This window comes from Oncorhynchus masou, chromosome 18 (genome assembly GCF_036934945.1).
Source record: "Oncorhynchus masou masou isolate Uvic2021 chromosome 18, UVic_Omas_1.1, whole genome shotgun sequence".
Taxonomy (NCBI): domain Eukaryota; kingdom Metazoa; phylum Chordata; class Actinopteri; order Salmoniformes; family Salmonidae; genus Oncorhynchus; species Oncorhynchus masou.
In genome coordinates this window covers 38542342-38604131 of record NC_088229.1, presented here as the reverse complement: position 1 = coordinate 38604131, position 61790 = coordinate 38542342, and the positions used below count along the sequence as shown (strand labels likewise).

The 61790-nt window shown below is 44.2% G+C and overlaps 2 protein-coding genes and 1 pseudogene across 2 annotated transcripts; 1 reads left to right on the top strand and 2 right to left on the bottom strand.

The window, feature by feature from the left end:
* Positions 1-1174: 1174 nt before the first annotated feature.
* LOC135504546 (protein RCC2 homolog) lies at positions 1175-27563 on the bottom strand. The gene is made up of 11 exons (XM_064923234.1): positions 27515-27563; positions 17367-17812; positions 17054-17147; positions 16667-16810; positions 14946-15166; positions 13590-13704; positions 5212-5378; positions 4031-4211; positions 3059-3237; positions 2063-2140; positions 1175-1931 (listed from the first exon to the last, which is right to left on the bottom strand). Exons 2-11 carry the CDS (start codon positions 17790-17792, stop codon positions 1827-1829), a joined length of 1710 nt encoding a protein of 569 aa, XP_064779306.1. The 5' UTR covers positions 17793-17812; positions 27515-27563; the 3' UTR covers positions 1175-1826.
* A 4719-nt stretch (positions 27564-32282) lies between these two features.
* Positions 32283-37488, bottom strand: LOC135504545 (protein RCC2 homolog). Its single transcript, XM_064923233.1, has 11 exons — positions 37283-37488; positions 36582-36802; positions 36271-36364; positions 35884-36027; positions 35542-35762; positions 35310-35424; positions 35007-35173; positions 34534-34714; positions 33529-33707; positions 33305-33382; positions 32283-33180 (listed from the first exon to the last, which is right to left on the bottom strand). The coding sequence occupies exons 2-11, from the start codon at positions 36786-36788 to the stop codon at positions 33076-33078; spliced, it is 1491 nt and encodes a 496-aa protein (XP_064779305.1). The 5' UTR covers positions 36789-36802; positions 37283-37488; the 3' UTR covers positions 32283-33075.
* A 16086-nt stretch (positions 37489-53574) lies between these two features.
* The window catches only part of LOC135559356 (rho guanine nucleotide exchange factor 10-like protein), a 38628-nt pseudogene continuing 30412 nt past the window's right edge, over positions 53575-61790 (top strand).

Sequence of the window (61790 nt, the reverse complement as noted above, 5' to 3'; positions counted from 1 at the left end):
CCACTGTGCTTGAAAATACTCTAATGTGGTACTCTAAAGTGCAGTTTTGGATTTGCCACAAACATAAGTTTGTATTCAGGACAGTATTTAGTGCCTTGATGGAATATTCTGCACAGGCTTCCTTTTCACCCTGTCAACTAGGTTAGTATTGTGAAGTAACAATGTTGTTGATCCATCCTCCATTATCTCCCATCACAGCCATTAAACAGCTCTAAAATCACCATTGGCCTCATGGGGAAATCTATGGTTTCCTTCCCCTCCGACAACTGAGTTAGGAAGGACGCCTGTATCCTTATAGCGACTGGTGTATTGATACAGAATTCAAAGTGTCATTAACTTATCCATGCTCAAAGGGATATTCAATGTCAGATTTAGTCATTTTTATCAATCTACAAATAGGTGCCCTTTACGAGGCATTGGAAAACCTCCGTGGTCTTTGGTTGAACTGAGTGACCTTAGATAATTGTATGTGTGGGGTAGAGATGAGGCAGTCATTAAAGAATCATGTTATACATAACTTGTGACTTAAGCACATTTTTACTCCTGAACTTATTTAGGATTGCCATAAAAAAAGGGTGGAATACTTATGAATCAAGACATTTCAGCTATTTAATTTGTACAAATTTAAACAATTCTGACATTATGGGGTGTTTGTATACAAGTGTAAAAAAACAATGTAGTACATTTAACATTCAGGCTGAAACAACTGTGTGAACAGGTATGAATACTTTCTGAAGGCACTAGATTCAGCTAGCCATAACTCCCAAAATGCAGACAAAACAGTCAACCTTCCACAATGTTAATCCAGCATAACCATCTGGAAATTAATCTCAAGTATTTGGCAGCTCAGAACCTGTGTAAGGTGTGATATGCTCATTGGTAAATGGGGAAATTTGCTTGTCAGAATTGTTTAAATCAGATTGGTGCTAGAAGTGTGGCCCGAAATCAACCCATCATCGGTATGTACAAGAAACTTGCCCATCTGTACGATCCCAGTCATCAACTCCTAGCTCACCCAAAGTACGGTGGATGATTGGTCAGCAGATGGATGCATACTAACTGCTACATACAGTGGTGAAAACCAGGCTGTTGACAGCAGTGATGACAAGATGTACTGGCCAACAAAAGCTTTTAACCCCTCTTGGGGCAGGAGACAGGCAATGTCAGAACAGACTGAACAAAATCAACCAATTTAATTAACCTTTACCATTTCCACGTTTGAAATGTAAAAAACATGCGGGCCTTCTGACCCAGACACCAAAACAAATTAAGAAAAACAACCAGTCTCGATTTAAAACTAGGATAACCACACCCTGTTAAACAATTTGCACTAAAAGAGAGTCGCAAAACCACATTCATGCTGGTTCTGATTTCCAAGATTGCAGTGCCCACACCTGGATTCCCAGGCTAAAAGGAGTCACTGAGGTGAAAAAAGTCTGGAATGACAAGCAGATACTGGCCTGAGGGTGAGTTGCGCATCCTTGGCACCAACATTTAATCATACAGGTGAAGAGATTAACGAAATAATGTAACGGAAGTCAATGGCCGGAGAGCATCAACTTGATGGCACAATGTCTCAGATCCCGATTGTGTTCTGACAATAATACAGGTCGACCTGACAAAAAGTAATACTGCCATGGACTTCATGAACAAAGAAAATGTAATTGGTCTCTGGGAACACACAAAAAGAACTGTCTTGTTTGTGTTCGCATACATACAGGAGCCCACCCTCCCCAGCCATCAAGCCTTACAAAGGTGACCGAAAGGGGAGATGCATTCTGGAGAGAATCTGTTGACAAATGGTAAGGTGGCTGGATGGTGCCCCATCAGAGGGGGCCTGGGTTGTACTCTGGCAGCTTCTTGAGCATCTCTTGTTCCTGTGGAGTATCCTGTCTAGCGATGACCAGGCAGTGTGCGTATCCCATCACCACCTGCAACCACAAACAACAAAAAGTTTCAGCCCAAAGAGTGAACATGCACCTAAATGCAGTTTCCATCTTCAGAATACATAAGTGGGAATTCAAATTCATCACTGTTTTCATTCTCTGTTGCTGCTCCACACCTGTTCAGTGTAAACTCCATCCAGGGTCTTCACCTCCTGAGCAGTAGTGGAGGACTTGGCCTTGTTGTCTCCGTATCCCTGTAACAAAACCCATGTCATAAGAGGTGAAGCCGGAACAGGTGTGCCAATTCAGCAGTCTCTTGAGCACACAAGTACATTTCTATACTGAACACAAATATAAAACGCAACATTTTCAAAGATTTGAGAGTTACAGTTCATATAAGGAAATCAGTCATTTGAAATAAATTCATTAGACCCTAATCTATGGATTTCACATGACTGGGCAGGGGTGAAGCCATAGGTAGGCCTTGGAGGGCATAGGCCTAACCACTTGGCAGCCAGGCCAAGCCAACCAGATTGAGTTTTTCCTTACAAAAGTCTATATTACAGACAGAAATACTCCTCAGCCCTGCCCACCTCAGATCATCCCACGGGTGAAGAAGCCGGATGTGGAGGTCCTGGGCTGGCGTGGTTACACGTGGTCTGTGGTTGCGTGGCCGATTGGACATACTGCCAAATTCTCGAAAACGACAGAGGCAGCTTACGGTAGAGAAATTAACATTCAATTATCTGGCAACAGCTCTGGTAGACATTCCTGCAGTCAGCATGCCAATTGCACGCTCCCTCAAAACTTGAGGTATCTGTGGCATGGCGTTGTGTGACTATGAACTGCACATTTTGAAGTGGCCTTTTACTGTCCCCAGCACAAGGTGCAGTTGTATAATTAATCAGCTTCTTGATATGCCAAGAAGGATTATCTTGTCAAACAACAAATGCTCACTAACAGGGATTTAAACAAATTTATGCACAAAATTTGAGAGAAATAAGATTTTTGTGCATATGAAAAATGTCTGGGATTTTTTTTATTTCAGCTCATGAAACATGGGACCAACACTTGTTCCGTTTATATTTTTGTTCAGCGTATAAATGTATAGCACTTTGGGTGTTAGAAATGTACTTTATACATACACCAATTAATTATTATTAAAAACTTACCAGTTCTCCAAAGGTGGGGGAGGGTCCCCAGCTGATGGTGCTGTCGTCTGCAGCTATAACTATACTGCTTTTCCCGCACGCCAGACTGCGGACCTTCCAGCCACACAGATCCTGCACGGCCTTGGGGTACATGGTAGACTCCCGCGAGGTATTGGTGACCCCCCAGAAAAACAGCCCTCCTGCACACAAAATGTTAATATTGTAGCTTCCTTATCAAAAAACACTAGTAAAATTTGTCCAACTCTTGGCGTAATGGCTACACTGTTTAGACTGACAGATGCTAGGTTCAAATCACAGTTGGGATACGCCCTGAAATCACTACAACATACACAACGAAATCTTAAGAGCACCTTCCTAATATTGACTTGCACCACCGTTTGCCCTCAGAACAGCCTCAGTTCGTCTGGGCATGGACTCTACAAGGTGTCGAAAGCGTTCCACAGGGCTGCTGGCCAATATTGACTGCAAAGTTTCCCACAGTTGTGTCAAGTTGGCTGGATGTCCTTTGGGTGGTGGACCATTCTTGATACACATGGGAAACTGCTGAGCGTGAAAAACCCATCAGCATTGCAGTTCTTGACACACTCAAACCGTTGCGCATGGCACCTATTACCATAACCTGTTCAAAGGCACTTAAATATTTTGTCTTGTACATACACACAGTCCTTGTCTCAATTGTCTTAAAGCTTAAAAATCCTTCTTTAACCAGATCTCCCCATCATCTACACTGGTTAAAGTAGATTTAACAGGTGACATCAATAAGAGATAGCAGCTTTCACCTGATCAGTCTGTCATGGAAAGAGACATGTTTTGTACAGTGTATATCAGATAGAGCAACAGACGTGGGGAAGTAACGGTAGTATTCTTGGTTTAAAGTGGTATAAATTGATAAAAGGGGTAATAAATAAAATAATTCTAAAAAGATTTACTCATCAGTGCAACATTCAAGGGGTTAAGCATTGTGTCCCATACCCATCTCATTTACAGCAAAGGAGCACTGATAGCCAGTGTAGATTTGGGATGCCCCGCGCCCGGGGAAGTCGAAGAGCTTCACCAGTCTGGGCACCATCTCGTCCTTCTGCTCCGTGTGACCCAGCCGTCCATAACCACCAAAGCCCCAGGAAAACACCCGCTTCTGGGAGTCCAATATCAGCTGGGGACACACACAAACACAGTTTACATACCTCACGCTAACAAAACCAAAAAGTGAGAAGAAAAAAAACCTGACTTGGCGAATCAACTACGACCAATATAAGTGAAAACTTATACTTAGAGTGGACTATCCCTTTAAACACAGGCTGGGGCCAAATGTTATCAGACCCGCTCAGCTCCCTATTAGTGTGCAGATTTAAGGACCAGAGTGAAGAGGTCTCCATCTGCAGGTTCATTCATTAAACATGAAGGGTAGCTTGATCTGGATAAGAGCGTCTGTTGAATGACTCAAATGCACGTTCTTCATTCAGTGATTATGCAAAGGTTGGGGGATGGAGACATCACTAATATATACTAATAGATGCAAAAGTTCTTTGATTTCCTTTTTTTGTGTTTTTTTGTTGTTGAATTTTACCCCTTTTTTCTTCCCAATTTCGTGGTATCCAATTGTTTAGTAGCAGCTCGGGAGAGACGAAGGTTGAAAGTCATGCGTCCTCTGATACACAACCCAACCAAGCCGCACTGCTTCTTAACACAGCGCACAGCGCGCATCCAACCCGGAAGCCAATGTGTCGGAGGAAACACCGTGCATCTGGCAACCTTGGTTAGCGCGCACTGCGCCTGTTCCGCCACAGGAGTCGCTGGTGCGCGATGAGACAAGGACATCCCTACCGGCCAAACCCTCTCTAACCCGGACAACGCTAGGCCAATTGTGCGTCAGAGCCTGGGCGCAAACCCAGAGTCTCTGGTGGCACAGCTGGCGCTGCGGTACAGCGCCCTTAACTGCACCACCCGGGAGGCTCTAAAATGCACATTTCTGGCTCAAGGTGTATTTGTGGCAGTAGGTATCAGAGCCCGTATTCATAAAAGCGCCTCAGGAGTAGGAGTGTTGATCTAGGATCAAGTTCCCCATGTACATGTCATGTTATTCATTATGATCTAAAAAGGCCAAACTGATCGTTCTCCAAGACTGAATACGCGTCCTGGTCTTCCCTCCTCACCACGTGATTGCCTCCGCAGGCGACGTCTCGGACCACCACGTTAGGTACAGGCGTCACCTGGCCGTCCTTACTCTTCTCGATGAAGATGGCCACGCGGCGTGGAATGGTCTCGCAGTCAAACTCGATGCGCTGGGCGCGGGCAATGAACTTGCCGTCAGAGTTGTGTCCTGTGACCCAAAACACAAGACAAAAATAAGTGTGTAACAGTACACTTGCGTTGGTAAAGCTATGTATATCGAGGATGCAGACCCTGCTTTAAAACAGTCACTAAATATTCCAGTCAGACTATACTCCATGAGAATTAGAGTGAAAAGTGTTTGATCAATCCCCATAGCCCTCATAGGTAAACATGCCTGTTACATGTTAAGTACACTCAGTGACTTTAAAACATCCAAGTAATAAAATGTAAACAACCATAAGAGACTTTATCATATCCGTCACATTACCATCCTGCAACCTCTAAATCATGGTCACAATGATGTAAAATCAAAACAAATAAAACATGTCAATACCATTGACCCTCTATTCACTTATTTAACCTTCAAGAGCTAACTTTCTGCTGATTCATAAACGCAATCAGTCTTGACACTGGTTTAAATAGCCTTCCTGTCCTTGACCTAATACAACCCAGACTACCTTCAATAAGAGGTAACAGTGTTGTGTACTGTTGCAATAGTGGGTCTGTCAACACAGTCAGTGCATACCTGATCAGGTAAGGAATGGTCTGCGTTTGGTAGGTCAGTACGGATATCGTAAGCAGACTGGTCAATTAGCTCACTCACTACACTGTTACGGTCTCGGTCAGATTCTTGAAGACTCTCTGATCGAGGCAGACTTTCCAGCTGCAGTATATCATCCACAGAATCCAAAGGTGGAATATCCTGAGCATCCAAGGATCGCACATCACCCTCCAGGCTTGTATCACCTGTTCCTTCAGAAGGCACCTCCGACACCCACACTCTTGTTCTGTACTCAGCATCATCATCCACTGCAGTCTCCCTGGCAGCTGAGACCACAAGGCTGTCATTCATGTCCTCAGACTCTGTTAATCCAGACATGTCTGTTCCCTCATCAACGGCAGCATGGGGAAGATGAAGTTGACTGGCATTATCAGGTTGCGATGTACCGTCTTCTCCTGTCCAGTGGAGCTGTTCTGAATCTTAAAAGTGTGACTGTCAGCATTCAATTCAGTGACAAGGTAAACAGTATCCTCCCAACGGTCAGCAAGCTTCCGCTTTCCTCGCTCCCCCTTGTTAGCCAGCAATACTCGATCCCCAATCTCCACTGGTGCGCCTCGGACTCTGCTGTCATAAAGGTCAGCATGCCTCTTCAACTGCTTCGCTGCAGATGCCTGTGCTGTATTCATGGCTTCTTTCAGATCTCTCCTCAAAGACTGAACAAACTGGTCATAGAAGACAACTTCTGGGTTCTCTATGACAGAGCCAAAGACTATGTCAACCGGCAGTCTTGGGGTCCTCCAAAACATCGGCAGGAAAGGGGCAAAGCCTGTGGTCTCGTGTATTGTACGATTGTATGCAAACGTAAGGGACTTCAGCGCCTGAGGCCATCTGTGCTTTGCTCTCGTCGGCAGGGCCCGGATCACGTTTCTCAACGTCCTATTCATCCTTTCGCAGGACCCGTTCCCCATCGGATGGTACAGCGTGGTGTGAGACTTCTGAACACCTGCAACACTCAACAGTTCGGCTATTAAAGTGCTCTCAAAGTTGGCTCCATGGTCTGAGTGTATACGGCGAGGCATCCCGTAGACACAGAAATAGTTGTTCCACAACTGATGAGCTACTGACTTAGCAGACTGGATCGGACACAAGAAGGCATGAGCCATTTTGGTAAAGTGGTCAGTAACAACGAGCACATTCGTGGACTTGTTTGAAGAATCTTCTGCAGACCAGAAGTCTATGCACACTAGTTCAAGAGGCTCAGTTGTTATTATGCTCTCAAGAGGAGCTCTTGCTTCCGGATCAGGAGTCTTGCTCACGACGCATCTCCTGCAGCACTTCACATAAGCTTTTACCTCCCTCTCCAGGCCATGCCAGAAGAACCTCTGTCTTGTCAAGTAGACTGTTCTCTGTTGGCCAGCTTCATCATGGACACGCTTCAACACCATTGCTTTCATGGAGGCTGGAACCACATACAGATACGTTTTCCTCTTTGTAACCACATTCTTCGAAACACGATACAGTACACCCATCTTCATGGTCAACTTGTCCCAACTTCTGAGAAGACACAAGACCCCCCTCTCCACAAAGACGTTGACTCCGCTGATCACATTGTCATCACGCTGCTTACTCATCAGTAGGTCGTGTGGCAGAACATCGACATCGGTCTGCTCTGATGGCATAACAGCCTGTGGAAGCTATGGCAACAGCAGTGCATGTGAGCCCACTTCACCCACCCAGCACCTGTGTGAATGAAGAACAGCTGCAACTTCATGTCTTGATAAAGCACCAGATGGGGGGGGGGGGTTAACAGTAGCCTGACAGCTAATGACCACTTCGTTGGAGTCAGAGGCTTTGTCAAAGGGGTGGCTGGACCAGCGAAACACATCTTGCACTCTGTGCGTACAGCGTTAGCTTCAGCAAGTAAGGTCTCGTACGGGACCCTTGTCAGGCGATGGAGTGCACTGGGTTGTACGAAGGGCTCTCTGTTCAAAGCATCTGCAACAACATTTATTTTTCCAGGGATGTACTTGATGTCAAGCTCGTACGGTGCCAGCTTGGCGAACCATCTCTGTTCACAAGCATCAAGCTTTGCTTTGGTCAGAATGTATGTCAAGGGATTATTATCCATCCATACCATGAACTGCTGTCCCCGTAGCCAGTGGTGGAACTTGTCACAGATAGCCCATTTCATGGCAAAGAACTCGAGCCTGTGCACAGGATACCTCAACTGCGCATAACTGCGCATTACTGAGGGACTTGCTCGCAAAGGCTATAGGTCTTGCTGTAGCTCCCTGTTCCTGCACCTGGGACAGCACAGCACCTAAGCCATTGCTGGGCGCATCCACTGAGAGTAGAAAGGGTTTGTCGAAGTTGGGGTGGGCCAACAAAACCTGGTTCAGTAAGGCTTGCTTTAACCCTTTCGGTAGGGCATCCGAAAGGGATTCTCATCACTCAGTTGAATGCGGTGAAGACATCCGGAAGCTTTTCCACAATCCAACTTGTGCCTGGAAAGAAATGGACTGGTACTCAGCTATGAGCTGGATGAGTTTCTTCTTACCAGCAGGAGACACTTGACAGGAGTCGGCATCAATATCAGTCAAACCTAAGTCACGTAAGACCTCAGGATCGCTTGAACTGTCAGGTCTGTGAAGTTGGCTGGAACCATCATCAGTCAGTGTCAAGTCATCTTGGCAGTCAGTGAGTATATCAGCCGTTCTCCGCACTTGCTGCTGTAAAGCTGCTGATGAATCATCATTCACACACGAACAGTCAAAGTCCTCTAGAGCCATGCAAGGAAAGACTTCGGCTAGAGTGGCGTTTCGTCTCAAAGTCACTGTCTTCTGAAAAAGGTTTATCACTCTAACAGGGAGCCACCCATCCCCCCGCAATAGAGCTACTGTCCTCCCTACCAGTATTGACCTTGGTGTTGACCTTGAACTGCTGGGCTCAATGAGAACAGTACTGCCCGCTGATAGATTCTGAGTGTTTTGTAGTCTGCCCCAGACTAAGTGCTCCTGCATAGGCTCTAGAGTCACAACCCCTTTTCGTCTCACAGTTCCAACTTTGTCAGGTACTTCACTGTCTCTCCATCTCTCCACACTAGCCATCATATCGATTAGCTTGCTCTCCTCACCCCGTCACACACAGGAGTATAAGGCGAATCAAGTGCTTTAGAAGATTGCTGCCCAAGATGAGGTCATCACTCTGGCCTTCAACCACCAGTATAGGCACAACAACTCTACATCCTTACACCTCCATCTCCAGCTCAAATACTCCCAAAGGCCTCGTCTTCAACCCACCACAACCAACCAAGACTACCTCTGTAGGACTCAATGATGGACTTTTCAACACTCCTCCTGCATGCAACAGTTCAGGTAAGACCCTAGAGCTCAAGGTACAAGCCATGGATCCACTGTCAAGCATAGCTCTCACTTCTACTTCTCCTCCTATTAACACCTTGGCATAGAATAAATCATCATACGGGGAAAGTCTCTGTGTGTTCTGCATTATGATACTCTTCTCAGTCTCTATTTCGTCAAAAACACTTTTATATACAGACTCCAAATCAACAGCTCTCACTGATGGGGACTCTACAAAAGGCCCAACACTCTCCCCTTCTACATGCAGGCCTACTCGTTTTCCGGGAGCTGAGCAGTGATTACTGTAGGGCCTCCACCAGCTGTGCACAGAGCTGCGGCCTTGGGGCACTGAGAGCGTGCGTGGCCAGCTACATGACAAAGAAAGCAGAGGTGATTGGCCCTGCAGTGAAAGTAAGTATCATGTCCAGCATCCCCGCACACGTTCCATGGCCCATTAGACTTCAATTTGCTCCTATTCCCTTTTTGGAACTTATGGTCAGACTGTTGTGGCCTCTGCTCCAGCACACGCTCCAGCATTGCAAGGATATGTTCCATCGGCTCAGCTGAGCCCTGAATAGTCTGGGCTGGGGAGGGCAACGTATTGGGTACTTCCATGTGGGGCCTCACAGCAGGCATGGTGATCGGCAAGACAGCACCAACTTCCTGCTTCATTGTTGCGATGACTGGGGTCACCTTAGATAAGTGAGAGTAAGTCTGCTCCCTCCTGTATTCATTCAACCTCTCATGAACATCTGCAGCAGTCCACTGCTGTAATAGCTTGCACTTAAAGATAAGCGACAGTTCAGCGTTAGGGCAATGTCTGATAAACATGACTGTTAGCTCACGAGATGGGTCTTCAACACTTTTTTCCCTTGTCTCTTTAGACAATCTTCAGCAACCTCCAATGTTGTTTCAGTATGTCAAAGATGGGACTCGGGCCTTTAGATAAATCAATGGAGGGATGGCTGCGTATGCCAACTTTAACAACATCGCGGGCCCCTCCCCATAAGCCTGCCCATAACCTCAACTGCTTGGTCCATCACAGATACGCCCCTCTTACGCATGTAAACCATTACCATATCCTCCCACTTAATGCACTGTGCACTTTTCAGAGCCATCCCCCCGAAAGTACACCGGTTCCCTGATATCAGACTTCAATACCAGGTTCAGGCCTGACACATCCATACCCCTCGAGCTGCATACACTCCCCATAACATTGTCCCAAACATGTCCAACGATTGCCTTTGACTCCGAACAGGAGGCAATGTTCTCCCCAATGGAATGACCAATCTGCTGTACTATGTCTGCTATGAAATCCATGGAGATCTCCCCACTCCCTCTATTTGGCAAAACTCTATCACACACATCCTTGGGCGTTTCCATGGGTAAACTATCATCAATTCTCCCAAAAACCACCAGTTTAGGCATAGGTGTAGAAGCAAATGGAATTTTGGCTGAACCCCTACCAACAGATGATGACAGATTAAATGACAGGAAACCCCTACCTCTCCCAACGCCTTCCATCTTAACAATGGGAAATCAACACACTAATTAAAATGTAAATAGCAAAAAATTATATAGATTTTCAACCTCACTTCAAAATCTAACCTATATCTAGTACACTGGTAAAACTCACCCTACTTATTTAAGATATACGTTAGAATTGCAAATAAACAAGTAACACAAAAGTTATATCGTTTATCTGTGAAGAGAGTCTCAGCCTTAGAAATCACCAAATTCGATAATAAAATGTTGCAGTAACGCCCTCTTGTGGCGAAATGCGATATCGCCATAAACTACACCAGCAACGTCTTATCTGATTCTTCAACAGCAACCTCGGCGAAGTTCTGAGATGGAAATCCAGCGACGGATGGTCACGGCACCACTGTAACAGTACTCTTCTTGCGTTGTGTACAATCAATCATCGACACAAGCTCCAATTTGTAGCACCAGTCATGGAGATTTATTCTGATAGACACAGCACATAATTGCACGTCATGCAATGCACAGCTCACCATCCAACTCTGCACATACCGCACGCTGGTTTGGTGCTTGTTCACTGGGCAATGTAGTTAACAAAATAATATAACAATATAATATTTTGAACAATGTACCTGATAAAAACAGCACAAAATTGCACGTCATGCAATGCACAGCTCACCATCCAATTCTGCACGTGCCGCACTGTACAAAATATACAAACCCCCCCCACCAGACACAGTAAGTTGCTAGCTAGTATTAGCTGGAATTCTCTACAACAAAATGCATAATAAATATGCACCAAAAAACGCTGCATCTTATGTGTGATGTTTGTAAATGTTATTCGAACAAATTGATATACAGTGGAGAGAACAAGTATTTGATAACACTGCTGATTTTGCAGGTTTCCTACTTACAAAGCATGTAGAGGTCTGTAATTTGTATCATAGGTGCACTTCAACGGTGAGAGACGGAATCTAAAACAAAAATCCAGAAAATCACATTGTATGATTTTTAAGTAATTAATTAGCAATTTATTGTATGACATAAGTATTTGATACATCAGAAAAGCAGAACTTTATATTTGGTACAGAAACCTTTGTTTGCAATTACAGAGATCATATGTTTCCTGTAGTTCTTGACCAGGTTTGCACACACTGCAGCAGGAATTTTGGCACACTCCTCCATACAGACCTTCTCCAGATCCTTCAGGTTTCGGGGCTGTCGCTGGGCAATACGGACATTCAGCTCCCTCCAAAGATTTTCTATTGGGTTCAGGTCTGGAGACTGGCTAGGCCACTCCAGGACCTTGAGATACTTCTTACGGAGCCACTCCTTAGTTGCCCTGGCTGTGTGTTTCAGGTCGTTGTCATTCTGGAAGACCCAGCCACTTCAATGCTCTTACTGAGGGAAGGAGGTTGTTGGCCAAGATCTCGCGATACATGGCCCCATCCATCCTCCCCTCAATATGGTGCAGTCGTCCTGTCCACTTTGCAGAAAAGCATCCCCAAAGAATGATGTTTCCACCTCCATGCTTCACGGTTGGGATGGTGTTCTTGGGGTTGTACTCATCCTTCTTCTTCCTCCAAACACAGCGAGTGGAGTTTAGACCAAAAATCTCTATTTTTGTCTCATCAGACTACAAGACCTTCTCCCATTCGTCCTCTGGATCATCCAGATGGTCATTGGCAAACTTCAGATGGGCCTGGACATGCGCTGGCTTGAGCAGGGGGACCTTGGGTGCGCTGCAGGATTTTAATCCATGACGGTGTAGTGTGTTACTAATGGTTGTCTTTGAGACTGTGGTCCCAGCTCTCTTCAGGTCATTGACCAGGTCCTGCCGTGTAGTTCTGGGCTGATCCCTCAACTTCCTCATGATCATTGATTACCCACAGATTAGATCTTGCATGGAGCCCCAGACCGAGGGTGATTGACCGTCATCTTGAACTTCTTCCATTTTCTAATAATTGCGGCAACAGTTGTTGCCTGTTCACCAAGCTGCTTGCCTATTGTCCTGTAGCCCATCACAGCCTCGTACAGGTCTACAATTTTATCCCTGATGTCCTTACACAGCTCTCTGGTCTTGGCCATTGTGGAGAGGTTGGAGTCTGTTTGATTGAGTGTGTGGACTGGTGTCTTATATACAGGTAACGAGTTCAAACAGGTGCAGTTAACACAGGTAATGAGTGGAGAACAGGAGGGCTTCTTAAAGAAAAACTAACAGGTCTGTGAGAGCCGGAATTCTTACTGGTTGGTAGGTGATCAAATACTTATGCCATCAATAAAATGCAAATTAATTACTTAAAAATCATACAATGTGATTTTCTGGATTTTTGTTTTAGATTCCGTCTCTCAAAGTTGAAGTATACCTATGATAAACATTACAGACCTCTACATGCTTTGTAAGTAGGAAAACCTGCAAAATCGGCAGTGTATCAAATACTTGTTCTCCCCACTGTAAATTGTACATTTAAATCATCACTTGGGAGTATAAAAATCTATTTTGACATACAGTGCTTTGCAACCAACTAGCTGGCCATACTACCTACCGCTGGTTTGGTGCTTGTTCACTGGGACGATTCTAACTGAAATATCCTCCGTCGTAAGCAAGCTACGCAAACCAGCCAATAAGATGCCATGTTGAGTAGGTGAAGGCAAGACAAAACTATATCCAAAACCCCATTGGCTTAACAATAAAGTGGCAAGGGGAATCACCAATATAACAATGTTACAAGTGCAACGCCAGTGTTAGATCTAGAATGATTTTTGAAGGGGTCATTGTGACTCTTCAAATGTGTCATTAGAAAAACATTTTTACTTTTTAAATCTGTCCAGTCCTGCTCGTTAGTTGCATACATACCTAGCTGGCCATACTCTGGGCACCCGAACGAGTAGAGGTTTCCTTTGCAGTCCACCACCATGCTGAACTCTGCCCCACACGCCACCTTGACCAAGGGCTGCCCATTGTACTGGATCTGAGAGGGGAAAGGAGAAGCTTTCATAAGCACAGGCTCAGCATGTGGCCATATTAAACCTATAATAAACCAGCCACAATAATTAGGCTGATGAATAATGAGGTTGATGTTGCTTCCAGTGCATGCATTATAAAATTGACTGAAATAGTACTCACACACAACTATTTCATGTTTCTAAACGATTACTTTATTCAGATGAAGGGTACTGCTATGGTATCCCCTATGGCTCCTAACTATGCTAATTTGTATGTGGGTTACATGGAGAAACAGTCAATTCTCAATCTTCTCAAAAATGTTTTCTTGTCTAACATAATTATTTGGAAACGGTACATTGATGATATTTTTGTTCTTTGGAGGGGTGATGCAAAACAGCTCCAGGCGTTCCATGCTTTTCTTAACTCTCGTTCTGAGCACCTGAGATTTACTATGCAGTCTGACACACGCCAAATCAGTTTCCTTGACAAATCTCAGAGATCAATTGGTAAACTCTGATTTACCGTCACAAAATATCCCTGCACAACGTCTATTTGTGCCTCTACCAGATGGAAACTACAAGTGTAGTGGCACTTACAAATGTAGATCCTTCAAACAACCCCAAACAGGGAAACAAATCAAAGGTGTCATTTGTCCTTGTGGTAAAAAGTATGTGGGTAAAACGATGTGTGAATTAAAACTACGAAGCATCGTAGCACCATCAGGTGCAAAAATTCGACGTACCCAGTTGCGGCCCACTTTTCGGAAGTGAACCACTCGATTTCGGCCCTACTTTATATCGGCATCGAACATGTCACCCTCCCTACGAGAGGGGGTGACGTCGACAATTTATTATTAAAACGAGAGGCTGCCTGGATCTTTCATTTAAAAGACCCTTTCTCCCTTCGGTCTCAACGCAGACTTTGATCTGAAGCCATTTTGATTTTGCTATTCATTGTACATGTTTGTAGGCCTATGTAGCCAAATTGAATATATGATCGTATGCTCTCCATTTATGTTCTTTATGTTTATATGTTCTACTTATATCTGTAAATGAACCAATGATATCAAGCCACACCCGGCCATGATTACAGACACTTGTGTGTGTCCTTTGACACTATATAAACTAATGACCGCAGTGTTTGTCGTCATACCCTGATGAAGACAGCTTGTCTGTCGAAACGTTGGTTATTAGGTCATTCAATTATTGCATCTGAGCTCCTAGAGTGTGCGGCTCTCCTTTCTTTTTCAAGGTTTATGTTGCTTACCAGGGCTGGACTGAGGACTGCATTTGTTTGGTTGCCCTGGCCCAGCTGGCCCAGTTTGTTCTCTCCAAACGAATAGGCGGTGCCACCCTCTGTCAATGCCAGGGTGTGGTTGCGACCACAGGCTGCAGCCACCACCACTTCGTCTGCGAGGGCCTCAATCAGCTTTGGGGCCTCCAGGCGCTTGGTGTCCCCGTGACCCAGCTGACCCTTTTCATTTCGACCTGATAGAGGGAGAAAGAAGTCAATATTGACGATTTCTTCTGGACTCTGCTAGAATGATTACATCTATGAGACATATACACTACGTTCAAAAGTATGGGGTCACTTAGAAATGTCCTTGTTTTCTAAAGAAAAGCAAATTTTTTGTCCATTATATTAACATCAAATTGATCATAAATACAGTGTAGACATTGTTAATGTTGTAAATGACTATTGTAGCTGGAAAAGGCAGATTTGTTTATGGAATATCTACATAGGCATACAGATGCCCATTATCAGCAACCATCACTCCTGTGTTCCAATAGCACGTTGTGTTAGCTAATCCAGGTTCATAATTTTAAAAGGCTAATTGATCATTAGAAAAACCTTAATCAATTATATTAGCACAGCTGAAAACGGCTTATTTTAAAGAAGCAATAAAACTGTCCTTCTTTAGACTAGTTGAGTATCTGGAGCATCAGCATTTGTGTGTTCGATTACAGGCTCAAAATGGCCAGAAACAAAGAACTTTCTTCTGAAACTCGTCAGTCTATTCTTGTTCTGAGAAATTAAAGCTATTCCATGTGAGAAATTGAAAAGAAACTGAAGATCTCGTACAACGCTGTGTACTATGCCCTTCACAGAAGCAGAACACCCGCAAAACACCAGTCTCAAAGTCAACAGTGAAGAGGCGACTCCGGGATACTGGCCTTCTCGGCAGAGTTCCTCTGTCCAGTGCCTGTGTTCTTTTGCCCATTTTAATCTTTAATTTTTATTGGCCAGTCTGAGATATGGCTTTTTCTTTGCAATTCTGCCTAGAAGGCCAGCATCCCGGAGTCGCCTCTTCACTGTTGACGTTGAGACCGGTGTTTTGTGGGTAATATTTAATGAAGCTGCCAGTTGAAGACTTGTTAGGTGTCTTTTTTCTCAAACTAGACACTCTAAGGTACTTGTCTTCTTGCTCAGTTGTGCACCAGGGCCTCCCACCCTTTCTATTCTGGTTAGAGCCAGCTTGCACTGTTCTGTGAAAGGCGTAGGACACAGCATTGTACGTGATCTTCAGTTTCTTGGCAATTTCTCGCATGGAATAGCCTTCATTTCTCAGAACAAGAATAGACTGATGAGTTTCATAAGAAAGTTTGTTTCTGGCCATTTTGAGCCTGTAATCGAACCCTGATGTTGATGCTCCAGATACTCAACTAGTCTAAAAAAGGACAGTTTTATTGCTTATTAAAAGTTGGATTAGCTAACACAACGTGCCATTGGAACACAAGAGTGATTGTTGCTGATAATTGGCCTCTGTATGCCGATGTAGATCCATTAAAAAACAGCCGTTTCCAGCTACAATAGTCATTCACAACATCTACACTGTATTTCTGATCAATTTGATTTTCTTCTAAATGGACATTTTTTTTTGTTGCTTTTCTTTCAAAAACAAGGACATTTCTAAGTGACGCCAAACTTTTGAACGGTAGTGTATATGCAAGTACAAACTATGAGCTATTACAGTATAGCATTCCTACCCCAGCTCCAGAGCTTGCCCTCAGTGGTGATTAGGAGGCTGTGGGCAGCACAGGGCCCAGACACCACACTGCTGACCTGCACGTCACTCACGCTGCCGTAGCGGTGAGGACCCCACAAGTTCTGGCCTAGGTTCCTGAAGGCCGCTGCGAGACCCCACACACCACAATTTTAACGTAAAGTCTGCTGCGATTGTAAATGCACTTTAAAGTTTGATTTGATAAGAAACAGGAACAGTTCAATACTGCAGTCAATTATGAGGATTGCTTCAAGATTGTCAGTAGAAAGACAGGAAAAACTACTTTCAAAGTTGGTAGCACGAGTGCTATTGAGGGACAACCGAATGGAGTATTGCATACAGCAATGTACAGGACTGGGCAGGGTTATACCTTGTGCTTTTGGCACCTCTTTCCTTCCGATGAGATCCCAGTTGGTGGCGCCGAAAATGAGCAGTTGACCTTTGACTTTAGGTAAGTCAAGTTTCTATAGAAATGACAATACAGGGATCAGCTTTATCTTAACTTTCTCCTGATGTTTTGTTCTAGCACTGCATAAGCACCCTTGATTTACAAGTGACTAATAACATGTTGTTACATTCTCCATTCACATGAACCACAATTCTATATAGACACATCACAAACCCCCTCCCTTGATTACCTGAACAATGTTCGACTTAACCCCATGCAGGTCAGGAGGACTTACTATTTTTTCCTTGATATCGTCAGTGACAGTCACTGCTTGAAGGCCTGACTTGGTGATCTTAGGCTTGTGAGAGGCTGCTCGGCCATGGAAACCCATTTCACGAAGCTCCCGACGAACAGTTCTTGTGCTGACCTTGCTTCCAGAGGCTGTTTGGAACTCAGTTGTGAGTGTTGCAACAGAGGATGGACGATTTGTACGTGCTACATGCTTCAGCACTCGGCGGTCCAGTTCTGTGAGCTTGTGTGGCCTACCACTTCGCGGCTGCACTGTTGTTGCGCCTAGACGTTTCCACTTCACAATAACAGCACTTACAGTTGACCGGGGCAGCTCTAGCAGGGCAGAAATTTGACGAACTGACTTGTTGGAAAGGTGGCATCCTATGACGGTGCCACGTTGAAAGTCACTGAGCTCTTTAGTACGGACCATTCTACTGCCAATGTTTGTCACTGGAGAAAAGTTGGGGCGAAAACAAAACAGACATGCATTGTGATATCAATACAACCTTAACCAAAGTCTTCTACCTGAACTGCTGATAATGCAATTTGCAATGATCTGGTCAATGTACACAAAAGTTAGAAAGCCACCTATCCTAGCCATGATTAACCATAGCGACTCACGCTAGTAACGTCATAGCGCTTATAAGAAATCCCGCTAGGCTCGCAGACGAACCATCAAACAAGCAAAGCGTGAATACAGGATTAAAATTGAATCCTACTACACCAGCTCTGACACTCGTCGGATGTTGCAGGGCTTGAAAACTATTACGGACTACAAAGGGAAACCCAGACGCAAGCTGCCCAGTGATGCAAGCCTACCAGACGAGCTAAATGCCTTTTATGCTTGCTTCGGGGGCAAGCAACACTGAAGCATGCATGAGAGCACCAGCTGTTCTGGACGACTGTGTGATAACGCTCTCGGTAGCCAATGTGAGCAAGACCTTAAAACCTGTCAACATTCACAAATCCATGTGTAGACAGATTAACAGGACATGTACTCAAAGCATGCACGGACCAACTGGCAAGTGTCTTCACTGACATTTTCAACCGCTCCCTGACCGAGTCTGTAATAACTACAAGTTTCAAGCAGACCACCATAGTCCCTGTGCTCAAGGAAGCAAAGGTAACCTGCCTAAATGATTACTGCCCCATAGCACTCACGTCAGTAGCCATAAAGTGCTTGAAAGGCTGGTCATGGCTCATATCAACAGCATTCTCCAAGATACCCTAGACCCACTCCAATTCGCATACCGCCCCAACAAATGACGCAATCTCAATCACACTCTACACTGCCCTTTCCCACTTGGACAAAAGGAACACCTATGTGAGAATGCTGTTCATTGACTTCAGCTCAGTGTTCAACACTATAGTGCCCACAAACTGTTTCACTAAGCTAAGGACCCTGGGACTAAACCCCTTCCTCTGCAACGGGATCCTGGACTTCCTGACGGGCCGCCCCCAGGTGGCAAGGGTAGGCAACAACACGTCTGCCACGCTGATCCTCAACCCTCAACACTGGGGCCCCTCAGGGGTGTGTACTTAGTCCCCTCCTGTACTCCCTGTTCAGGACAACAACCTCTCCCTCAATGTGAGCAAGACAAAAGGAGCTGATCGTGGACTACAGGAAAAGGCAGGCCGAACAGGCCCCCATTAACATGGACAGGGCTGTAGTGGAGCGGGTCGAGAGTTTCAAGTTCCTTGGTGTCCAAATCACCAACAAACTATCATAGTCCAAACACACCAAGACAGTCATTAAGAGGGCATTACAACACCTTTTCCCACTCAGGACACTGAAAAGATTTGGCATGGGTCCCCAGATCCTCAAAAAGTTCTACAGTTGCACCATCAAGAGTATCCTGACCGGTTACCTGGTATGGCAACTGCTCGGCATCTGACTGTAAGGCGCTAGATTACGGACCATCACTGGGACCAAGCTTCCTGCCATTCAAGACCTATATACTAGGCGGTGTCAGAGGAAAGCTCCCAAAAAATGTCAGATTTCAGTCGCTGTTTTCTCTGCTACCGCACGGCAAGTGGTACCGGAGCGCCAAGTCTAGGACAAAAAGGCTCCTTAACAGCTTCTACCACCAAGTCATAAGACTACTGAATAATTAATCAAATTGCCACTGGACTATTTACATTGACACCCCCCATTTGTTTTTTTACACTGCTGCTACTCTGTTTATTATCTACGCATAGTCACTTCACCCCTACCTACATGTACAAATTGCCGACTAACCTGTAACCCTATACATTGACTCGGCACCCCCTGTATAAAGCCTCGTTGTTTTTATTTTATTTTTTACCTTAGCTTATTTGGTAAATATTTTCTTAACTATTTCTTGATCTGCACTGTTGGTTAAGGACATGTAAGTAAGTATTTCACGGTAAGGTCTACACATGTAGTCGGTGCATGTGACAAAACGTTTGATTTGATTTTTATTAGCTAGTAATAGATTCTAGCACTCAGTCTTCTCCGCATGTCTTTATCGTCATGCTAGCATAATCAATGGCTAATACCTATCGGACAACTAACTATTAAACTCCAGAAAAATATGAAAATACCCACACAATGCACGGTTTTTACTACCAGCTACTAACTAAGGCCAGCTAGTGTATGCTATCAATTTCTAAACAAAGACACACATCTTGGGTAAAGTTAGCTAGCTAATTCACAGATGAAAAACGGTATCTTTCCCCAACTAAAAGTTGAAGGTGAGATGAAAACGTTGCTAAATCTCCTGGCTTCAGATTTTCTGTGGATTTTATATGGCAGTTGACAACCAATTTTAAGGTGTATTACCGCCACCAACTGGACTGGAGTGTGGACCAGAGACAGTGAAGGTCTAAATCCTACCCAAGATTCTCGTCAATCCAAGGAAACTAAATACATAAAGAAATACTACATCCCCTGAAGATTTCCCCCAGCAGTTCAATGAATCCTGGCTCTTCAACCCCATTATTTTCTATTTAACTAGGCAAGTCAGTTAAGAACAAATTCTTATTTACAATGACGGCCTAGGAATAGTGGGTTAACTGCCTTGTTTAGGGGCAGAACGACAGATTTCGCAACCTTTCGGTTACTGTCCCAACGCTCTAACCACTAGGCTACCTGCCGCCCCAAATTACATCTCAAATCTAATAACAATCACTCCCTTTCCCTCCGATATTTCTGGTACTGAAATAGAACATGTTCCACTGTCTCCATCTCCTCCTGACAATGATCACACCTCCTAGTCAGATGTTTCCCCACCAATTTCAATGTACTATTGAGCCTTTTGTGTCCCAGTCTCAGCCGTGTGATGACACTTCCCTCCCTTCTCTCTTGGCCTGAGGACCTCCCTGCCCCCACCTTTTCCTGGATCTGAAACAGGCGTCTTCCCTTCCTCTCCCTGTTCCACAACTCTTTTAACCAGTGCTCTTATTAAACCGCTTGGCTTCTGCTTTACTAATTGACAATTCCATCTCAACATTAAGATGTTTAAGAGCCTGCTTGGTGATAACACCCACCTACCTCCCCCTTCCCCTCTACTCCCACTGGAGCTGATACTCAGAGGAACATCACAAATACCCCCAACCTGTTTCACCCTATACAAGTACTGCAAAACCTCATCATTTGCATCTCGTAGCACACAGGGTGTATTAAGTTATGCTCATCAGTGCTGCACAGGAGTCAGAGCAGAAGACTACTCCTCCTCCACCCAGTCTGCAGCCAACAGTATGGCTAACAACTCCATTGTGCAAACAGATAAATTATCCGTTGCTCTTTTTGTCACTGCCACCTTCAACTCAGTAACACTAAAAGCTGCACCTGTCCTCCCATATCTTACCCTCACAATCAGTAGGAAGAACCACAGAGGGGCTAAACTCCCTCCCAAACAACCCCATCTCTCTCGCCATACCATTGCCTATCCACCCAAATAATTGTATTCAGATTTCGTTAATGTTCTAGGAGTACATTTTTTTTAGCGTGTGTAACCTTATGTCCTTGTAGATTTACCCAATAGGTAATGTCTTCTTAACTTTAAACAACATCTCTCCCAACTCTACCTGCATCGCTGCCATCGGAAAGGTCTCGAGTGCTCCACAACATATTCTTAGGGCTTGAAGTTGGATTACATCTAGCTTTTTTAAAAGATGTCTGAGCTGCTGATCCATATGCCATACTTCCATAATCCAGTGATGACTTTAACAGCACTATATATAGCATTTGACACCATTCTATCTGCCACCCCATTCCATTCCTGACAAGCAACGTTCAATATTTTCTTTCCTTTGACAAGTACTCTGTTAATATGCTCTGCCCATGTCACTCGAGTGTCAAACCAGACCCCCAAGAACCTAAACCATCACACCCTCTCCAGATTCCTTCCATACAACGTCCAAGTATTTTTACTCCCCAACCTTGCTTCTAGAAAGAAACAGTCTGTTTTCTCAACTGAAAACTTGAAGCCCCACCTGAGGGACCACTGCTCTACTTCATTAATCACTTGAACTCTTCTGACTGTATGGGTAATATTTCTCCCTCTCTTCGACAGTGCCCCATCATCCGCAATTAACGACCTTCCAATATCAGGTCTCACCTGGGAGAATGCATCATCAATCATAATAGAGAACAACAAAAGACGAATGACACTTCCCGGAATGTACCATTATCTACCTCATAGCTTTCTGACAGAGCTCCCAACCCTCACTTGTATTGATCGCCCAAAAAGAAAACACATTATCCAGTTAAAAACCCTTCCTCCAAACTAGAGGTCGACCGATTAATCGGAATGGCCGATTAATTAGGGTCGATTTCAAGTTTTCATAACAATCGGTATTTTTGGGCAACGATTTTTTATTTTTTTATACCTTCATGTAACAAGGCAAGTCCGTTAAGAACACATTCTTATTTTCAATGACGGCCTAGGAACGGTGGGATAACTGCCTTGTTCAGGGGCAGAACGACAGATTTTCAACTTGTCAGCTCGGGGGATCCAATCTTGCAACCTTAGAGTTAACTAGTCCAATGCAATAACGACCTGCCTCTCTCTCTTGTTGCACTCCACAAGGAGACTGCCTGTTACGCGAATGCAGTAAGCCAAGGTAAGTTGCTAGCTAGCATTAAACTTATCTTATAAAAAACAATCAATCATAATCACTAGATAACTACACATGGTTGATGATATTACTAAATATTATCTAGCGTGTCCTGCGTTGCATATAATCTGACTGAGCATACAAGTATCTAAGTATCTGACTGAGAGGTTGTTAGCAGAAGCAGGTGCGTAAACATTAATTCATACAGCACTTTCATGCGTTTTGCCAGCAGCTCTTCGTTGTGCGTCAAGCATTGCGCTGTTTATGACTTCAAGCCTATCAACTCCCGAGATGAGGCTCGTGTAACTGAAGTGAAACGGCTAGCTAGTTAGCACGCGCTAATTGTCGTTGTGTTGCTGGTTCGAGCCCAGGGAGGAGCGAGGACAGGGACGGAAGCTATACTGTTACACTGGCAATACTAAAGTGCCTATAAGAACATTCAATAGTCAAAGGTTAATGAAATACAAATGGTATTGAGGGAAATAGTCCTATAATTCCTATAATAACTACAACCTAAAACTTCTTACCTGGGAATATTGAAGACTCATGTTAAAAGGAACCACACCAGCTTTCATATGTTCTCATGTTCTGAGCAAGGAACTGAAATGTTAGCTTTCTTACATAGCACATATTGCACTTTTACGTTCTTCTCCAACACTTTGTTTTTGCATTATTTAAACCAAATTGAACACGTTTCATTATTGACTTGAGGCTAAATTGATTTTATTGATGTATTATATTAAGTTAAAATAAATTCATTCATTATTGTTGTAATTGTCATTATAACAAATAAATAAAGAAATAAAATTGTCTGATTAATCGGTATCAGCTTTTTTGGTCCTCCAATAAATCGGTATCGCCGTTGAAAAATCATAAACGGTCGGCCTCGACCCCAAACCCCATGTTATCCAGCTTGATGAGTAGGCCTTCCTTCCACATCATAAGCTTTTTCTACATCAAAGAGAACAGCTACCACCACCTCCCTATTGCCTGTGCCTTCCGTATGACTGACTCAAGACACAGTACAGGATCCTGCCTTTCCTGAACCCACTTTGATCTGGTGACATTAGTCTTCTACACTCCAGAAAGTAAGTCAGCATTTCCCATTTCCATAAGTTTAAATACATGAGATGTCAATGCTATCGGCCTACAGCTTATTAAAAGGGCTAGTTGGGTCTTTCCCTGGTTTCCGTAGCGGCACCACTACAGCCTGCTTACAACTTCCAGGCAGTTTCTCATCCTGCCACACCTTATTGTAAAGGCCCAATACCTTCCCCATTGCAGTGTCGCGGAGATGAGCCATCATGATGTAACACATCTCATCCTTCCCAGGAGATGTTACCCCAGCTTTAGCTAAAGCTCTCTTCATCCCAGCCAACGGAAAAGGGCCATTCAATGCATCCCCCCCACCACCATCTCTCTCTGATCCAGGACCGCAGGATGTTCTCCTCCGACGCTGCTGTCAGATTATTTTAGCAATGCACCTTAAAATGCCTGGGCTAACATATCTGCCTTCTCCATATCTCCCCACAGCACAGGGAGATCCCAATCCCATCTGACCCCACTCATCCTCTTAATCATCCCCCATAGGAGTGGTCCAGCCTATGTACACAGAACCCGGCGCCAACACTTCCTCTTAGCTGTCCTAATGATCCTCCTTACTACTGTTTGTGCTTTTTTATTTTTACTGAATCAGGTGCTGGTGATTATGGGACCATTTCAACATTCTGAAAGCCCTGTTCCTACTCTTCACTGCTTCTCTACACTCCTCAGTCCACCAGGGGACTGTGTTACTCTTTCTCCCCCCTGTACCCAGAGGAATCACTTGCCTTGTCGCTCCTAATGCTGCTCCTCTTACTGCATCATTAACTCTTTCTGTATCTGAATTGAGATCGACCTTAGACAGCGCCTGTTTACGCAACTCCTGAAACTAAGCCCACTCTGCTTTCCCAAATATCCATCCCCTCAATCCATTTCCTACTGAATCTCTCACCCTCAAGCCTACAGCGCACGACAGGATAGTGATCCGTACCCCCTGTAGATTCCTCCAAAAAACCTCCCAATTACATCTGCCCGCCATTGAACTTGAGATCAAGGTAAGATCCAGAGCAGATTAGTTTCCAGTTACTGGGTCAATCCTGATTCCCCGGCCGGCATTAAGACTCACAAGCCCTTTCTCATCCAGTAGTTCTTCCAACACTTGTCCATTTATACATCAGTCCGTAACCCTCCCCAGAGTGTACTATGAGCACTAACATCCCCACACCACATTACCAGTCTCCAATCTTGACCTTCGACATTCCCAAGGGCCATCAACTCTAGTCTCTTACACAGGTTGCAAAAGTTCACTATATCCATACCCCCCCCCCCCTGCCAACCACACCTCTAACACTACATACTCCTGTTCAACTCCCACACACCTATATGGGATCCCTCGCTTTATAAAGGAAACACACCCTCTTCCTCCCCTGCCAGCCTATCTCTACAGACTGCAACACAACCTTGTAATACAACATTGAGAGTAGGTTTAAGCCAGGTCCCCTGGAGACATATCAAGTCAGATCCGGCTGGTAACTCCTCAAGACACCATGAGCCATCAAACTTCTGACATTCCATTGAGGGATTAACACCATTATGATAATTAACCAATACATGATTCCTGGCTGGACTGAATCTTATGGAGGTCATCCTGTACATTTTCCCATATCAGTCCTGTGATCCCAAGTTACACTACATAACCAAAGGTATGTGGACACCTGCTCGTCAAACATCTCATTCCAAAATCATGGGCATTAATATGGAGTTGGTCCCCTCTTTGCTGCTATAACAGCAAATGGGACTACTGTGGGGACTTGCTTCCATTCAGCCACAAGAGCATTAGTGGCACTGATGTTGGGAGATTAGGCCTGGCTCACAGTCGGTGTTCCAATTCACACCAAAGGTGCTCGATGGAGTTGATGTCAGGGCTCTGTGATGGCCAGTCAAGTTCTTCCACAACAATCTCGACAAACCATTTCTGTATGGACCTCGCTTTGTGCATGGGGGCATTATCATGCTGAAACAGGAAAGGGCCTTCCCCAAACTGTTGCCACATAGTTGGAAGCCCAAAATCGTCTAGAATGCAATTGTATACTGTAGCATTAAGACTTCTCTTCACTTGAACTAAGGGGCCTAGACTGAACCATGAAAAACAGCACCAGACCATTATTCCTCCTCCACTAAACTTTACAGTTGGTAGTGGCACTATGCAGTCGGGCAGGTAACGTTCTCCTGGCATCCGCCAAACATTGCTTCATCCGTCGGACTGACATATGGTGAAGCATAATTCATTACGCCAGAAAAAGCGTTTCCACTGCTCCAGAGTCCAATTGCGGCGAGTTTTACACCACTCCAGCCGACACTTGGCATTGTGCACGATGAGCTTAGGCTTGTGTGCGGCTGCTCGGCCATGGAAACCCATTTTATGAAGCTCCCGACGATCTGTTATTGTGCTGACATTGCTTCCAGAGGCAGTTTTGAACTCGGTAATGAGTGTTGCAAACGAGGACAGATGTTAAAAATCAGCACTTTAACTGGACCCCATCTCCACATGCATGTTCTCCCCCACACATCTCCTTTTGCCTTTACACACCGCCGCAACGTGCCCAAACTGTTGACAGTTATAGCAACGCAATGGTTTCGGCATGGTCGCACATAGTAACTCATAAACCCAATCTTAGTAGCACTGACAAGCTATCCACCTTCTTCCCATTTTGTGTCACCTGCAGGTACTTTGCCTCAATAAGAGAGCCTCCCTTCAAGTGGTCCTTTATTTCTTTCACGTTCATTTATGGAACTCCTGTAATAAGTCCCTTCACCCACTGCCGTCCAGCTTGATCCGGCATGCTACTATCAACCACACGTTTACATACCTGCTTGAGTTTGAGCTCCTTCTCATACTGTTTAACATTGAAACACAGCACCACCAAACTTCCATTGCGAAGAGCTTCGGCAGACACATCCTCTCCTACTTTACTCTCCAAATCCCTAGTCAAAGTGATTGTACAGACCGCCGTGACTCCACCTCATCAACGGGGCGCCGCTGTGTACGACGATCAATAACTTCAAATTCCTCGGCGTAACCATCTGAGAGAATCTGAAATGGTCTAAACACACAGTCACCGTAGTGAAGAAGGCACGATAGCGACTATTTAACCTAAGGATGCTGATGCTCACAGTGTTCTACAGGAGCACCATCGAGAGCACACCGTCGGGCTGCATCACAGCCCGGCTACGGCAACTCCACCGCTGCAGACCGCAAGGCTCTTCAGAAGATGTTAAAACGTACAGCCCGAACACACCACTGGGAGCACACTCCCTGCCCTACAGGACACCTACACCACCAGGCGTCGCAGGAAGGCAAAGAAGATCATCGGGGACCCCAGCGACCCAAGCCATGCCCTGTTCTACCCGCTTCAAATCACTCAGACGCAGGTAGAACAGGAGCATCATGGCAAAAACTATTGTCCAGTCCTTCAGTTTATACCCTCAGGATGCTGAATAGCAACCACTAGTCAGCTACCTGCTCCCCTGCTACTCCCCGTATGGACCTTCACCCGCTACCAGCTGCCCCCTCTCCCCATAATGACATTCATCACTGTTGCAGTTGTTAATATGTATATATTACTCTTTTGTTTTTATTTCACTCAATGATCATGCTGGTGTCCCCCTTTGGTCATTCCACCCCACCCCCTCAATAGTCTTTACTCTGCCTCCACCCCAATAGAAATGTATTTATTCATCACTGCCACCTTTGTTATTATGCATATTGTTTATTTTATTTCCCTTGTCCTGCATTTTGGAGCTCAAAGCCTAAGATTTCCACTGTGCCCTGTAATCACACCTGCAACCTGTACATGCGACCATTAAACAATTTGAATATGGTCCTTAAATTTCACCAACACCTTGAACGCCAATACAACACTGCGAACCGAACCTCCGTCATCCCTACTCTCCCTCCCCCCTCCCACAAGACCTGTAAAGGCTCCTCAGGCGTCCTCTCCTTCTTAACCTTTACTACTCCACCTCCACCTTTTCCACTCCATCCGGTCCTCCTCAACGGTCCTCCAGTCACAGCCCAGTGTTGCTCAACCACCTCCATCGGATTAATCACGTTTCGTCAATACAAAAACCGATTCGAAATTATATCTTGATAGTAAAAAATGAAAATTAACTAAGCTTGTGTCAGCTGTTCGTCGTTACAAATGCACACCCACTCCCCCGAATCTGTTCAGATTCCTGTGTAACAAGCTCATTGAACTATATAGCAACCAGTCTTCCGATTATCTTCAATCTAATTCTGTGACTAATTAATTAACACGTCTGCAGAGGGGTTTCCGTATTCTCTCGTACCTGTCCGTCTTCCTAGTTTTTAAAATCTTTTTTTAAACAAAAGAATATGCAGTCTCCGGCTCGATGAAACCACATGGGTACTGCCTATGTTTATAATTAACTACAGTCATAAAATGCAAAAAGCCATAACTCGTAAAATACGTTCAACTTTCCCTTATGTATATTAACGTTACAGCGTGTGATGCAAGTTGTAACACATATGTTTTTATGTTTACCTGGGATTCGTTTGCTGTGGATGTCTGGCCTATATATCTTTTGATTGATGGTCTGCTTTATCGCTATGATCCCTCCCCCTTTGTCGTCTGTCTTTTTTGTTAAAATGTAAATATGTGCAGAGACGTGACATGCCGGCCCGGTTGGTACTACAAAATAGAATGGGATAGAAATGTAAAGAAAACTACAACCCATGAAGCGACCAAAGTATCATGTCGCCCTCTTGTGACGGGGATGTGCATACCATCCAAGAGTGGATTTTTATTTATTTTTAACAAATGCAAATTCGAGATTATTTAGGCTAGAGCCAAAGATGAAAGGGGAAATCTTATACTGGAGCTCATTGCCAAATGTCAGTGAATTACATACTTTGAAAGCTAAGCTACTAAATTTAGGAAGAGGTTTAGGTAACCACTCTAAAATTCAGAATGCCTGAAGGTCAATTAGACTGACATGATGGTTGGAAACATATTTGGAGCGATACATTGTAGATAATGTATACAAAAAATGGGGCAAAAAAACTATAGATTTGTATGATAGGTTAAGGTAAAACAATAAACAATACAAATATTTTTCAAGAATCAGTGGGTATCATCAAGTAATTGACCATTGAACAGTGGGAAATCTTAATGTGACTTCAATAGTATAATGAGTTGATACATTGTGCCAGCGTTACTTAGTAAAGGCCTATCGGTGCCAGCCTTGCCTCTGACAATGCTCTCCTTCTTATCCCAGCCCATGTTTTGAGAATGAGGTCCCAGGATTCACACAAAGCTGTGATTGGTGGAAATGCTGAACCTATGCTCCTGATTGGCTGATGGGGTGTTGTGAGTATTTGTACCTCAGTAGTGTAGGTTCTGCGCCTGTTAATGCACACAGGGAGAGGGAAACGGAGGGAGAGCGCTAAACCATAGAGAGAGGATCGTTTCCTAATCCTAGTGTGGGAGCAGCAACTAGTGACTGCCTTTGTGTGGTTAGAGCCAGGAGCTCAGGGCTAACCCTGTTGTGTGAGAGTGGACCGTACAGAGGACATCTACAGCCCTCCCTGGATGCTGTGACTGTCCATTACTCTCTGTATCATCGTATTGCAACAAAGCCTGGACCCCACTAGGGAGGATGGGAAGGTGTGTATGGTGGTGGGGGTGACCTCCATATTTCAGGAAAGTGACTGGATAGGCTTACAGAGCAAGCCTTAGTAAGTCAAACTTGGTCCCCAGGTTCAAAACAACATTCTTTGTGTGCTGCAAGAATGCACATTTGGGTTCATGTTATCAACACAACTTTTGGGTGAATAAAAAAAACAACTAAATTGTATATATTGTTTTTACTTTCTTGCTGCAGTGGGGCAATGTTGTTTACGACCTACATCCCAGAAACCAGGATAGAGGTTTTGATTGAGTAATGTCCTTGGTATGGGAGTATAGAGCCAGCCACTGACTGGGATTCCCTTCAGCCAAACAATCCATGCACTGTTCTGACTGACCGTAGATTACGTAGGCTTCTTTCTGCTGGGGTCTAATCACAAGACCACTCCATCTATGGCCGTCCTTCTCCCAAAAGCCTTGTGAATTATTCCTAAGAACTGCATTCCAAATTGCACCATATTCCCTACATAGTGCACTACTTTTGGCCTGAGCTCAGGAATGACCCTCATTGGAGTTTGAGAGCTAAAAGTGTAATATGACCCCTCAAACAGCACACTGGTACCACGTTCACTTATCAGAACGTTTGCATTCTGCTACAGATGTTTTGTTGCTAAGCGTTCTTGAGATAAAGACCTGACCACAGTATACTCTGGGCATGTCTTTAGAAATAAAAAGTCCACCTTGTTGGGAGCCATTTTGATTAAGAGTATTAGTTGTCATGATTTTTCATGCCTGAGAGGATAGGAATCCTGTGTTGTGTGTTTGAGGTATCTGCCTGCCTGTGGAATCAGTCTGTACTGCATATCTGGATCTGCCACACACCCCTGAAGAATGTAACACACTCAGGTAGCATATGGCAGAAGAGTCAATGGCAAGAATGCAAGGAACTGTCGCCTAGTGTATGTGGTGTGACGACTTCTTCCTACCCATGTGACATGGTCCCTACTAGACTACTAAAAGAGGCGTATGCATACTCTTGGCCCCAACATTCTGTCTGACCTCTGGCTCTGTTCCAGCCTACTTTAAAACTGCTCTGGTCCAACCTCATTAAAAATCCCAATCTCGATCCCGCCTCACAGAATAATAATTATAGACTTATCTCTAAGCTTCCAAAGCAAAAACAGGTTCAGAAAGTTTTGCAAATGTATATATATATATTTTTTGAAATACCTGATATTTACATAAATATTCACTATTTGCTATGAGACTCAAAATTGAACTCAGGTGCATCCTGTTTCCATTGATCGTCATTGAGATGATTCAACAACTTGGTCCACCTGTGGTAAATTCAATTGATTGGACATGATTTGGAAAGGCACACACATGTTTAAGGTCGACCATGCACGTCAGAGCAAAAACCAAGCCATGAGGTCGAAGGAATTGTCTGTAGAGCTCTGAGACAGGATTGTGTCGAGGCACAGATCTGGAGAAAGGTACCAAAAAAAGTCTGCAGCATTGAAGGTCCCCAAGAACTCTGTGGCCTCCATTCTTAAATGGAAGAAGTTTGGAACCACCAAGACTCTTCCTAGAGCTGGTGGCCCAGCCAAACTGAGCAATCGGAAAAGGGCCTTGGTCAGGTAGGTGACCAAGAACCCGATGGCCACTCTGACAGAGCTCCAGAGTTGCTCTGTGGAGATGGGAGAACCTTCCAGAAGGACAACCATCTCTGAAGCACTCTACCAATCAGGCCTTTATGGTAGAGCAGCCAGACTGAAGCCACTCCTCAGTAAAAGGCACATGACAGCCCACTCTGGAGTTTGCCAAAAGGCACCTAAAGGACTCTCAGACCATGAAAACAAGATTCTGTGGTCTGATGGAACCAAGATTGAACTCTTTGGCCTGAATGCCAAGTGTCACGTTTAGAGGAAACCTGGCACCATCCCTACGGTGAAGAATGGTGGTGGCAGACTAGTCAAATCAAGGGAAAGATGAACGTAGCAAAGTAGAGATCCTTGATGAAAACCTGCTCTAAAGCGCTCAGGACCTCCGACTGGGGTGAAAGTTTCCTTCCAACAGAAGAACGACCCTAAGCACACAGCCAAGACAATGCAGGAGTGGCTTTGGGACAAGTCTCTGAATGTCCTTGAGTGGCCCAGCCAGAGCCCGGACTTGAACCCAATCGAACATCTCTGGATACCTGAAAATAGCTGTGCAGCGACACTCCCCATCCAACCTGAAAGAGCATGAGGATCTGCAGAGAAGAATGGGAGAAACTCCCCAAATACAGGTGTGCCTAGCTTCTGGCGTCATTCCCAAGAAGACTCGAGGCTGTAATTGCTGCCAAAGGTGCTTCAACAAAGTACTCGGTAAAGGATCTGAATACTTGTGATTTTTTTTTTTATATAATAAAATGGGCAATGTCAACCTGCATTTGCCTTGTCATTATGTGATAGTGTAGATTGCAGGGGGGGAACAATTTGAATTCATTTGAATACAAATTTACCAAAATGTGGAAAAAGGGGTCTGAATACTTTCCGAATGCACTGTACAAATGCTTTTTTTTTGCTCACGCCTAGATTACTGTAACAGATCTACAGACAAATTAAATAAAAATCTGCATTTTCCTACCAGTGGTGTTTCCACTAGTAAATGGGGAAACCAAGGATTTCTGAAGGCATCGGCGCTTTCACCAAATTGTGCCAGAAAGACTTACTCAGAGCTTCATTTTCGGTACACAATTCCAATTAGGGCAGCATAAATAGTATTTGATTCAGATTTTTCCCCTCCACTGTTTTCATCAAAACTCCATGGCACAGCGCTAAGTTGTTGGCTTTAGTAGCCAATACATCACATTTGGAAGACCAGGTTAGTGTCATACATCATGCCACCCCCCCTTCAAATATAACAATCTATGGGATTATTTAGGATGCTCAACACAGAAGTTTATGAAAAAGAATTTTAACAGCAGTGCAGAAAGTGTAGTTTCACACTAAAACAGAGGCACACAACTCAAGTCCTCCCAAAATCACATTCATGCTGCTGTTCATTCCCAAGACTGCAGTGTCCACAGCTGGTTTCCCAGGCTAAAAAGGAGCCACTGAGAAAACAAAAACAAAAAACACCAGGAATGACAACAAGCAGACACTGGCCTTTGAGGGACAGTTGCGCATCCTCAACGCCAACATTTAATCACAAGTGAAGAGAAACCAAGGAATGAAACAAGTCAATGGCTGGAGAGCATCAACTTGGTGGCACAAATGTCTCAGATCCCCATTGTGTTTTGACAATGCATACAGATTGACCTGACAAAAAGTAATACTGCCACGGACTTCATGAACAAATTAAACTAAATTCCGCAATTGGTCTTTGGGAACAAACACATTTACTCCATACCCCCAAACGACAATTTCAAAAGACATGAAGTGTTGGTCTTGAAGTGATCCCTCACTTGGAAATGAAGGACTGATGTAGCACCTGTTATGGTGAGGGAGAGGACATTGATCAGTTCAACAGAAGGATAATAACAACAGCAAAAAACACTTCATGAAAATATAGTGAACGCTTCAGTGGAGTTGCATGGATTTTGGGGTAGGAGTAGAACCCAGAGAGGAATAATGTGCTTGGGAGAGTTGAGTGGTAGAGTTCCTCTATCCAGCTGTAGAAATCTGACAGGCGTTGTGAGCAGGATGTATTCTGTCCAGAGTAGATTTCTTTCAGTCTTAGTTGTGGCACATTTTTGTTCATTTAACCTCTGAATCTATGGCCTAGACCCAACTTGTTTTTCAAAGTGTATGCATACATATTCATGGGAGCCCACCCTCCCCAGCCATCCATCATGACTTACAAAGGTGACCTAAAGGGCGGGTGCATTCTGGAGAGAATCAGTTGTCTCTGGAGTAAAAAAAAAAAAAAGAAAAAGTGAGGCAGCTGGATGGTGCCCTATCAGAGCGTGCGTGGGTTGTACTCTGGCAGCTTCTTGAGCTTGTCTTGTTCCTGTGGAGTATCCTGTCTGGCGATGACCAGGCAGTGTGCGTATCCCATCACCACCTGCAACCACAAACAACAAAAAGTTTCAGAGTGAACATGCACCTAAATGCAGTTCCCATCTTCAGAATACATAAGTGGGAATTCAAATTCATCACTGTTCTCATTCTCTGTTGCTGCTCCACACCTGTTCAGTGTAAACTCCATCCAGGGTCTTCACCTCCTGAGCAGTAGTGGAGGACTTGGCCTTGTTGTCTCCGTATCCCTGTAACAAAACCCATGTCATAAGAGGTGAAGCCGGAACAGGTGTGCCAATTCAGCAGTCTCTTGAGCACACAAGTACATTTCTATAATGCTACAGCACTTTGGGTTTGAGAAGTCTGCTTTATAAATACACCAATTAAAACTTACCAGTTCTCCAAAGGTGGGGGAGGGTCCCCAGCTGATGGTGCTGTCGTCTGCAGCGATAACGATACTGCTTTTCCCGCACGCCAGACTGCGGACCTTCCAGCCACACAGGTCCTGCACGGCCTTGGGGTACATGGTAGACTCCCGCGAGGTATTGGTGACCCCCCAGAAAAACAGCCCTCCTGCACACAAAATGTTAATATTGTAGCTTCCTTATCAAAAAACACCAGCAAAATTTGTCCAACTCTTTGGCGTAATGGCTATATTGTTTAGACTGACAGATGTAAGGTTCAAAATCAGTTGGCACACCCCTTGAAAATCCCTACAATATACACCCAGTGTACAAAACATTAAGAACACCTTCCTAATATTGACCTGCACCACCTTTTGCCCTCAGAACAGCCTCAGTTCGTTGGGGCATGGATTCGAAAAGGTATTGAAAGCGTTCCACAGGGCTGCTGGCCCATGTTGACTCCAATGCTTCCCACAGTTGTGTCAAGTTGGCTAGATGTCCTTTGGTTAGTGGACCAGTCTTGACACACACGAGAAACAGTTGAGCGTGAAAAACCCAGCAGCATTGCAGTTCTTGACACACTCAAAATGGTGCGCCTGGCACCTACCACCATACCCGTACCATACCGTTCCAACGGCACTTTTTTTCTTGCCCATTCACCCTCTGAATGGCACACAAACACAATCCGCATCTCTATTTTCTCAAGGCTTAAAAATCCTTCTTTAACCAGACCTCCCCATCATCTACACTGGTTAAAGTGGATCTAACAGGTGACATCAATAAGAGATAGCAGCTTTCACCTGGTCAGTCTGCCATGGAAAGAGACATGTTTTGTACAGAGTGTATATCAGGTAGAGCAACAGACGTGGGGAAGTAACGGTAGTATTCTTGGTTTATAGTGGTATAAATTGATAATAGGGGTAATAAATAAAATAATTCTAAAAAGATTTACTCATCAGTGCAACATTCAAGGGGTTAAGCATTGTGTCCCATACCCATCTCATTTATAGCGAAGGAGCACTGATAGCCAGTGTAGATTTGGGATGCCCCGCGCCCGGGGAAGTCGAAGAGCTTCACCAGTCTGGGCACCATCTCGTCCTTCTGCTCCGTGTGACCCAGCCGTCCATAACCACCAAAGCCCCAGGAAAACACCCGCTTCTGGGAGTCCAATATCAGCTGGAAACACACACACACCTCACGCTAACATCACTAATATACACAAACACTATTGCGAGACATAAAGCTCTATATCATTGATTGATTTCTATTTCTAAAATGCACATTTCTGGCTCAAAGGGTATTTGTGACAATAGGGATCAGAGCCTGTATTTATAAAGTGTCTCAGAGTAGGAGTGCTGATCTAGAATCAGGTCCACCATGTACATGTCATTTTATTAATTATGATCTAAAAAGGCCAAACTGATCGTTCTCCAAGACTTGAATACGCGTCCTGGTATTCCCTCCTCACCGTGTGATTGCCTCCGCAGGCGACGTCTCGGACCACCACGTTAGGTACAGGCGTCACCTGGCCGTCCTTACTCTTCTCGATGAAGATGGCCACGCGGCGTGCAATGGTCTCACAGTCAAACTCGATGCGCTGGGCGCGGGCAATGAACTTGCCGTCAGAGTTGTGTCCTGTGACCCAAAACAAAAATTAGTGCAATGCCAGTGTTTGATCCAGAAAGATTTTTGAAGGGGTCATTGTGAATCTTTAGAAAAACATTTTTACATTTTAAATCTGTCCAGTCCTGCTCGTTAGTTGCATACATACCTAGCTGGCCATACTCTGGGCACCCGAACGAGTAGAGGTTTCCTTTGCAGTCCACCACCATGCTGAACTCTGCCCCACACGCCACCTTGACCAAGGGCTGCCCATTGTACTGGATCTGAGAGGGGAAAGGAGAAGCTTTCATAAGCACAGGCTCAGCATGTGGCCATATTAAACCTATAATAAATCAGCCACAATAATTAGGCTGATGAATAATGAGGTTGATGTTGCTTACCAGGGCTGGACTGAGGACTGCATCTGTTTGGTTGCCCTGGCCCAGCTGGCCCAGTTTGTTCTCTCCAAACGAGTAGGCGGTGCCACCCTCTGTCAATGCCAGGGTGTGGTTGCGTCCACAGGCTGCAGCCACTACCACTTCGTCTGCGAGGGCCTCAATCAGCTTTGGGGCCTCCAGGCGCTTGGTGTCCCCGTGACCCAGCTGACCCTTTTCATTTCGACCTGACAAAGGGAGAAAGAAGTCAATATCGATCCTTTCTCCTGGACTCAAACAAGCTAGAATGATTACATCTATGAAACATACAAGTACAAACTATGAGCTATTACAGTACAGCATTCCTACCCCAGCTCCAGAGCTTGCCCTCAGTGGTGATTAGGAGGCTGTGGGCAGCACAGGGCCCAGACACCACACTGCTGACCTGCACGTCACTCATGCTGCCGTAGCGGTGAGGACCCCACAAGTTCTGGCCTAGGTTCCTGAAGGCCGCTGCGAGACCCCACACACCACAATTTTAACGTAAAGTCTGCTGCGATTGTAAATGCACTTTAAAGTTTGATTTGATAAGAAACAGGAACAGTTCAATACTGCAGTCAATTATGAGGATTGCTTCAAGATTGTCAGTAGAAAGACAGGAAAAACTACTTTCAAAGTTGGTAGCACGAGTGCTATTGAGGGACAACCGAATGGAGTATTGCATACAGCAATGTACAAGACTGGGCAGGGTTATACCTTGTGCTTTTGGCACCTCTTTCCTTCCGATGAGATCCCAGTTGGTGGCGCCGAAAATGAGCAGTTGACCTTTGACTTTAGGTAAGTCAAGTTTCTATAGAAATGACAATACAGGGATCAGCTTTATCTTAACTTTCTCCTGATGTTTTGTTCTAGCACTGCATAAGCACCCTTGATTTACAAGTGACTAATAACATGTTGTTACATTCTCCATTCACATTAACAACAATTCTATATAGTCACATCACAAACCCCCTCCCTTGATTATCTGAACAATGTTTGACAACCTCATACAGGTCAGGAGGACTTACTATTTTTTCCTTGATATCGTCCGCGACAGTGACTGGTTGAAGGCCTGACTTTGTAGCAGGCTTGCCAGGTTTCTTTGTGTTCTCCTGCTCTTCATAATCGTCAAACTCATCATCACTGCTGAACTCCCGTTCCTTCTTTTTGCCTCCTGCCCTCTTCCTCTTGATCCCACCATTCCCTGAGACTTCTGTTACCTTCTTGCGTGGCATGTTTGTCAAAATATCTGTATTAAAGTGGGGGTGAAAACACAGACATGCATTTAGATATCAGTACAACCGAAATCAAACTATTATTGCTGAATTGCTGACAACGCAATGCTCTTGAGAGGAAAGACATGTCAACGGTCAAAGGAAACCTATGCGTAAATGGCTTGTCATTTACACGTTAAATTCAAGTCCAAGTACACACAAGTTAGAAAGCCACCTATCTTAGGCAAAATTAACATAGCAACACGCGCTAGTAATGAATTCTAGCACTCAGTTGTCCGCATTTCTTTGTCTTTGTGCAAACATAATCTGAGGCTACTACCTACTGAACAACAGACAACTATTAAACTACGGGAAAATACGAAAATAGCCACACAGTGCACGGTTTCACTGGATAAAAAAATGAATTAGTTAGCTAGCTAATTTAGCTAGCAAGCTAACGTCACTAACTAAGGCCAGCTAATGTGAGCTATCGAAATCTCAACAAAGACACAAACCTTGGATAACGTTAACTAACGTTAGCTAGCTAATACACCGATTAAAAACTTTCGCTTTCTCCAACTAAAAGTTGCTAAACCTCTTGAGTTCCGATTATTTTACTTCTAATTCGGTGACTAATTAATGTCTGCAGAAGGATTTCCTGATTCTCTAGTGTCTGTCCGTCTTCCTCGTTTTTTTTGATGGATTTTTTTGAACAAAAGAATCTGCAGTCTCCGGCTCGATGAAACCACGTGAGTACTGCCTACATTTATAATTAACTACAGTTGGATAATGCAAAAGGCCACAACTCTCCCTTATGTATACGTTACAGCTTGTGATAAAAGTTGTAACATATACACTGAGCGAAAATATAAACGCAACATGTAAAGTGTTGGTTCCATGTTTCATGAGCTGAAATAAAATACCCCAGACATGGCACAAACTAGTTTACATCCCTGTTAGTGAACATTTCTCTTTTGCCAAAATAATACATCCACCTGACAGGCGTGGCATATCTAGAAGCTGGTTAAACAGCATGCTCATTACATAGGTGCACCTTGTACTGGGGGACAATAATAGGCCACTCTAAAATGTGCCGTTTTGTCACACAATACAATGCCACAGATGTCTCAAGTTTTGTGTGAGCATGCAAAATCACGCTGAGTGCAAGAATGTCCACCAGAGCTGTTTCCAGAAAATGAAATGTTTATTTCTCTACCATAAGCCGCCTCCAAAATCACAACCACAGACCATGTGTATGGCGTCGTGTGGGCAAACGGTTTGCTGGTGTCAACGTTGTGAACAGAGTGCCCCATGGTGGTGGTGGGGTTATGGTATGGGCAGGCGTAAACTACGGACAACGAACACAATTGCATTTTATTGATGGCAATTTGAATGCACAGAGGTATCGTGATGAGATCCTGAGGCCCATTGTCGTGCCATTCATCTGCCGCCATCACCTCATGTTTCAGCATAATGCATGGCCCCATTTCGCAAGGATCTGTACACAATTACTGGAAACTGAAAATGTCCCAGTTCTTCCACGGCCTGCATACTCACCAGACATCACCACCCATTGAGCAAGTTTGGGACGCTCTGGATCGAGGTGTACGACAGCGTGTTCCAGTTCCCGCCAATATCCAGCAACTTGGCACAGACATTGAAGAGGACTGGGACAACATTTCACAGCCCACAATCAACAGCCTTATCAACTCTATGCGAAGGAGATGTGTAGCCTGCACTGCATGCATGAGGCAAATGGTGGTCACACCAAATACTAACTGGTTTTCTGATCCACACCGCTAACTTTTTTTTAAAGGTATCTGTTACCAACATATGCATATCTGTATTCCCAGTCATGTGAAATCCATAGATTGGGGCCTAATGAATTAAAGAACTGTAACTCACTCAATTATTTGAAATTGTTGCATGTTGCGTTGATATTTTTGTTCAGTATATGTTTCAATGTTTACCTGGGATTCGTTTGCTGTGGATGTCTGGCCTATAATTCTTTTATTTGAAGGCCTGCTTTATCGCTATGAGCCCTCCCTCTTTGTCGTCTGTCTTTTTTGTTAAAATGTGAATATGTGCCGAGACGTGACATGCCGGCCTAGCGGGTACTACAAAATAGAAATACATGGGACTTGGAAAATGTCAAGAAAACTACAACCCATGAAACGACCAAAGTATCATGTCGCCCTCTTGTGACGGGGATGTGCATACCACCCAAAAGCACATTTCTGTATTATCTAGGCTAGAGCTACAGATGAAAGAGGAAGTCTTTGACTGGAGCTCATTGCTAAATGTCAGTGAATTACATACTTGAAAGTGTTCATTTCAACAGCCTGACCCTTCCACTTTGTTTGCTAAGCTAGTACGCTTAGGGATGGGGCTTAGGTAACCACTCTGAAATTCAGAATGCCTGAAGGTCAAATAGACTGACATGATTGTTGGAAACATATTTGGAGCTATACATTGTAGACAATGTAAAAACAAAATGGGGGGCAAAACAGCCTTACATTTGTATGATAGGGTAAGCTGAGTTGCACTAAGTTCATGAAGCTAAAACTGTCTTTACCGAGAACAAGGTGGCGAGACCTCATTGTCTGTGTCTGTCCATTACACTCTGCATCATCACATTGCAGTAGAGCCTGGACCCCACTAGTGAGTGGAGGGGAGAACGGCTCATAATAATGGCTGGAATGGTTTGAATGGAATGGCATCAAACACATGGAAACCATACCCATGAGCCTGTTCTGCCCAATTAAAGTGCCACCAACCTCCTATTGTGTGGTGGGGGGTGACCTCCAGATTTCAGGAGAGTGACCTGATGCATTTGATAGGCTTACAGAGCAACCAATTGCAAGGAGATGTGCATTCTGAAATGGATGTAGATAACAAAGAGGAAAAACATAATTCTGCAATACTGCAGAGGGTCTTCAAATGCCTGAAGTTAACTCCCTTTGACTGTTCATAGAGAAAGAGAGAGCCCTTATAAAAACATTTTTTGGGGGGGGGGTGGTGGGGGGGAATCTTCACGAATCAGACACGTGGTTGTCGGACATGTGTGAAGTTTCATATGTACATTTCACCTACATCTGGTGTCCCATCTAGGGACCAACCAGGACCTACGCTGTTTAGCTTCAGAGGCAAACCAGCAGTGGGATACAGGGTACTATGTTGTTGGAATGTGCCAAAACTTGCAACTGGAAAGAAAAGGCAGCATAAGCAAAGGCCAGGGTAACATAACCAAAGACGTTTTATTTCATTGCGTTATCATACAAAAAAAATCACTGGAAACTATATTTGGGGCATCCATATACATTCATTTGTTCTCACATTTTGAAAGAAACTCCTTGCAATATTTAGTTTTGCTATCAATACCTTTGGGTTTATGTTTTGCCTTCAATATCATCATTTTTGTTTGCAATACTAAGAATTTCTTTCTCAACTTTGCTTGATATTAACAGCACAAAAGTAACTCACTCACTAAAGGATTGCACCACATAATAACACTATGACTCTATTAAAGGTGTTTAAAGCAGCGATCCTTAACTGAAACATTAACAAAGTGTCCTCCCCGCCACAGTTTCAGTAAAAAGCCGAGGGATGGGGCTTGAGAAATGCAACCACTCTCGAATCCATCCACCACGCTATGAGTGCATGGGCTGACCATCCATGGGCTGACCATCCATGATATCAATAGTTTTAATTATGTTTTTAAGTTGTTAACATTTAGTTTGTTTACAAACATTGGAGTCAATAAAACAAGTTATATTTTGGGTTTTGATGGGGTACGACAGCTGAACTAGGCATTTACACGGTATATTCTTCAAGAATCAATGGGTACATATCATTCATTTATACGTCCAAAAATTGATGTAGCAACTAAGGGTTGCCCTTTTAACAGGCAGTGACCTTCATACAGCAGAACTATGTCACCATTTGAACGTGATCCATTAACCTGGCCCCAAAAATGTATTCTGTCCCCTGTTCCGCGAATGTCCCACAGAATCTTTCCCTTGTCCTGCATTTGGGCATTTTAGATGTGGTCACCCTAATTCCACCGGTGGAATCATTGCTGCTGCCTCACCATGTAGTCTTGTTTTTGACATTCACACGTGATTGAGAGGGTTCACAAGTCAATTGTCTGTTGTCAGTGAGAAAGCCCTACTAGACCGGACCTGGTGCTGTAGGCTAGCTCAAGGCCCTAGTTAGTAAGTCAAACTGTAGGTGTGTCTTTAGAATGAAAAGGTCCACCGTGTTGGGAGCCATTTTGATTGTAAGAGTATATGTGATATTTTATGCCTGAGCGGCTTGTCATCCTGTGTTTTTTGTGTTTAAGGTCTCTGCCTGCCTTGCCCATCTCACAATGGTGTTGACTCAGTCTGTACTGCATGTCTGGATCTGCCATATACTTCTGAGGAATGTAACACACTCAGGTATCTTATGGCAGAACAGTCAACTGCAAGGATGCAATGAACTGTTGTTTTCAAGCAATTGGTGGCTAATTTGAGTATGAAAAACGTATTTGAAAAATTCCAGTCGGGCTTCCCCACACTTCACAGCACGGAAACTGCTTTCTTGAAAGTCATTAATGACCTTCTGTTGGCTACCGATTCATTCTCTATTTTAGTTGCCGCGTTTGTCACAATTGATCATAACATCCTTGTTGACCAGCTGGAGAGGTGGTTGGGAATCTCCAGCGTTTCTCTTGACTGGTTCAGGTCATGTATATGTGCCAGACGTTTTTCAGTGAGCGTGGGTGGTTCAGTATCGTCCCCAGCACCTATTCACTATCGTGTCCCTCAGGGGTAAATTCTGGGTCCCATCTTTTCTCCCCTGTACAGTTGAAGTCAGAAGTTTACATACACTTAGGTTGGAGTCATTAAAACTAGTTTTTCAACCACTCCACAAATTTATTGTTAACAAACTATAGTTTTGGCAAGTCAGTTAGGACATCTACATTCGGCATGACACAACAATTGTTTTCAGACAGATTATTTCACTTATAATTCACTGTATCACAATTTCATGGGTAGTTTACATACACTAAGTTGACTGTGCCTTTAAACAGCTTGGACAATTCCAGAAAATTATGTCTTGGCTTTAGAAGCTTCTGATAGGATAATTGACATAATTTGAGTCAATTGGATGTATGTATGGATGTATTTCAAGGCCTACCTTCAAACTCAGTGCCTCTGCTTGACATCATGGGAAAAAAAATCATGTCTGGTTCATCCTTGGGAGCAAATGCCTGAAGGTACCACGTTCATCTGTACAAACAATAGTACGCAAGTATAAACACCATGGGACCACGCAGCCATCATACCGCTCAGGAAGGAGATGCGTTCTGTCTCCTAGAGATTAATGTACTTTGATGCGAAAAGTGCAAATCAGTCCCAGAACAACAGCAAAGGACCCTGTGAAGATGATGGAGGAAACCACAGTAAAACGAGTCCTATATCGACATAACCTGAAATGCTGCTCAGCAAGGAAGAAGCCACTGCTCCAAAACCATAAAAAAAGCCAGACTACGGTTTGCAACTGCACATGGGGACAAAGATCATACTTTTTGGAGAAATGTCCCCTGGTCTGATGAAACAAAAATAGAACTGTTTGGCCATAATGACCATCGTTATGTTTGAAGGATAAAGGTGGAGGCATGCAAGCCGAAGAACACCCTCCCAACCATGAAGCATGGGGGTGGCAGCAACATGGTGTGGGGGTGCTTTGCTGCAGGAGGGACTGGTGCACTTCACAAAATAGATGGCATCATGAGGACGGAAAATTATGTGGATATATTGAAGCAACATCTCAAGACATCAGTCAGGAAGTTAAAGATTGGTTACAAATGGGTCTTCCATTTGGACAATGACCCCAAGCACACTTCAAAAGTTGTGGCAAAATGGCTTAAGGACAACAAAGTCAAGATATTGGAGTGGCCATCACAAAGCCCTGACATCAATCCCATAGAACATTTGACTCAGTTACTCCAGCTCTGTCAGTAGTAACTGTGGGAATCTTGTGGAAGGCTACCCGAAACGTTTGACCCAAGTTAAACAATTTAAAGGCAATGCTACCAAATACTAATTAAGTGTATGTACACTTCTGACCCACTGTGAATGTGATGAAAGAAATGAAAGCTGAAATAAATCTTTCACTCTACTATTATTCTGACATTTCACATTCTTAAAATAAAGTGGTGATCCTAACTGACCTAAGACAGGGAATTTTTACTGAGATTAAATGTCAGAATTTGTGAAAAACAGAGTTGAAATGTATTTGGCTAAGGTTTATGTAAACTTCCAACTTCAACTGTATATGCTTCCCCTTGGTGATACTGTATCATCTGCAATCATAACATTCAGGTTCACTGCTATACGGATGACACGCAGCTCTATTAACCAATCAGATCCAGTGACCAAGCTAGCATAGCTATCCATCACAAGTGTCTTGATGACATCAAATGTGGTCTGACAATTTTCTCCAGCTCAATGATTAAAAAAAAAGATCTGAGGTTGTTGTATTTGGCCTCCACCATGCTATAACTCAGATTGTAGATAACCTTTGTCAATTGTCCACAAATGTAAATTATATGGCCAAAAACCTTGGTGTCTTCTTTGACCCTGACCTAAACCATGAGCTGTATGTAAAGACGGTTGTCCAGTCCTGCTTTTATCATCTAAGAAATATATCTAAGGTCAAGTATTTTATCTCAGTCATTGATCTAGAGAAATGTATACAATGTTTTTATTTGCTGTCTCAGTCAGAAATCACTTCATCGTCCACAGTAAGTTCAGAACGCTACAGCTCGGTATACATAGAACCCAAAGGCACCAGGAAATGTAACCATATCACACCTATTTTAGCTTCTCTACACTGGCAAACCAGTCACTTTTAGAATAGATTTTAAAATGGTATTAATCACGTTTAAGACTAGGCTTGGTTTAGCACCATCCTATATCTCAGATCGTTTATATCCCCACGAGCCAAGACGCAGCCTGAGCTCCTCTGGCAGGGCACTGTTGACCATTCCAAAGTCTAGATTGAGACCTAAAGGAGACTGGGAATTTGCCATTTGGGTTAGACTTTGGAATGGTCAACAAATGTCACTTTCTTGCAGATTCAGTGCCTTTTTTTATATCCTTGCTGGAGACACGCTTTTAATGTATGATTTCAATGTATGATTTTAATTAATCATATTTGTTTTTCTTAATTTCTCTTTCCTCTTGTTTTTGTTTATTTGTTCGTACTTTTTATTATTTTATTTATTTTTTGGAAGCACTTTGTTTCTTGTATTAAAAATAACCATACAAATAAAGTTATTATTATTTGTGTGTTTGTGTTTGTACTGTACATGTACATGTAGCCTCTACAGCCTCAGATGAAAACAGAGAAGTTTTGAGGTTGAGAGAGATGAAGTGTCGAAACTATTACAGAGCATGTGAGGGAGTTGTTCACACAGAAAATTCTACAGTGTTGAATCAACACTGAAAGTGTTCAATTTAAGACTGAGTCAGTGTGTATATGGGTCCACACTTTTCAGTGTTAAATTAACACTGCGCTTAGTGCTGACACTGTTACACTTTGTCAGTGTATTAACATTATGATAGACCACTTAAACTGATACAACACTTCCACTCACAGGTGGCCAAAAATAACTAAAAGCCACACCTCCAATATGTGCCCTCCAAGTGCCCTCCAATTTCACCAAATTGTGCTGGAAAATGGTTAATTACTCAGAGCTTCATTATCTGTGCACAATTCACATGAGTGACATTTGCTGGTCAGCAATAAATAGTAGGTTGTGATATATACATTTTTTTTCTTCAATGTTTTCATCAAAACTCGTTTTGGCAATAGTAGCCTATAATCAGTTGGAATACCAGGTTTACATCATTCTTCACTTTTTTGCTTTCAAGTTTACTATTTAAAAAAAATGAATATATGGCATTATTTATGATGCTTAACATATAAGCTTATACTATACTAAATAAAATAAAACAATTTAACAACAGTGCAGAAAGTTTGGTTTCACATAAAACAATTTTTGAAATAATGTGCCTTCAACAGGATTTGACCTCATAACCTCACATCGCTGAATGTTCCATAGTTCCCTACTCTACTTGCTAAGTTACTGGTCAGGTGAAACTAAACTAACTATACTGAACAAAAATATAAATGGAACAATTTCGAAGATTTTACTTAGTTACAGATCATATATGGAAGTCAAATTGAAATACATTCATTATGCCCTAATCTATGGATTTCGTATGACTGGGAAGACAGATATGAATCTGTTGGTCACAGATACCTTTATTTTAATTTGATTTATTATTATTATTTTTTACCCCCTTTTTTCTCCCCAATTTCGTGGTATCCAATTATTAGTAATTACTATCTTGTCTCATCGCTACAACTCCCGTACGGGCTCGGGAGAGACGAAGGTTGAAAGTCATGCGTTCTCCGATACACAACCCAACCAAGCCGCACTGCTTCTTAACACAGCACACATCCAACCCGGAAGCCAGCCGCACCAATGTGTCGGAGGAAACACTGTGCACCTGGCAACCTTTGTTAGCGTGCACTGCGCCCGGCCCGCCACACGAGTCACTGGTGCGCGATGAGACAAGGATACCCTACCGGCCAATCCCTCCCTAACCCGGACGACGCTATGCCAATTGTGCGTCGCCCCACGGACCTCCTGGTCGCGGCCGGTTACGACAGAGCCTGGGCGCGAACCCAGAGTCTCTGGTGGCCCTTAACCACTGCGCCACCCAGGAGGCCCGGTCACAGATACCTTAAGATAGATACTAAAAGCCAGTCAGTATCTGGTGTGACCACCATTTGCCTTTGCAGCATGACACATCTCCTTCGCATTGAGTTGGCTGTTGATTGTGGCCTGTGGAATGTTGTCCCACTCCTCTTCAATGGCTGTGCAAAGTTGTTGGATATTGGCAGAAACTGGAACACACTGTCGTACACGTAGATCCAGAGCATCCCAAACTTGCTCAATGGGTGACATGTCTGGTGAGTATGCAAGCCATAGAAGAACTGGAATTTTCAGCTTCCAGGAATTGTATACAGATCCTTGCAACATGGAGCTGTGCATTATCATGCTGAAACATGAGGTGAGGGTGGCAGATGAATGACACGACAATGGGCCTCAGGATCTCATCACGGTATCCTGTGCATTAAAATTACCATTGATAAAACGCAATTGTGTCTGTTGTCCATAGCTTAGGCCTGCCCATACCATAACCCCACTGCCACCATGGGGTACCAGCAAACCGCTCGCCCACACAATGCCATACACGTGGTCTGCGGTTGTGAGGCCGGTTGGAAGTACTGCCAAATTCTCTAAAATGAGAAGCGGCTTATCCACTTAGAAATTAACATTAGTTGAGTATCTGGAGAATCAGCATTTGTGGGTTCGATTATAGGCTAAAAATGGCCAGAAACAAAGTATTTTCTTCTGAAACTCGTCAGTCTATTCTTGTTCTGAGAAATGAAGGCTATGCCATGAAAGAAATTGCCAAGAAACTGAAGATCTTGTACAACGCTGTGTACTACTCCCTTCACAGAACAGCACAAACTGGCACGAACCAGAATAGAAAGAGGAGTGGGAGGCCACGGTGCACAACTGAGCAAGAGGACAAGTACATTAGAGTGTCTAGTTTGAGAAACAGATGCCTCACAAGTCCTCAACTCGCAGCTTCATTAAATTGTACCCGCAAAACACCAGTCTCAACGTCAACAGTGAAGAGGCGACTTAGGGATGCTGGCTTTCTAGGCAGAGTTGCAAAGAAAAAGCCATATCTCAGTCTGGCCAATAATAATAAAAGATTAAGATGGGCAAAAGAACACAGGCACTGGACAGAGGAAGATTGGAAAAAAGTGTATGGACAGACAAAGTGTTTGGATCAAAAAGAAGAGTATTCGTGAGACACAGAAAAAATGAATAGATGCTGGAGTAGTGCTTGACGCCATCTGTCAAGCATGGTGGAGGCAATGTGATGGTTTTAGGGTCATTTGGTGGTGGTAAAAGTGGAAGATTTTGTACAGGGTAAAAGGGATCTTGAAGAAGGAAGGCTATCACTCCATTTTGCAATGCCATGCCATATCCTGTGGACGATGCTTAATTGGAGCCAATTTCCTCCTACAACAGGACAATGACACAAAGCTCAGCTCCTAACTATGCAAGAACTATTTAGGGAAGAAGCAGTCAGCTGGTCTATAATGGAGTGGCCAGCACAGTCACCGGATCTCAACCCTATTGAGCTGTTGTGGGAGCAGCTTGACCGTATGGTACGTAAGAAGTGCCCATCAAGCCAATCCAACTTGTGGGAGGTGCTTCAAGAAGCGTCAGGTGAAATCTCTTCAGATTACCTACTAGAATGCCAAAGGTCTGCCAGGCTGTAATTGCTGCAAATTGAGGATTCTTTGACGAAAGCAAAGTTTGAAGGACACAATTATTATTTAAATAAAAAATTATTATTTATAACTTTGTCAACATCTTGACTATATTTCCTATTCATTTTGCAACTAATTTTACGTATATTTTCATGGAAAACAAGCACATTTCTAAGTGACCCCAAACTTTTGAACGGTAGTGTATATCATGAGGCCTTATTTTGAGGCCTAGTTTTACGCTGATACAGTGGCCTGAAATTCTTTGTTTACATGCCACATCAGGCCTGCAAGACACATTATGCTGGCTTACAAAGTGATGTGTAATTCCTGTTGAGTTAGGATAGCCAACAGTTGGAATTTTCAGTCACCCACAAGCTGCATTCAGAATGACTGTCAGGGTTATAAACATTGATAAAGGAGACTACTAGTGATATTACATTTGATACTGGAGCTCCGAGGAATGCGTCGCAATCGCTAAGCAGCTAACTTTGAAGCAGTGTGTCATCAATGACATCCAAAGCTTTGTTTGATCACATTGTTATGTTTACCCAATATCTAGCCTTGTGTCTGTCAATGCCATATCCTGTAGGTTCTGTGAATGAGTGCTAGTACACCTCTGTCTTAAAAAAGGCTGACCGCATAGACACTCAGACAGGTCTGTGACCATCTTCCAGCAGGGCTGTGGTGTCACACATTGGGCACTCCCCTACTTTTACAATCATACAGATTTACAAGCAGCACAATCACGAATATAGCACGACATCAGCGCTGCCTGGGACACCAGCCCAGAATCACACTGAACAAATCAAACCAGGACTAATCAGATCCTCATCAAACGAATGGAAATGGATGCCTTATCAATCAAATGCAGACAAATCAAAGCTGTATCAATTAAGTACAGACGAATCATTGCTCGAAAACAGGAAACATCTATTTAAATATAATAGCACATGACAGGCTACAAGTCCCATTTAGAACACAGCGGGGTCTCTCTCAGCCGTGTGTGTGCATCAGTGGAGGCTGCTGAGGGGAGGATGGCTCATAATGTCTGGAATGGAGTCAATGGAATGGTATCAAACACATGTAAACCACGTATTTGATGTTGTTGATACCACTCTATTGACTCCATTCCAGATATTATTATGAGCCGTCCTCCCCTCAGCAGCCTCCACTGGTGTGCATGTCAATGAGAATCTCAGTTACACGTGTGATCTCAGTCATGTGGGAGTGTGTGCGTGCATGCATGCGAGCGAAGTGTATGAGATATCCCAGTTGCGTGCGTGTGTGAGCTCAGTGGTGTGTTTCCTCACAGCAGCGTGTGCATTATTTGTTCAGTTCAAGCACCGTACAGAGCCACCTCAGCCAAGGAGTGGTTCAGTGTGGTGTCAGAGCTCACTCTGCGACTGCATAAACGTTTACTAAACCCCAGACTAGTCTAGCCGCCCTACATGATCCACAGTCCTGAGCTCCTCTACTATAAGCCACCTGTCTCTGTCACTATCATCTCAACTTCAATTCTACACAGTGTAGCAAAATCATACCCAATGTCGGCCTTGCCAAATTCATTTAGAAAATAATTGACCATTGTTATTGTTAAGTAACTTTGTGAAATTGGAAATTAACAAAAGTCTTTCTTGGTGGGTAAAGTAGCCAACCTCATTATTATCACACCTCAGGATATAACCCAGATGCAGACACAGGAGGCGGATAGTACAGTTCTCAGATTATTTATTGTAAACACAGGACAGGCAAAGGGCAGGTTGAGGACAGGCAGGGGTTTGTGATTAGGTCAGAGTCAAACAGGTACAGGACGGCAGGCAGGCTCGGGGTCAGGGCAGGCAGAATAGTCAGAACCGAGGAAATAGGACTTGACAAAAAGGAATACGGGAAAGCCCCCTGGTAAGACCTGACAATACAAAACAAACTGGCAACAGACAAACAGATAACACGGGTATAAATACACAGGGGATAATGGGAAGATGGGCAACACCTGGGGGGGGGGGAGGGGTGGAGACAAGCACAATGACAGGTGAAACAGATCAGGGTGTGACAATTACTGGATATTTGACATATTATACCCCTTCGATGGATAATTGATGGATATTTTTGTTGGCGTGATACATTTTTCGTTAGGGCAAATCAAGTCTGAATTTTCAGTGGAAATTACAAACTTTAGAAGCCTTTTTAAAACTCAAATGCACTACAAGTTTGCATTTCCTGCAGTACAGGATCATTCTCAGCAACAAAAGAGTGATCAAATTATGATCCTACACATGGAGAGATACAACTTGATTTCCTATGGGGGCAAGAGACAGCTGTCACCTTCACCTTTGTAATAGGAGTGCATTTATTGACCATGCTATATTGACCAGGACATGAACCCTATTCTTCAGCGATAGGGCAGACTTTTCCACGTGGAAACAGGCTTTCTCTCAAACCTGAGGGGCCCAAAGCTAATTCGCTCCACACTATTCAGGGCTGTAGGGATAGTTTTGATTTTCAGTCTCCTGTCTGTAAGTGCTCTTGATGCTGGGTAGAAATTCCCACGATACCCATTGCAGCGGAAAATCCAGTGGGATTGTACACCAGATTGACCTTGCATTGGTAATCTTGTAGTAACCTTGAAAGTCCTCTCTTGACCTGTAACCCACAATTTGTATCTGTTTACTTAGCTAGTCACTATTTTTACTTAGCTAATCACCCATAGCTAAAAACCCTTGGGAGTGGTAGTAGTGTCCAATGTAGCATGCTCTAACTCAGGGGTAGGCAACTAGATTCAGCCGGGGGACGATTTCTGTCGGAGCAGATGGTCTGGAGGCTGGAAGATAATTCTGATCATTTATACACTGCAAATTGACAACTGAGCCCGAAATGAGATTGATTGTATTGAAAATAACAATAATTTCATACCTTGATTACATGATCACGTCTCTTTTATTTGTGGGAATGGTGAACAGATTTCTTAAATTAAACTACGTTTTACCGGATTTTCTGATAATTGTAGTCTTTGCTTTACCAAAAAAATAAAATCACAAATGTAACAACTTTTCGACAATGGCCCAAAAGAATGCCTGTTGCTGACCCCTGATCTGAATGCCTTCCAACCAATTAACTAAGGTTGGAATGATGCACTGCTCTCTTGCAGTGAAACCTCCCCCACGCTTGATGTAGGAGGTCCAGGTGATGCAGCAAGTTCTGAAAATGAAAACGTGTCTAGTCCGGAGGGCCTGCAAAAGCCAGATGGTATGGCCTGCACAGACAGCCCACCTGGCCCCGATGACGTCATCACAACCAATCCGACCAGCCGCTATGACATCCTGAATAGCCCGACCTGCCCTACATGAGCAGTCCAGACGTCATTTTCAGGACCAGTCGTCCAGAGGTCAACTATGATGACGTGCCCTGTGAGAGCCTCCTCTCTCCTGTGGAAGGTGGTGACTCATACAGTGGTGTGTGCATATGTGTGTGTGAGTGCACGTGTGTGTGTGTGTGTGTGTGTGTGTGTGTGTGTGTGTGTGTGTGTGTGTGTGTGTGTGTGTGCATCTGCAGATGCATGTGTGCGAAAAAATAATGTATGTGATTAATGTCTCCCCAGTTGTGTGTCAGATTGCATCTATGAGAACGTTCAGAGGCAAGTGGACCATCATGGCACCAACAACAGCTGGAGCGGCAGTGAATTTGAGAGCTATGATGAGCAGTCAGACAGCGGGACCAAAGTCAAGACCCTGCATGGCCCACAGCAGTAGTAAGATAGGGAGGCCTCTTATTTTGTATACTCAGCTGCTTTTGCAATCTCTATATTTTTTGTATGTGTTATTCAGACCTTGATACTATACATAACTTGGTACTACAATTATTTAATGACACCCAAAGATGTCTGTTGCATCAATGTACGCATTGTTTGTTGAATGGAGATGTATTGAGGACTCAAGTGCCCAATAGCCTGTTTTAGCATGGGCAGCGCCATTGAGGACTTTCACCATTTTGAAGTAGTCAACTGGGTAGAACTTCCTATGGGTTAAGGAAGGATCACATAATTCCATCCGGGTCATCATGATGGATCAACCAATTAATTATACTCATGAGCAAACATTCCATAACTGCAGGTGGCAGTAAATCTCCAATCTTGGCTTTATACCTGTTCAAACAACACACTACAGGTGGCAGTACGTACCCTTTCAGTTAACTACTTCAAAATGGTACTGCTTGTGCGCTCGCACACAACATAATGGGACAGTTACAATATTGCAATCTCTATACATCTCTGTCAGTGGAGGCTGCTGAGGGGAGGACGGCTCATAATAATGGTCGGAGTGGAGTGTAATGACTAGAATGGAGTGTTTGATACCGTTCCATTCACTCCATTCCGGACAATATTATGAGTCGTCCTCCCTCTCAGCAGCCTCCACTGGTCTCTATGATATGTTGCTATGTTTTTTTCAAACTATAGCAGTACTATGTAGGCTCAAATATCATATGAAAAGCATATTATGAAGTCAAATGCACATCACTTTTCAATCCCAAATTGTAACCAATAAAGGTTTGGTTGTAGTAGCATTTTAGTATGCATGTCCAACTTTACTAGTAGCCCTATGGTGTAATATGTTAACACTTGACTCTACAAACCACAGGAGGTTGGTGGCACCTTAACTGAGGAGGACTGGCACGTGGTAATGGCTGGAGCGGAATAGGTGAAAGCTATCAACAACATCAAACACATGGTTTTCCTTCCAGCCATTATTATGAGACGACCTCCTCCCTTCAGCAGCCTCCACTGAAAAGGTATGAGTGTTTCATTCAACTACAGTTGAGTTAATAAACACACACTCATCCTATACTGAGGAGCATATGTACACAGCTAGTTTAAATGCACTGCCTTGCTGTGTGTTTAGTGGTTTTGTCAGCAGTCTCTCTTGGTTCCTCTTCTTCTTCTCTGGGACATTATAGCAGTCTCTCTTGTTTCCTCTTCTTCTCTGGGACTTTATAGCAGTCTCTCTTGGTTCCTCTTCTTCTCTGGGACTTTATAGCAGTCTCTCTTGGTTCCTCTTCTTCTCTGGGATTTTATAGCAGTCTCCTGGTTCCACTTCTTCTCTGGGACTTTATAGCAGTCTCTCTTGGTTCCTCTTCTTCTTCTCTGGGACTTTATCTACACATTGCTGCTCCTGCTGCTGCTAAAGTTTATTTCTCCTCTGAGGCTGTGTTGGTTATGATCAGGCAGGAGTATGGTTTCTATAATATGAGGTATCGATGATATGCATGTTTTTAAACAGGGAAAAAAAAAATTAATTTGAGTTTTGAAACTATATATAGATACTGTATATTTATTTTTTTTGTGTTAGGCTTAGGAGCAAGGGGAAATTGTCTATTGTAAAGGAGGGCAACACAAATGACTTGTCTTTGCTTGCTGAAGGAAAGACAATTAAAAATATATATTTTCCTGAATACCATGGAACCAAAGTAGGACCAATGTCTTTATATAATGACTATCTAAGGAGAACGATAGGAAGGTGTACATTTAAGCTTCTTTGCACTTTCTAAAACAAATCAACCTCCAATTGATCTGCAGGATCTGTCCATGTGCAGCTGTGACTTCAAGGCACCGCATCATCGTAGAGTACAGAAAGACAGCAACTGTGTCCCATTTTTCCTTAATGGTTCCTTTTCCATATCTTACCTGCCTTGACCACTGATGTGTGAAAAGACTAGTATGCTGTTTATACACTGGCAACCCATCATTGAAGGCCTGTTTTGAGCTCCACATTTTTAGCAAAAATAAATAAAAATAATATTCACTACCGGTCAAAAGGTTGAGGTCACTTAGAAATGTCTTTGTGTTTTCATTTTTTTAAATTTTAAGTCCATTAAAATAACATCAAATTGATCAGAAATACTGTGTAGACATTGTTAATGTTGTAAATGACTATTGTAGCTGGAAACGGCTGATATTTTATGGAATCTCTACATAGGCGTACAGATGTTCATTATCAGCAACCATCACTCCTGTGTTCCAATGGCACGTTGTTAGCTAATCCAAGTTTATAATTTTAAAAGGTTAATGATCATTAGAAAACCCTTTTGCAAGTATGAAAACTGTTGTTCTGATAATGAAGCAATACAACTGGCCTTCTTTAGACTAGTTGAGAATCTGGAGCATCAGCATTTGTGGGTTCGATTACAGTCTCCAAATGGCCAGAATCAAAGTACTTTCTTCTGAAACTCGTCTATTCTTGTTCTGAGAAATGAAGGCTATTCCATGCAAGAAATTGCAAGATCTTGTACAATGCTGTGTACTACTCCCTTCACATAACAGTGCAAACTGGCTCTAACCAGAATAGAAAGAGGAGTGGGAGGCCCTGGTGCACAACTGAGTTCCCAGTTGTCTTAAATCCAGAGAATGCCGGACTTTGTTTACAAAATTTGCCCACTAAGGACCGCCACGCCACCTTTCTGTTCAAGTGAGCACAGCACAACAAGGTGAGTGCAAAAATGTCTTCTTTACTGTTGCATAAATGATGTAATATGCCAGGGAGATATGTATACTGTAGCTAAGAAAGTGATACTAAGTATGTTGTGTAGTAAGCTGTTAGTAGCCCATGTGCCTCACCCTAATAATTTGGTCTATTTTCACCTCTTAATTTCTTCTGTTTTTGAGAAATGTAATATATTGTAAGAGCTTTCATTGGCTGCTTACATGCCCCCCTTAATCCAGCTAGCGAGATACTAGTGAGCATCACTCTGTACCAGAAGCCCTTGCTAGAGCCGGAGGCCCGTCAGCTACCCCTGGCATCTTGCGTGGCCGAGTGGAACCTCAGTGAGAAGATCAGAGACCTCTTTGTGGCCTCGGTCAGTATGGAGGATGGCTCGATCCACATTTAGTAACAAGTAAATGTCTTGTTATGTCTGTTCCTGTCCTTTCTCTTCACTCTGTCTCTCTCTGCTGGTCTTTTTAGGTTACCTTCTCTGTCTCTCATTCTTCAGCTGTTCTACATCTCCCCTAACTAGCTCATTCACTCTTTCCCACCTGTTCTCTCTTCCCCCTCTGATTAGGTCTCTATTTCTCTCTCTGTTCCTGCTACTTTCAGTGTCTGATTCTTGTTTGTGTTTTTGATGCCAGAAGCAAGCTGTCGTCTCGTTTGCTTCCACCTTGTCCTGTCCTGTCGGAGTCTGCCTGGCAGGTGCATCCTGCACTATACTAACGCTCTTTTTGTTCCATTGACAACGTTGGAAGAGGATTTATGCCATTCCTGTTTTTCATTAAAGAACTCTGTTTTCTGTTAAAACCGCTTTTGGGTCTTCACTCAAGTACATAACAGAAGAATCAGACCAAGAATGGACCCAGCGGCTCCGGACCCTTTTCACTCCGCTGTCGAGATCCAGGGAGCGATGCTAGGCAGACACGAGGAGGAATTGTCTGCTGCTCGACATGCCGTTGAGACCCTGGCCGTCCAAGTCTCCGACCTCACAAGACAGGTTCACCAACTCCACCTCGATCCACCGCCCACTTCCAGGGTTTCCGAGTCTCCGGAGCCCAGGATCAACAACCCGCCGTGTTACTCTGGGGAGCCCACTGAGTGCCGCTCATTCCTCACTCAGTGTGATGTGGTGTTCTCTCTCCAGCCCAACACTTACTCCAGGAGCGCAGCCCGCATCGCCTACGTCATTTCTCTCCTTACCGGACGGGCGCGTGAGTGGGGCACGGCAATCTGGGAGGCGAGGGCTGAGTGTATTAACCAGTATCAGGACTTTAAGGAGGAGTTGATACGGGTTTTTGACCGTTCTGTTTTTGGGGAGGAGGCTTCCAGGGCCCTGTCTTCCCTATGTCAGGGGAATCGATCCATAACGGATTATTCTATTGAGTTTCGCACTCTCGCTGCCGCTAGTGACTGGAACGAGCCGGCTTTGCTCGCTCGTTTTCTGGAGGGTCTCCTCGTCGAGGTTAAGGATGAGATCCTCTCCCGGGAGGTTCCTTCCAGTCTGGACTCCTTAATAGCTCTCGCTATTCGCATAGAGCGACGGTTTGATCTTCGTCGCCGAGCTCGTGGAAAGGAGCTCGCGTTCTCCGTTGCTCCCCTCTCCACATCACTGCCACCTGCCGCATCACTGCCACCCTCCTCCGCCGGCTCGGATGCTGAGCCTATGCAGCTGGGGGTATCCGCATCTCGGCCAAGGAGAAGGAACGGAGAATCACCAATCGCCTCTGTCTCTACTGCGGCTCCGCTGGTCATTTTGTCACCTCATGTCCAGTAAAAGCCAGAGCTCATCAGTAAGAGGAGGGCTACTGGTGAGCGCAACTACTCAGGCCTCTCCTTCTGGATCACGCACTACCTTTCCGGTCCATCTCCGCTGGCCCGGTTCATCTGCTTCCTGCAGTGCCTTGATAGACTCTGGGGCGGAGGGCTGTTTTATGGACGAGACCTGGGCTCGGGAACATGACATTCCTCTCAGACAGTTAGGGAGCCCACGGCCTTGTTCGCTTTAGATGGTAGTTCTCTCCCCAAGATTCAGCGTGAGACGCTGCCTTTAACCCTCACTGTCTCTGGTAATCATAGCGAAACCATTTCTTTTTTAATTTTTCGTTCACCTTTTACACCTGTTGTTTTGGGTCATCCCTGGCTAGTGCGCCATAACCCTTCTATTAATTGGTCTAGTAATACTATCCTATCCTGGAATGTTTCTTGTCATGTGACCTGTTTAATGTCTGCTATCACTCCTGTTTCCTCTGTCTCTTCTTCACAGGAGGAGCCTGGCGATTTGACAGGGGTGCCGGAGGAGTATCACGATCTGCGCACGGTGTTCAGTCGTTCCAAGGCCACTTCTCTCCCTCCACACCGGTCGTATGACTGTAGTATTGATCTCCTTCCGGGAACTACTCCCCCCGGGGTAGATTATACTCTCTGTCGGCTCCCGAACGTAAGGCTCTCGAGGATTATTTGTCGGTTTCGCTCGACGCCGGTACCATAGTCTCCTCCTCCTCTCCCGCCGGAGCGGGGTTTTTTTTTGTTCAGAAGAAGGACGGGTCCCTGCGCCCATGCGTGGATTATCGAGGGCTGAATGACATAACAGTTAAGAACCGTTATCCGCTTCCTCTTATGTCTTCAGCCTTCGAGATCCTGCAGGGAGCCAGGTTTTTCACCAAATTGGACCTTCGTAACGCCTACCATCTCGTGCGCATCAGGGAGGGGGACGAGTGGAAGACGGCGTTTAACACTCCGTTAGGGCACTTTGAATACCGGGTTCTTCCTTTCGGCCTCGTTAACGCTCCAGCTGTCTTTCAGGCACTAGTTAACGACGTCCTGAGAGACATGCTGAACATTTTTGTTTTCGTTTACATGGACGATATCCTGATTTTTTCACCGTCTCTCTCGATTCATGTTCAGCACGTGCGACGCGTCCTCCAGCGCCTTTTGGAGAACTGTCTTTATGTGAAGGCTGAGAAGTGCACTTTTCATGCCGCCTCTGTCCCTTTTCTCGGTTCCGTTATTTCCGCTGAGGGCATTAAGATGGATCCCGCTAAGGTCCAGGCTGTCATTGATTGGCCCGTTCCTAAGTCACGCGTCGAGCTGCAGCGCTTTCTGGGCTTCGCTAATTTCTATCGTCGTTTCATCCGTAATTTCGGTCAGGTGGCAGCTCCCCTCACAGCCCTTACTTCTGTTAAGACGTGCTTTAAGTGGTCCGTTTCCGCCCAGGGAGCTTTTGATCTTCTTAAGAATCGTTTTACATCCGCACCTATTCTTGTTACACCTGACATCTCTAGACAGTTTGTTGTTGAGGTTGACGCGTCAGAGGTGGGCGTGGGAGCCATTCTTTCTCAGCGCTCTCTCTCTGACGGCAAGGTCCATCCTTGCGCGTTTTTCTCTCATCGCTTATCGCCGTCAGAACGTAACTATGATGTTGGTAATCGCGAACTGCTCGCCATCCGCTTAGCCCTAGGCGAATGGCGACAGTGGTTGGAGGGGGCGACCGTTCCTTTTGTCGTTTGGACTGACCATAGGAACCTTGAGTACATCCGTTCAGCCAAACGACTTAATGCGCGTCAGGCTCGTTGGGCTCTGTTTTTCGCTCGTTTCGAGCTTGTTATTTCTTATCGTCCGGGCTCAAAAAACACCAAACCTGATGCTTTATCTCGTCTCTTCAGTTCTTCTGAGGTCTCCACCGACCCCGATGGGATTCTCCCTGAGGGGCGTGTTGTCGGGTTGACTGTCTGGGGAATTGAGAGGCAGGTAAAGCAAGCACTCGCTCACACTCCGTCGCCGCGAGCTTGTCCTAGGAACCTTCTGTTCGTTCCCGTTCCTACTCGTCCGGCCGTTCTTCAGTGGGCCCACTCTGCCAAGTTAGCCGGCCATCCCGGCGTTCGGGGTACGCTCGCTTCTATTCGCCAGCGTTTCTGGTGGCCCACTCGGGAACGTGACGCGTCGATTTGTCGCCGCTTGTTCGGTCTGCGCGCAGACTAAATCTGGGAACTCTCCTCCTGCCGGCCGTCTCAGACCGCTTCCCATTCCCTCTCGACCGTGGTCTCACATCGCTTTAGATTTTATCACCGGACTGCCTTCATCAGCGGGGAAGACAGTTATTCTTACGGTTGTCGATAGATTCTCTAAGGCGGCTCATTTCATTCCTCTCGCTAAGCTCCCTTCTGCTAAGGAGACGGCTCAGATCATTATCGAGAATGTTTTCCGAATTCATGGCCTTCCGTCTGACGTCGTTTCCGACAGAGGCCCGCAGTTCACGTCTCAATTTTGGAGGGAGTTTTGCCGTTTGATTGGGGCTTCCGTCAGTCTCTCGTCCGGCTTTCATCCCCAGTCTAACGGTCAAGCCGAACGGGCCAATCAGACTGTTGGTCGCATTTTACGCAGTCTTTCTTTTCGTAACCCTGCGTCTTGGTCAGAACAGCTCCCTGGGCAGAGTACGCCCACAACTCGCTTCCTTCGTCTGCTACCGGTCTATCTCCTTTTCAGAGTAGCCTCGGGTACCAGCCTCCGCTGTTCTCATCTCAGCTCGCCGAGTCCTGCGTCCCCTCCGCTCAGGCTTTTGTCCAGCGTTGCGAGCGCACCTGGAAGGGGGTCAGGTCGGCACTTTGCCGTAATAGGGCGCAGACTGTGAGGGCCGCTAATAAGCGTAGGACCAAGAGTCCTAGATATTGTTGCGGTCAGAGAGTATGGCTCTCCACTCAGAACCTTCCCCTTAAGACAGCTTCTCGCAAGTTGGCCCCGCGGTTCATTGGTCCGTTCCGTATTTCTCAGGTCATTAATCCTGTCGCAGTGCGACTTCTTCTCCGCGCTATCTTCGTCGCGTTCACCCGGTCTTCCATGTCTCCTGTGTTAAGCCCGTTCTTCGCGCCCCCGCTCGTCCCTCCCCCCATCCTTGTCGAGGGCGCACCCATCTACAGGGTTCGCAAGATTTTGGACATGCGCCCTCGGGGCCGTGGTCATCAGTACCTAGTGGATTGGGAGGGGTACGGTCCTGAGGAGAGGAGTTGGGTTCCCTCTCGGGACGTGCTGGACCGTTCGCTGATCGATGATTTCCTCCGTTGCCGCCAGGTTTCCTCCTCGAGTGCGCCAGGAGGCGCTCGGTGAGTGGGGGGGGTACTGTCATGTCTTGTTATGTCTGTTCCTGTCCTTTCTCTTCACTCTGTCTCTCTCTGCTGGTCTTTTTAGGTTACCTTCTCTGTCTCTCATTCTTCAGCTGTTCTACATCTCCCCTAACTAGCTCATTCACTCTTTCCCACCTGTTCTCTCTTCCCCCTCTGATTAGGTCTCTATTTCTCTCTCTGTTCCTGCTACTTTCAGTGTCTGATTCTTGTTTGTGTTTTTGATGCCAGAAGCAAGCTGTCGTCTCGTTTGCTTCCACCTTGTCCTGTCCTGTCGGAGTCTGCCTGGCAGGTGCATCCTGCACTATACTAATGCTCTTTTTGTTCCATTGACAACGTTGGAAGAGGATTTATGCCATTCCTGTTTTTCATTAAAGAACTCTGTTTTCTGTTAAAACCGCTTTTGGGTCTTCACTCAAGTACATAACACAAGGTTGACATGCTATGCTTGACTTGCTCAGTTTTCCACCAGAAAATGGCCAAAAAGAGTAGAACCAGTTCACCTGCATTTACTCTATCATTTATCTATTAGCTGTACAAAAATATCATCATTACTAAAATATTTTAGTTTCACCATATTAAAACAAAAGTTCAGTTCACATAACAGGATTGACCTTACAATTAGGGATAGACGTAATGAAGTAAATAATATTCTTCAGAAATGACTTAACAAAATAACTAGGCTTTACAATGATGGTGAAACTTGGAGAAATTATGGTAATAAGTGGGTTAAAATCTTCTTAGAAGTGACACAGGGTTGACGGAGAATGTTGACACTTCAGAAACATTTTGATTTATTTATGTGGTCTATATTAAAGGACTATTTATTTAATATAATATGCTTTCAATATTGGTGCACAATTTCTACTTAAAATTTCAAAGGGACGCAAGGGGCACTCATTTTGGGATACTTTGAAAATGCAACCCCCCCACCCCCCCACCCCTTCCTTCCATGTATCCTTCCTCTGATTTTAGAGTACATGACTGGATTCTGAATCCATTTCCCTCCACAGTTTTCCAGGTCAATAGTACAAGACGTGTACAGTGATTGTGTCAACAACTTCACTAACGCTCTCATGAAGAAAGCCTGCATTTCCAAGACAGCTTTCCTGGAGTTTCTGTAGGTGGGCTACGCTTTCCTATTTGATCAGTCTGTTTACAATGAATTAGTCTTCTTTCCTCTCCCAAGGCGGTAGACATGTTTGCTGATACAGTATATCTATTCGCATTCATAGCTCGTTATCTATTTGCATTCCTCGTTTTCTAGCAGTTTTTGGTGAAACAGTCAGTCAGATTGTCGCCAGCCATACAAGGTTTCTTACTGCATTTTAATTTGTGTTCGGCAACGCCAGACTGCCATATATGGCATGCTCTATTGACTGTGATCTGATGTAATGGACTCTGTTGACCCAGGCCCTGTGGTTGTTACCCTACATAAGACGCAAGCGTTCAGTCCCTAGAGAATCATGCTTTATGGCTTTATGGTTAAACCAATCCAGCGCTTCCCTCAGTTTATCCTGCTGCTAAAGGTTAGTTCCAAGATGCTCATGATAAGTTTTACAATGCATTGTAACAGCATAATAATGCATACCGCCTGCAGGCTTTAAATAAAATGTTACCAACTTAAAGATAATACATGTATAATGCCTGCTGTTCATGATTTATATACTGTATACATCTAGATTGTTTTTACATGCAAAATATTCAGTAATAAGCACCAATAAACATATCATGTGAGAGAAGAGGAACACATAAATAAAAAAGCTATAGAGCTTCTCAAAACATGTATTTGGAAACATATAAGCAGTGGTGGAAAAAGTACCCAATTGTCATACTTGAGTAAAAGTAAAGAATTCTGAATAGAAAATGACTCACGTAAAAGTGAAAGTCACGCAGTAAAATACTACTTGAGTAAACACTAAAAGTATTTGGTTTTAAATTTACTTAACTATCAAAAGTAAAAGCATAAATCATTTCAAATTGCTTATATTAAGCAAACCAGACGGCACCATTTTCTTGTTATTTTAATGTACGGATAGCCAGTGGCACACTCCAACATGCAGACATTTACAAACAAAGCATTTGTGTTTAGTGAGTCCACCAGATCAGAGGCAGTAGGGATGTCCAGAGATGTTCTCTTGATAAATGCGTGAATTGGACCATTTTCCTTTCTTGCTAAGCATTCAAAATATGAGTGCTTTTAGGGGTCAGGGAAATGTATGGAGTAAAAAGTACATTATTTTCATTACGAATGTAGTGAAGTAAAAGTTATAAAACTTAAGTAAAAGTTAAGTAAAGTTAAGTAAAAAGTTATATAGTAAAAGTTATATAAATAGTTATATAAATAGTGAAGTAAAGTACAGATACCCCAAAAAACTACTTAAGTAGTACTTTAAAGTATTTTACTTAAGTACTTTCCACCACTGCATATAACGGCCATAGTATACAGTACTATGTTATACTCTGTTAAGAATGTCAGGTGGAAACCCAGATCTCTCTCTCACTTACTCTTTTTGTTCCTGTCTCTATCTCCCACCCCAGGACATCAAGGACATGTTGAAGAACACTCCCTGGGCCCACCCTGACTGTATGCCCCTGCAGTTGGCCCTTACTGAGCTGGAGACGTTAGCCGAGAGGCTGAACGAGCAGAAACGAGTAGCAGACCAAGTCGCTGAAATCCAGCAACTGGCACGCAGAGTTGGTGACCACCAACTGAACAAGGTCTGTGCATCTGTCCGTCTTTCTCTAAATATATTTTAAGGTCAATAAGAAAAACATTTGATTTTTTTGTTAATTCTAATTTGTGTAAGAGTAAATGAGTGAGTGTTTTGTTTTGTTGTGTTGTGTGTCGATAGCGTGTGATATTTGTGTCCCTTCTACAGCTCTTTAACTCTAGAGGCAGCTGATACTGTGCGAGGTGCTGCTTGAGATGGTGTACGTAAGGACAGGTCTTACGTACACAAGGACAGGTCTTCAAGTCCAAGGAGCGCAAATGTCTTCCTCAGTAACGACACCCTCATCTG

Coding starts and splice junctions, on each gene's coding strand:
- LOC135504545 (XM_064923233.1), bottom strand. CDS start 36,788: ATGCCACGCAAGAAGGTAACAGAAGTCTCAGGGAATGGTGGGATCAAG. Junction 36,365..36,581: donor ACGATATCAAGGAAAAAATA/GTAAGTCCTCCT, acceptor TCATTTCTATAG/AAACTTGACTTACCTAAAGT. Junction 34,715..35,006: donor CCTGCGGAGGCAATCACACG/GTGAGGAGGGAA, acceptor GTGTGTTTCCAG/CTGATATTGGACTCCCAGAA.
- LOC135504546 (XM_064923234.1), bottom strand. CDS start 17,792: ATGGTCCGTACTAAAGAGCTCAGTGACTTTCAACGTGGCACCGTCATA. Junction 5,379..13,589: donor CCCAGAGTATGGCCAGCTAG/GTATGTATGCAA, acceptor TTTGGGTCACAG/GACACAACTCTGACGGCAAG. Junction 3,238..4,030: donor CTTTGCTGTAAATGAGATGG/GTATGGGACACA, acceptor TTTTGTGTGCAG/GAGGGCTGTTTTTCTGGGGG.